This window comes from Triticum urartu, chromosome 7, assembly GCF_003073215.2.
Source record: "Triticum urartu cultivar G1812 chromosome 7, Tu2.1, whole genome shotgun sequence".
Classification (NCBI taxonomy): Eukaryota; Viridiplantae; Streptophyta; class Magnoliopsida; order Poales; family Poaceae; genus Triticum; species Triticum urartu.
Genome location: NC_053028.1, coordinates 47893820 through 47965908, shown reverse-complemented (window position 1 = coordinate 47965908; position 72089 = coordinate 47893820). Strand labels below are relative to the sequence as shown.

General features: G+C 48.8%; 3 protein-coding genes and 2 pseudogenes across 3 annotated transcripts; 4 read left to right on the top strand and 1 right to left on the bottom strand.

Moving 5' to 3' along the window:
* The first annotated feature begins 2173 nt into the window (after positions 1-2173).
* LOC125519333 lies at positions 2174-6412 on the top strand (annotated as a pseudogene).
* Positions 6413-7119: 707 nt separating this feature from the next.
* LOC125519334 lies at positions 7120-11848 on the bottom strand. The gene is made up of 3 exons (XM_048684177.1): positions 7776-11848; positions 7596-7657; positions 7120-7511 (listed from the first exon to the last, which is right to left on the bottom strand). The coding sequence occupies exons 1-3, from the start codon at positions 8044-8046 to the stop codon at positions 7326-7328; spliced, it is 519 nt and encodes a 172-aa protein (XP_048540134.1). The 5' UTR covers positions 8047-11848; the 3' UTR covers positions 7120-7325.
* Positions 11849-37836: 25988 nt separating this feature from the next.
* LOC125520413 lies at positions 37837-42979 on the top strand (annotated as a pseudogene).
* Positions 42620-46516, top strand: LOC125520412 (receptor-like protein EIX2). Its single transcript, XM_048685330.1, has 2 exons — positions 42620-42741; positions 43340-46516. Exons 1-2 carry the CDS (start codon positions 42739-42741, stop codon positions 46328-46330), a joined length of 2994 nt encoding a protein of 997 aa, XP_048541287.1. The 5' UTR covers positions 42620-42738; the 3' UTR covers positions 46331-46516.
* Positions 46517-50389: 3873 nt separating this feature from the next.
* LOC125518299 (wall-associated receptor kinase 3-like) lies at positions 50390-54761 on the top strand. Its single transcript, XM_048683184.1, has 4 exons — positions 50390-50519; positions 51926-52831; positions 52976-53146; positions 53383-54761. The coding sequence occupies exons 1-4, from the start codon at positions 50390-50392 to the stop codon at positions 54564-54566; spliced, it is 2391 nt and encodes a 796-aa protein (XP_048539141.1). The 3' UTR covers positions 54567-54761.
* Positions 54762-72089: the final 17328 nt, after the last annotated feature.

The following is a 72089-nucleotide window of genomic DNA, read 5'->3' as shown; positions in this document are numbered from 1 at the left end:
CCCAGTAGCTGACACGTGGCACCTATGCCGACGGCGTAGCCGTCGGCTTAGTTTAAAAATTGTGCCGACGGCTAGGCCGTCGGCATAGGCGCCTACCTGTCAGCTACTGGGAGCTCTGTATGAAGGAATATGCCGACGGCTTGGCCGTCGGCTTAGTTTCAAACTATGCCGACGGCTTGGCCGTCGGCTTAGTTTCAAACTATGCCGACGGCCCAGCCGTCGGCATATCCCTGGTCCACGAGCAGCGACTGGTCGCCACGTGGCACACCTATGCCGACGGTCTAGTCGTCGGCATAGTTTTTGACTAAGCCGACGGCTAGGCCATTGGCATAGGGGTGCCACGTGGCGACCAGTCGTTGGGCAAACTTGACGGCGGCCGCCGTTAGGCGTGATTGTTGCCGACGGCAAGGGCCGTCGGCATAGATGTACGGCTCCCGTCGGGAAAGCATCTATGCCGACGGCTTTTCTATGCCGACGGCCTTCCTGGCTATGCCGATGTATATGTTGCCGACGGCCCTATGCCGTCGGCATAGGTCTGTCCCGACGGGACTCAGGGCCGTCGGCATAGGAGGCGATTCTGGTAGTGCCACCTGTCTCCTTCTCTTCTCTTGCGAGGAGGAGGAGGAGGAGTAAATTGCGCAGCTGAATTTTATACGTACACGGCAGCAGTAAATGTCGTCGTTGCACGCATCCTGTGATTAGTTAACATGTCGCGAACTTTCCGTCTGAGAGCGCGATAGACTGATCCATCTTTGAGAGATAAATCGGACAAGACTTTGAGTCACCGGCCCCCTCCTGGCCGCACACCTGCATTCTGATTAGTACACCATTTCGAACCAATGGAAAAATACATCGGAGGAGACTTGACTCTACATTTTTACCCCTGGCCCTGGCTGTACGTATATATCTATATATACACAGCTAATTACTGGTACGTACACTACGCTACACGGATCATCCATCCCGGCCAAGCTCATCCATCACGCGCTCCGCCGCCCGCCTACATGGATCGCTCACTGCATGCAGGTACGGATTAATTTCTTAATTACCGGCTTAGCTTAGCTTAGCTTAGCTTGCCCCCAAACAGCCGGCCGTGCATACAAAGACCGCACTTGCGTCGCATCGTTTTTACCTGCTCCGTATCAGTTCTCTGCCAGGTTTCTAGTGTCCACTGGTCAGCTTTTCCCTATGTTACTTGAAGATGTAAGCTTGATCACAAGGTCATACTCGTAGACTCGGTGTTTTTATCGCAAATTTGTAGATCCGTGTTTTGTACAAAACACACCCTCGACATGATGGTTTCGTGCAATTAACTCTACAATCATAATATCTAATCTAATTAGAGCTATGTATTACCCACAAAAGAGAAAAAAATCAAATCTATGTATCACCCACAAAAGAGAAAAAAATTAAAGCTATGTATGATGCTTTCTGAGTTGAGAGAGAGAGAGAGAGAGAGTAGCTTTCCTTAAGTACATCCATTTATAGAATAGGACAGAGGGAGTAGCATCGGCAAAGTAGATTTACTATTTTTGGAACAGGAGTTTAAAATTCAGAGGTAATCTTGCACAATCTATACTAAATCAATGCCAAGTATTTCCGAACGAAGGGAATACTATGCAATTACAGAATATAGCTTTAATTTAATCATTCCATAGTTGTAAGAGCATACAAATGTTAACTTTTAGAGATAATATTAAGCGATAATCCATTGCAGCTAGCTCTCGTCCAAACAAGAATTAACTATGTCTCGTCTAAAAAAGTATATCAATCAAACCAAGAAAGGAAAACACACACACGCGTGCAAAATTTCATGTAAAATCAATAGGCGTAGGAGTTAGACCAGAATTAGCAACTCCGTTGAAATAATTTTTCGGGTATGTCTAAGGCACATCTAGATGTGCTCTAGTTATTGCATGTCTAAGCCAGTGAATCAAGCATAAAGAGAAAACGAAAAAAAAAATATCCACATGAATCTCAATGTATGATCAATGACATAGGATTTAGATGTGCAATACTTAATTATGGCACACATCTAGATGTGCTTTAGCAAAACTGTAATCTTAGCTCTCATATGTACTTATTTCTCATCTTGAAAAATAAAATAGCTTGAAATCCTTGCAAAAATAATTATATCGCGAAATGCGTGAGAAAACGATCCCTTTATACACCCCGCAACACAACTAAAAAAAAAGACCCAGCCCGTACTCATCTCTCAGTCCCCGACCTGCCTCCTGCCGGAGCAAATCCCCGCCTCCGGGCACGCCATGGCCGCCGAGATGCCTGACGCAGATGGACAGGCCCGTCCCCCATTCCGCGCCACCATCGGCGCGGCACCTTTCGGTCCTCGCCCGCCGGCGGCGAGTTCTCGCGGTCGGCGGTCCTGGTTCCTCAAGCCGGCACCGCCGCCACGTGGGATTCGAGCGCCCAACGCTGCCCGCGCCCGCCGTCCTCCTCCGTGGGCGTATTCGCTCTGCTATGCTGGGGGCTATCTGGCCCTGTAAGGTATGGGGAACCCTAGCCGTACGACACAATCTGTTGCCTGTCTCGTCTATGTGGTGCCCGCGGTGAAATTAGGAGTAGAAGCAAGATTTTCTGAATCTTTGTGCCCTACTCTCTGAACCACATATCTCCTTCTGGTCGAAATTGGCTGATGCTCTTTCCTGGAGCAGATGGCAAGAAAACAAAAATTAAAATCAATCTGCAGCGCAGAGTTAATTATCAGTTCACTACTTTGCCTATGAAATCAGTGGCACAGCGATTCTTTCTTTCGCGCACTTGATGGTTGCGATCAATTTCACTGAGTACTGGCATGGGAGAAATAATGCGGTGTTCGGTGGCAAATAGGGATTGGAGTGTTATTCAGTTAAGCAGGAGGTTATCTGCCAGAATTCTGTGCTTCAAGCTGTAAAACAGAACAAAAACATGAAAGGTGGTGCTCGAACAGCAGAACAAAAGCACCGAGTATGAATCACTAAAAACTGTGTGCCGTGATGTGTACTTGAGCTGCATATAAGAACCCCAAAGGAAACAAGCTAGTAAATCTTGTTCCGGATTAGAGGTTGTACTTTCGTAACAATCTCTAGAATGGTAACAGAAAGAAATATGGAGCCTGGTTTTGTTTCTTCATAGCTAGATCAAATTTGATCTTCAATTCCTGTCTGGTGAAGAAAGACGTGAAATCAGAGAATAACCAAGAGACACATTCAGAATTCATGTTTACTCTCAAAGATGGGAAATACATTTATTTTCTGCATCCGATTCTTAGATTGTTGGGTTGAAATGCTTTTAGGAGTTGGATCAAACTCTTAACGAACTACCGATCGATTCCACATGATTGGAGTTTTATGGATTTCCCCTAAACAACGTTTGGATTGAAGGAATGGTGTTGACATATTTTGAAAGAAAGCAATATTTGTTATCTACTAGTATACTGTATCAGCCATTTATTTATTTATTTTAGGGAGGGGGGAGACAAATGACCCATATCAGTTATTATAACATGCATCCACCCCATATACAGATTGATATGTACATAATACATGTCTTGGTTGTTGCCAACAGGTCAGAAGCTCGTACTACTTGTTGCCGCCACCGCCACCCTAGCCCTACGACATAGTACTATAGCTTATGGGTCTGGGACCTCTAAGAGCATCAGCATGTCACTGCCTGGCTGCCTAGACAAATGTGGCAACGTCAGCATTCCGTACCCATTCGGCACTAGAGAAGGCTGCTTCCGAGAACCCTTTAATGTCACATGCAATGAGAGTGGAGCATATCTGGGCTCAAATGGACTTAGGGTACTGGACATCACTCTTACCTTGGGTGAGGTTCGTGTTCAGAACCCACAAATATCATCACAATGTAACTACAGCAATGGCAGCAATAGCACTAGTGATTTGGACGTCTTATATCTTGATCCTTTTCATACGGTTTCCAACACCAAGAACAAGTTGGCATCAATCGGCTGTGGTGTACTTGCAGTGCTTGTGGGACAAGCCAAGGGCAAGAACCAGCTTGAGTACTATACCGCTGACTCATGCATTTCATCTTGCTTTGACACAAGCAGCATCTATAATGGAACAGAGTGCTCTGGCGTGGGTTGTTGCCAGGCCCCTGTTTCAGGAAACATCAGCGCCTTCCTCGCCGGATCCCAGCCACTACCACCTATATACAACTCTACCATCCAGTCTTTCAGTCCTTGCAGCTACTCATTCGTTGCTGAGAAGGACTGGTTCAAGTTTGATCATTCCTATGGTAACTCTACAAATTTCGCAAGTAAGCATACAGATGGGGTTCCTTTGGTACTCGATTGGGTTGTTGGTAATGAAAGTTGTTTGGAAGCTACCAAGATGGGATCACAGTCTGCCTGCCAAGCCATGAACAGCGAATGTGTTGATGTGCCCAATGGCCCCGGTTACCGCTGCAGCTGTTCTCAAGGTTATGAGGGCAATCCATACCTACAAGGAGGGTGCCAAGGTATGTATATGCATCTAGCAGAATCAACCTATACTATCTCCTTTCTGTCAGCTTATTGTTTATGGAATGCAATATTCTGTTGATCCATGTTGACATTCTCTTCACTTCCTTGAAATGGCAGACATTAATGAGTGCAACCAATCCTTGAATCCATGCAAAGGTAAATGCAGAAACACTGTGGGAAGCTACACCTGTTTTTGCTCATCAGGATTCAGGAGTGACGATCCAAAGAGCATACCCTGCGTTCGATCTGACCCAAAGAGAGCTCTGAAAATTGTGTTAGGTAATGGGATTGTTAACAGTCAAAATATTTTGCACACCGCTTGTGCACACACTACTTAATTACACTTTTTAGGCCAGTTATATAAGTCCAAGTTCAGTTTGGACATGGTCATATAGAAAAACAATGGCATGACTGCACTATATACGGCACTAAGTTTTAGACAAATGTGAGCAGCGTTGCTAGCTGAACTGATGGTAATTAACTGTCATGATTTCCAGGCATATCCATCAGTGTTGTCTTCCTCATGGTTTGCATCTTCGCTCTACGGGCCGAGTATCAGAAAAGGAGGCTGGAGAAAGAGAAGGAAGGATTCTTTGATCAGAATGGTGGTCAGATATTATATCACCAAATTATGTCAAAACAAGTTGATACATTGAGAATATTTACGCAAGAAGATCTGAAGAAGGCTACAAATGATTTTGACAAGAGCAGAGAACTGGGCAGGGGTGGTCATGGCACTGTCTACAAGGGCATTCTCAAGGACAGCAGGGTAGTAGCTGTGAAACGCTCCAAGATCATGAACGTGGCCGAAACTGACGAATTCGTGCAGGAGATTATTATACTTTCACAGACCAACCACCGGAATGTGGTCAAGCTTCTAGGGTGCTGTCTAGAGGTGGAAGTTCCAATGCTGGTATATGAATTCATCCCTAATGGCACTCTCTTTGCGTTCATCCATCGTAACTACACAAGTCCACCTCCTTCTCTGGACACCCGTCTCAGGGTCGCTCAAGAATCAGCAGAAGCACTGGCGTATCTGCATCTGTCCATGAACCGGCCTATAGTACATGGGGATGTTAAGTCTATGAACATTCTCTTGGACGAGAACTACATGGCGAAAGTGACCGACTTTGGGGCGTCAAGGATGCTCCCCAAGGACGAGGTTCAGTTTATGACAGTGGTGCAGGGCACCATGGGTTACCTCGACCCTGAGTACCTACAGGAGCGGCAGCTAACAGAGAAGAGCGACGTTTACAGCTTTGGTGTTGTGTTGCTGGAGCTGATCACGGGCAAGACGGCCATCTACCACGATGGACCCAAGGAAGGCAAGAGCCTTGCATCGTCCTTCCTGCTCGCGATGAAGGATGGTAGCCTTGATGGCATACTGGACACAAGCATGGTGGGTGACGGCATGGAGATGCTTCTGGGAGAAGTCGCTGAGCTGGCAAGGATATGCTTGAGCACCAGGGGGGAAGAGAGACCATCCATAGACCGAGGTGGCTGACAAGCTGAAGGCTATGCGAAGCACCTGGAGGGAGAAACTGGTGCTCGAGCATGGCAAAACAGAACGTCTGGTTGTGTGCTCCTCACCTGCAGCTTCGGCTCTTCGCGATCCTCCATCATCGAACACGTTTTCAACTGGGCCCCACATGTCTGGAATAGGTATAGAGACACCCAGGTGATGGTTTCAGTTATTATTACACCATGCGAGTAGTATTGCCAAGAGTGTGTGTGTACGTGTTAGAGGCCTGGAGCTTCAAGTGTATTTTCAGTATTTGTCCTGTATTTGTAGTACAAAGTATTATGTAGAAGCTGGAATTGCTTATTACAACATTTATGTCCTAGTTTTGGTTATGTTGGTTACGGAATATTTGGCCTTCTTGTGTTGCTTGCTGTTTCTTATTCATGCCTTTTGGCAGTTGATTGTAATGATTTTTGCAATAATCTGGAGCGTAAAATGTATCCACACTGGTCAAATCAGTTTACTGAGAAGTATCAGATCTTTTACAGTTAATGCTTGAGTGAACCTGCTGTATATGCAGGCCATTAGTTAATCGTATTGATGTGACAAAGGTAAGATTCTTGTGTTGTCTGAATGGGAAGAAAGAATAAAATCCTAAGAAATGCAGCCTCAGTTCTGTTGTCTCTGAACTCTTATCTCTGTTAGATTACTGAAAGTAGGTCCTGCTGTGACTTAGATATTTTATTCTCAGGTCAGGCGAACAAAAAGTAACTTTACTCTAACTCTGACAGTGACAGGTATTGGTGGTTTCTCTTATTCTCCTCATGATGGTAACGCATAAGGAGAGCTACATATTTTGGCTTGTGCGACCACCAGAGTTGGAAATTAAAAATTCAGAGTTTGATACAAGGATAAATCGCAGGTGACATTTGCTCCACTTACTCCTGCTTACGGTTTCTGTTCATTACTAACATATAGAATTTCATACTGAATTTGATTGATGGAGTTTTTGGTTCATCCGATGTCATCTTGTTCATTACTAACCTCTGGCAGCCCGCTCCGGGGATCCCGCCGTTGGAGGCTGCATGCGCGATGTTGGGTATGCTCTGCCAGTGCCACAATTCAAACGATAATCACAAACAAGAAAATGTAAGATGGGTGATGACAGGTGAACTGAGTTGTACAGATGCAGGTTATTATTAATTCAAGATTACTGGCTGGATACATCATCAGACAAGTGCTTGCACGCAGAGCGGCAGAGAAGCGCAGTGCTACACCACTCACTGTCTGCGAACTTGGCCTGATATCAGATAAGTGCTGGACATTATACTATCTTTCAGGCCGTCGCTGCGCATTACTAATGGATCAATTATAGGCTAACTAGTGGAAGGAGGTGTTCTTGAGGTGCTCCGGCGCGTCCTGGAAGGAGTGCTTCCTGGCCATGGAGAGGATGGTCTTGTCGGCGACGATGAAGTAGGCCATCCCGGCGACGGTGGAGATGATGAGGGCCTGCCCGGTGGGGTTCAGGTTCGCCTTGGCCCATGGCAGCATCCTCACGCTAGCCAGCTGCAGAGAAAGGCACGGAAGAAGAAGACGGTGAGATGCATGATTGTTGGATCTTGGGGATGCTTGCAAGAAACGTGTACTCACGGTGGGGACTGCGGCGGCGACGGTGGCGACGGCCGCGGCCTTGGCTCCCGCCATGGCTGCCTCTGCAGTTACGAAGGCATGTTACTCACTACCAAGTTTCCGCACAGACAGTACACAAAGCTGCAATGTGCCTGAACCGTCCTGGAGGACCGGCGGGACACCATATCTATTCTTGGTTACCTCTGGAGCAGCGTTTGGCGGCGGCGAGCCTCTGGTCGAGGTGGGCGCGGGTCACCGTAGACATCTTCGCCGGCGAGAGACTGGTGGCACGAGATCCGAGGGAAGGGAACTGGCAGTAGCAGTGAAGTATCAGCAGCAGTGTGGCTGTGTCAGTGCGAGTGAGTGAGATGGGTCGGAGATGTGCTCCCGCCGGATTTATATAGGCTGCAGGAAACCGGCAACCGGCGTGCGCGCAAGAAAGACGATACGGTGGAAAGGGAAGCGAGACCATGGTTTTGGGCGGTGGTTCAGGCAGGCGAGCTGGCTATACCGGCGGGCGGGCGGGCGGGCAGGGTGGGTCGGCGCTGCGGCAGAGCACAGGTGGCGCCGCCCGTGCCTCGTTGTCGTTGGTCGTATAATGTAAAACCATCTCACGTGCACTCAGCTCCACTGCAACTGGATAAGAGGGGGCATCGATCCATCGGGGTTGGCAGAGCAGGGAGCGTGCACACTAGGAGGAGCATGTGCACGAGTGGAGTGCGGTGTGCCCTCCGTTTTGGCGCCCCCAGTTTTCCGCCAACCCGGCCGCGTCGGTCCGGCAAACTCCGGGAGCGGCTCGGTACTTTAGCTGCCGTCGTTCCCTGCCGGGAAACTACTAGTGGGGATAAAGCGACTAAGAGGGGGAAAGCGGGGATAAAGCGACTAAGAGGGGGAAAGCGGGGATAAAGCGAGTAAATAGCAAAAATAAAATAAAAATACCACATTAAAGCATCTAATGCCGGGTGTCTCAAACCCATCTTAGGTGCTAAGCATGCCACCTAAGCAAAAAATGACATGACACAGTAATTAAGGAGGAGAGAGAACATTTTGGTGACCTCAGGAAGAACCAATGCCAAACACGTGAACCTAGGCAAACCACTTGAATAAAAAAATATGACGAATGCATAAAAGATTTTAGGTGCTAAATCATTAAATAAAGTGAGTTTAGCAACAACAAGTCAAGCGTCTATGCATTGGGGAGTTGAATTGCTAAGCTATTTAATGCACTTAGCACATTCTCTAAGCACCTTTGCATTGGAAAAGGTCTTATACGTCCAAGTGGGCCGCTCGGTGTTCGGTCGCAAACTTTTGACCCGGACGGGCGTCTCAAACGTCCGGACTGACCGGCACCCCTTATATCCAGCCCAAATATGGGACGGATATGAGAGGCCTGTGCACGACAGCGGGCGGACTCCTTTTGCCGGGAATCCATTGCGTCCGCCCAAATGACGCATGGATCCGGCGCTAGGGCAGTCGTCGCTGCCTCGCGGACACGGTGCGGTCCGTCTGGCGTCCGAACGCGGTGGCGGACCCGCAACCCTTCCGTTGGCGCGCCAAGACCATGGACGCACCGTGGCGTTGTCCGATGCAAACATGGCGCGGCTGCGGGCACGGGACATGGCGGCAACGCTCACGGCGGTGGACGTTGGCGAGGCGGAGTCGCATTCTCCGGCACCTCGTACGGTGCACCGGTCCGGAGGCCGCAACCACGTCATGATGAATGTAGCTGGCTCCTCCCAAGACGGGCCTATCCTCGATCTGACGTCCATCGGCACCGTTCGGGTTCTGAGCTCCGACGAGGAAGAGTAGGGGATGGGAGACGACAGTGCCTTGAGTCCCATGAGCCAGCCCGTGTCCCATGCCCTATTGTACCCTGCCGGCGACCGGACCAACACTCCGATGGACGCAGCCGGCCGCCAGACATGGCCACGGCGGAGGCGGACGAGCAGAGCGGAACCGGACGAAGCTTTGCTCAAAGATTGCTGATTTGCATGTAATAATATGGATTTGAGGTATCCGGATGTGGAATGCATAATGCATCTTTTGAGGCATGATCGGTCACTGTCCGCGGATGCGTCCACGGGCGTTTGAAGAGTCGGATTTGTCAAGTCCGGCTGTAGATGCTCTTATGGGCTAGGGTTAAAAAAACTATTTGTTTTCTTAATTTTTTTTAAAAAGCTACCACAATTTTGGTTTGCTGTTTTGAAGAACCCAAATGACCACGTTGTTTAAAATTGATCCGGATTATGACAGGTCGGGCCTGCTCCTAACTACACCATCTGTTGACTATTTATTTAACCGTCAACTGACATGCGGGACCTACATGTCAGCTCTTTCTTCTTCTTTCTCCTCCTCCTCCTCCTTATTCTTTATCTTCTCTCCATATCTTCTCTTCCTAGCCATGCCCATGGGTCCCTTGGTCGACTCCGGCGACAAGCTCATCTGCGGGGACTCGTTGCTTTTTATACTTTTTTCATGGGGACCTGATTGCTTTAATAAAAATCCGGGGACTTGATTGCTTTTTTGTATGGGCCTGATTGCATTTTAAAAATATGTGAGGCCCACCTGTCATAACCGATTAATGGTCAAAGCTAACAGAGTCAACCTAACGAGTGAATCCGAGCTGTCATAATTCCGCTTAAAACTTAATGGATCAGTTGTTTGGGTTCTTTTTAAAGGTGACGCTAGGCGCCGGCGCACGGGCGAAACGGTTGGGCCGGTCGAGCCCTGTCCGCCTGATACGCGCGATTAAAATCGCTAGATCTGACCCCAGCTTCATCCTCCTCGCAGTCGTCCTCGCCCCCTCCCACCCCCCTGCGATAAAAATTGCAGCGCCACCGCCGAACTTGAAGCACCACCGCGGCGTCCTCGTCGCCGGTCACCGCCCTTGTTCCTGGCTCCACTCATGCAATAGCTACACCCTCTGGTTGCAGCTCCGCGTGGTGATGGATGTAGCTTGGTGGCGATGCAGCACCGCCCATGCCGTCGACTGCCATGCCGGATTGAAGCTCTCCTTTCCATGGCCATTGAAGCTTTTTCCAAGATTGAAGCTTTTCACAAACGGTTGAAACTTTTCCAGCAAAATCAGATTATGGATCCAGCAAAATTAGATTATGGTTCCAGCAAAAAAAATTGTGTGTTTCTAGCAAAAAATGAGATGGTTTCAGCAAAAACATTGATATACTTGTCACAAAAAAATTACATGAATCCAGCAAAATCAGATCATGGTTCCAGCAAAAAAACACAATGAACCTCTCCTTTCCATGGCCATTGAAGCTTTTTCCAAGGTTGAAGCTTTTCACAGACGGTTGAAGCTTTTCCAGCAGAAATCAGATTGTGGATCCAGCAAAATTAGATTATGATTCCAGCAAAAAAATTGTGTGTTTCCAGCGAAAAATGAGATGGTTTCAGCAAAAACATTAATATGCTTGTCACAAAAAAATTACATGGATCCAGCAAAATCAGTTTATGGTTCCAGCAAAAAAACACAAATGCAACAAAAATCACCGTGGTCGTAGATTTTTTGGTGGGTGGGTGGTAGCAAAAACATGGTCTGGTTCTAATAAAATTAAAGCATGGTTGTAGCAAAAATCGATTGGAAAAATAGACAATGTCATGGAGATGGATGTAGCAAAAATCCAAAAAACACTGGTAATAACAAAAACCAAAACCGGATGTAGCAAAATGGTTCACCGATTCCAGCAAAAATCACCATGGTAGTAGATTTTGGGGGGTGGGTGGTAGCAAAATGGTTCGCCCATGCCAGCTCTTCCGCTGCACAGTTGCAGCAAAATCCCATGCCCTATCGTGCACGAGGTCGTGCTCACCGTCTTGCTGTATGTAGCATGGACTTCGCCGGTCCAGCTAGGCGTCGACCGCTAGCAGCGGAGTCCGTCGCCGTTTCCACCACTTGCCTTTGCTGCTTGCAGCTCCACCAAATCTGGTTGCAGCCCACCTTGTACAGCACGTCAAACTGCTCATACTCCGGCGAGCAGTTGCAGCGGTGCCACGGCAGCGAACGCCGGCGGTGGCAGCGGGGGCTTGCGGGAGGGGAAGGAAAGGTTGAGGAGAGAATGAGAGCAGCAGTGCGGGGGGAGTGGGGAGGAGAAGAACGAAGATAGGGAGGTCTCGTACTCTGGTGAGCAGTTACAGGCACAGCGGTGCCACGGCAGCGAAACGCCGGCGGTGGTAGCGGGGGCTTGCGGGAGGGGAAGGAGGGGTTGCAGAGAGGACGAAAGCGGCAGCGCAGAGCGACTGGGGAGATGAAGAACGGCGACCGGGAGGTAGGGGATGAAAAAGGTAGAGAAGATAAGATATACACGCGGGGGCACGGTTTGGTGGACGCACAACGCCAGCGTGGCACGAGACCAGCCGAAAATTCAACCGGTGCACCGCACACAAATAGTTACCTTTTTTTAATAGCGAACCAAATTTGTGGTAGCTTTATGCATACATTGGTACATACTCTCTCCGTAGTGAACTGCTAAAACGACATACGTCATGGTGCAGAGGAAGTACATACTTCCGCGGAAAAAACACATGTAGACGTAGGCGTCCGTTTCCAACTTAATTCTAAAAAAAGGAAAGACAGGTGATGATAGAGGCGCCCCTTCGGCTAACTCTGGTGCTTGTAGTTGTCGTTAGGTGATCTATGGTCTTGATGTATTTTTTATTATTTTTAATGTTCATTGTACTATCATGATTAAAGATAAATAGACTCGAAGTTTTTTCAAAAAAAAAAATAAAAGAAAAAAGAAAGACGGACAACTGACTGAACAAAACAGTGAAGGGGTTGCCCGGCCTCAGGGCATCTCCAGCCGTTAGCCCCCAGGACGCATAAAAATCGTCCCCTGAGGGCGAGCCGGCGATACAATCGGCGCTGGGGGCGGTTTTGCGCCCAGCCGTCGCCCCCAGCTCGCCCCAGGCGCAGAAATTGGCCCACTTTGCAACCCAATTTCGGCGAATAAAGGGCCCATATGGGCGAGAATAGGCCCATATTCGGCATGGTTTCGCCATGTCTTGGCGTTCAATTATCAACACAATTATTTCTTATCACATATTTCATCACAGAAAAATCAAATACTTCAACAAAATAGTACAACAACAAATAGTTCAATACAAATTATATAGTTCAACAAATAAAAACTCGTATTTCATCACACGGCGTCCCCTTGAGCCTCCATAGGTGCTCAATCAGATCTTTCTGCAGTTGATGATGCACCTGTGGGTCTCGGATCTTCTGACGCATACTGAGATAGGCAGTCCAAGTTGCCGGTAGATGGTGATCAACTTCGGTTAGAGGACCCTGCCTGTAGTATGGTTCAGTGTCAAACACTGGGTCTTCTTGCTCGCTCTCGATGATCATGTTGTGCAAGATGACACAGCAAATCATAATCTCTCACATTTGATCTTTGGACCAGGTCTGAGCGGGGTACCGACCAACAGCGAATCGAGATTGGAGCACACCAAATGCCCGCTCGACATTCTTCCTGTAAGCCTCTTGAACTTTCGCAAACCAGGCGTTCTTGCCTCCTGCCGCAGGGTTTGAGATCGTCTTCACAAATATCGACCATCTCGGATAGATGCCATCTGCTAGGTAGTACCCCTTGTTGTATTGGTGCCCATTGATCTCGAAGTTCACCTGAGGAGAATGGCCCTCAACGAGCTTGGCAAAAACAGGAGAGCACTGCAGCACGTTGATGTCATTGTGAGTTCCTGGCATACCAAAGAAGAAGTGCCAAATCCAGAGGTCCTGTGTGGCTACCGCCTCAAGCACCACACTGCAACCGCCTTTGGCGCCTTTGTACATCCCCTGCCAACCAAATGGGCAATTCTTTCATTTCCAATGCATGCAGTCGATGCTTCCAAGCATCCCAGGAAATCCTCTTGCTGCATTCTGGGCTAGGATCCGAGCAGTGTCTTCCGCATTGGGTGTTCTCAAGTATTGTGGCTCAAACACTGCCACCACTGCCCGACAGAACTTGTAGAAACACTCTATGCTGGTGGACTCGGCCATGCGCCCATAGTCGTCGAGTGAATCACTGGGAGCTCCATATGCAAGCATCCTCATCGTTGTCGTGCACTTCTGGATGGAGGTGAATCCAAGAGCGCCAGTGCAATCCATCTTGCACTTGAAGTAGTTGTCGAACTTCCGGATGAAATTCACAATCCCGAGGAAGAGCTTTCGGCTCATCCGATAACGGCGCCGAAATGTTTTCTCTCCATAAAGTGGAGCATCGGCGAAGTAGTCGGAGTAGAGCATGCAGTAGCCTTCGAGACGATGCCGGTTCTTTGCTTTCACCCGCCCCGGCGCCGAGCCACCTCGCTGCGGCTTTTCATTGCTCGCCAGCAGCTGGGCGAGGGCGGCGAGCACCATGAGATGCTCTTCTTCCTGGACGTCGGCCGCGGCTTCCTCCTCCAGCAGCGCGGCGAGCTCTTCCTCGTCATCCGAGTCCATCGCCGAGTCAGGCAAAACGCCGAACACCTTGCGCTCGGTGGGCGTGTACCCGCCGCTAAACCGCGCCTCCGCGGCCGGAAACGGAGGCCGGAAACGCCCAGCTGCTGTGGGAAGGGCTGCCGCGACGAAGCGCTGCTATTTTCCGGCGGGGAATGGCTATCTAGCGGAGTAGGGCGGCGGCCGTCGCCGGGATATAGCTAGTGGTGGCTGAGGGCGCGGGGGGTGCGAGGCGAGTCGGGGGAAGAAAACCTTGACTTTTCCCCTGTCGGTGTTGGCCAGGCATGCTTTTCCCTAGCGCCGGAGCCCCCAACTGTTCCCCAACGCGCCGGGTTTGGCCTGTGACCGCTGGGTGGAAAAAAGGTTTGAACCGACGATTTTCGGCGTTCTGTGGACGCGATTGGACCTTTTTTTAACGCCGGCGCTGAAAAAATGGCCTGGGGGCCTGTTGAGGGCGCGGCTGGAGATGCCCTCAGCCGCAGCGATCGATCCATGCATGTAACCTGTGTGGCGTCTGTACATCCTGGCCCCCTGGTCTCCCACCTGCCTTGCGATCGAGCAGGAGTAAATTTCGCAGCAGAATTTTCTACAGCCCGGGTAGTTTCTACATCGTCGTCGTCAGCAGAGAGAGATGATTTCTCCAGTCTTTTGGTCCAGCCACACGTTGCATGCTTGCTTGTGCTGCTTAGTTAAGGTGACGCGAAATTTCAGTCTGAAAATATGAGCGACAAGCAAGTGGCGGTCTTTGGTGTGATCTGATCCGGTCGAGAGGAGATAGCTGAATGGTCTTGAGATCAATCTGACAGACGGAGATGAGAGATCGATGGCTGGAGACGACTTGCTTCCAACCACAGCCACACACCTACACTCTGACAAGTACTCCAGTTCCCACCCATGGAAATATACATACATACATACATCGGAGGAGACTTGACTTTACATTGCGAAAGTGCTGTTCTACGTTGGTTAGACTAGCCACAATGGATAGTAACAAAGTAGTAACATGCCCATATTACTACTCTATGTTACTACCTCTATAATGGGGAGTAATATATGTGGTAACATGCAACATTTTATTTATTAGGCTGTAAACTCATCTTGTCTTGATATGTATGATGTTACTCATACTATTAGTAACTAGCTATGTTATCACATGCCTTTCTTTCTTCATTTATTGCTTATTACATTATCTATTTTATCTAGATATGTATGGTGTTATTACCTATGTTATTCTGTGGATAGTCTTATCCACGTGTGTATATATACCGCCACTAAGTCGCTAACTTGTACACAGATCATCAAATCTGAAAGGGGGGGAAATCGCACCAATATCCATGTAAAATCAATTGACTTAAGAGTTAGACGAGACTTTATTAGTTCTCATCTCATCTAAATAAGAATTAGGGTGTCGGAGTAATGGGCCATGGGTAGGTCAACCTGAGCCCCACGACCTTTCAAGACATCGGGGCAGGCTGCGCCCCTCAAGACCATAGGGTGAAGCGCCGCCTCTTGGGAAGTCTAGGGCAAGGCGGCCGACTGCCCGCTCACGGGCGAGTCCCAGGGACGACTTCCAGAGAAGCCGGCTTTGGGGAGTCAGCCGGCGACTCCAACAAACCGTGACCTCATCGAGGGGGACGGGGCAGGGGCGTGGCTACAATGAAGCCCACTCCCCGTCCCTTACCAAGGGCAGGCATGGCTACAGCGCGCCGTACTTGGGAAGATCTCCCCGTGGCGTGGCACTGTTGCCCAGCCGGCCCTGACATCAGCACCACTGTACCTGGTTCTGCGCCCACGACGGCTTGTCTGTACGGCCTGGAGGCAGCAGGGCCCACCAGCCAGCGAGACCTCGGGAGACGGCGGGAGCACCGCCAGTCGGACCCAACGGGAGTCGGCCCGGGGGAGTCGGCCGATCCCTCCCCCGGGCCCACGCGCCATTAATCAAGAAGAGATGGGGAGTGGCCACAGTGATCGCCCGCCAGGCGGCGGGGCTGTTGCCACGACCCCATGGCCAAGCTTGCATCATCAGGAGCACGGCTACAGTAATCAGCAGCCGGCAAGACCCGCCCGCGGCGGACGCGGCCTGTCGGCTCCGTACCAGACCAGTCGGCGGGGCCCACCAGTCGGCGGGCCCCACCAGTCGGCGGAGAAGTCGGAGGTCGGAGACACTGACGGCTGGGCCCGCGCCCAGTCACATTACCATTGTACCCCTGGGGGGTAGGCCTATATAAACCCCCCAGGGCACCCATGCAAAGGGTTGGATCCCAGTAGTTATATACCTCACCAGATAGTGGGGAAGAGCTAGCCTTGTCCTCTCCTACCACCATACACAGCTCAAGGAGCAACCGTGTAAACACTTGACCATAGTGATCATGCGGAGACCCCGCAGAGCAGCAGTAGGGGTATTATCTCCCCGGAGAGCCCCGAAGCTGGGTAAGATTCGCCGGCGTGCATGTCTTCGCCTCATCCCGTTTCCAGGCACCGGCGACGTTCTACTCGCCCCCACCATGATAAGCCATCCGTTGGCATATGTCGCACCAAACCCCCGACATTTGGCACCCACCTTGGGGCATGGTGCACCGCCGTCCGGAGATCTATTCTGGACGGGAACCCTTTTCCTCCCTGGCAAGCGCAGCCAGCCAGGCACGCCAGACGAAGTTTACGTCGACGCGCTGCGCGGCGTGGAGATCGCCTGCGCAGCCAGCTCCTTGGCCGAACTTGTCGGTGAGGTCCGCCTCTCCGATGAACCTGCGTCCGACGCAGGCGTAGGCGGCCCCGAAAACCTCCTCGCGGGCCTCCTCGATCAACTCCACGTTTCCGGCGAGCCTGCCGTAGACTTGGAGTCCGTAGGCTCCACCGACCCGATGCTGGTCGACTCCGACACCGCGTCGGTCGACGCTTTCCCCTCCAACGTGGTGGTCTACGATGAACCTCCCCCCACGCAGAGAGCGATGGGAGCACCGCCACTGAGGTGCTGGTCATTAGTCATGACAAGTTCCCTGGTGGAAGGGCGCCCGACTCACTCGACGCGGCGTTGCAAGACCTAGCTGCGCCCATTCCGGAAGATGCTGACGCGGAGACGTTAGAAGCGCGTCGCCTTCAGCTTGTTGAAGGCGCGAAAAAGCTAGCCAGCGTGAGACGCTTGTCAGAAGCTTACCAGCAGGAGATGGATCACGCTGTTGGCGGCTCGCCGGCTCCGGCAGGGCCCAGCCGCCTTGGCGCGATTCAGCAGCGCGGCGTAGCCATCGCCAGCCTGTTTGGGGCTAGCCGCCCCATGTATGCCACGCCAGCGGAGAACATCCGAGCCGCCCAGGCAGCGGCGGATGAGCTGGACAATTTCGAGGGCGAAGAGCGCCGCCTCATGATGGAGCGAGTCCAACGGCTCCTCGATGCGGCCGCCGCGCAGAACGAGGCCGGCTGCCGCACGGAGGCGCCGCATCGGCCAAACGACGCCCCGCACCGAGATCAAGGTGCGACGTCTCGGACGCCGACTGGCAGTGCCCGAGGAAGAAAGGACAAGGAGCCGGCTGTCAGCCACAGTCGGACTCGGATTACCATAGAGCGCGACCGAGACGGCCGCCCAAGAGCAGTGGAACGACGGGACGACTGTCCGCCTCCCCCTCCCCGCAAGGAGAGGCGAGTCTCCCCGCCGCCTGTTGACCATCCAACTCTCGGTGACCGCCTTGGCCGCCGAGAGGGGGTCGGAGAGAATGACGCCCGCCACCGGATCGACCGACTTCACCAGTCCCTGGCGCTGGAAGAAGAAGACGAGCTGGGTCCGCCTTGTTTCAAGCCCCGCATTCGGGACGAGCCCTTTCCCAGAGGGTTCACGCTCCCAAGAGACACGCCCAAGTATACCGACTCCGTGAAGCCGGAAGACTGGCTAGTCGACTACTCCACGGCTGTCAGCATAGCAAACGGCAACAAGCGTGTCGCCGTAAAGTACGTTCCGCTCATGCTCCAGGGCACGGCCCGGACGTGGCTGAACAGCCTAAAGCCCCGCAGCATCAACAGTTGGGTCGGCTTCACCGAAGCATTCGTTTGCAACTTCACTAGCACGTAGAAGCGTCCTCCCAAGCCTCGCCAGCTCTCCCTATGCGTGCAAGGTCCTGATGAGTCGACTCGCGACTACCTCACGCGTTGGGCTGAGCTTCGGAACTCCTGCGAGGGCGTGCACGAGGTGCAGGCCATCGAGTACTTCACAGCCGGGTGCCGAGAAGGCACCCTCCTCAAGCACAAGCTCCTCTGCGACGAGCCAGAAGCCCTCGACGAGCTGCTGATCATAGCGGACAAGTACGCTACGGCCGACTCCTCCCTGAAGACGGAAATTCAAATCAGCATGACTGGCAAAGTAGCTCCTCAGGCTCCAAGAACTCCAGCAGCAGACGCCGGCCGACGACAATAGCAGGGCGACCACAAGCGCAAGGCCCCGCAGCCGGCAGGTCGCGACCGTCGAAGCCCAGCAGCCAGAAGAGCAGCCTCCGCCCAAGCGACAGAAAGGCGGCAAGCCGAACTGGTTGCCGGCCTTCTCCTACGAGCAGACCTTGGATGGACCTTACAAGTTCCACAGCGGTGCGAAGCCATCGAATCACGCCACTCGGAAGTGCCACTAGCTCACCAGGATCGCCAAGGGAGACGGCCTCCTGTCACCCCCGCCTGCTGGGCAGCCGCCTCCGCCTGCGCCCCAGCAGCCGGCAGTCAGGCCAGTCGGCGTAGTACAAGATGAGTACCCTGAAGAGCACGGAGCCTACGTGGTGTTCACCAGTGTGGCTGACGATCGACGCAGCAGGCGGGTGCAGCAACAAGAGGTGAACATGGTAGCCTCAGAGACGCCAGAGTTCATGCACTGGTCAGAAAGGCCCATCAGCTGGAGCAGGGCTGACCACCCAGAAGTGATGCCGAGTCCGGGCTCCTACGCCTTGGTCCTGGACGCCACCTTTGCCATGGACAAACGGGCCACGCGTTTCTCGCGAGTTCTGATAGATGGGGGCAGCAGCATCAACATCCTGTACAAGGACACCATGGAGAAGTTAGGAATCAAGCAGAGACAGCTTCAGAACAGCCGGACTGTGTTCCACGGCATTGTTCCTGGGCTTTCCTGTTCACCAATCGGCAAGATCCTGATTGACGTCCTCTTTGGGGACAAAGATCACTCCCGAAGAGAGTCTGTTTGGTTTGAGGTGGTGGACCTTGAGAGCCCATACCATGCGCTACTTGGCCGGCCCGCCTTGGCCAAGTTCATGGCGGTCCCCCACTACGCCTACCTCAAGATGAAGATGCCCAGTTCCAGGGGAATTCTGACTGTGGCCGACGACTACCGGAAGTCGTCCGCTTGCGCGGTCGAGAGCAGTCGGCTGGCCGAGTCCCTGGTGATTGCGGCCGAGAAGCGACTCCTTGAGCGAGCTGTGGCGATGGCCGACTAGCAGCCGGAGATATCGCCCGACCCGAAGGAGTCGAAAGCCGAAGGTTCGTTCAAGCCGGCCAAAGAGACAAAGAAGATACCCTTGGATACGGAACACCCAGAGAGGTACGCCGTCGTAGGTGCAAACCTCGACAGCAAATAGGAAGGCGAACTCGTCGATTTCCTCCGTGAGAATCGGGACATCTTCGCATGGTCTCCCAAAGACATGCCAGGTGTGCCGACGGAATTCGCCGAGCACAAGTTACACGTCCGATCTGATGCAAAGCCGGTCAGGCAGCCCCTGCGCCGCTTATTAGAAGAGAAGAGAAGAGTTGTCGGAGAAGAGATAGCCCGACTCCTAGCAGCCGGCTTCATTATGGAAGTTTTCTTCCCGGAGTGGCTGGCAAATCTGGTCCTGGTGCTAAAGAAGAACAAGCAATGGCAAATGTGTATTGACTACACGAGCCTCAACAAGGCCTGCCCCAAGGACCCGTTTGCTCTGCCGAGAATTGATCAGGTGATAGACTCCACAGCCGGATGCGATCTGTTGAGTTTCTTGGATGCGTACTCAGGATATCACCAGATCAAGCTGAACCCGGCTGATAGATTGAAGACCGCCTTCATCACGCTGTTTGGAGCATTCTGCTACCTCACCATGACGTTCGGCTTGAGGAATGCCGGCGCCACCTTTCAGCGTTGCATGCAGAAGTGCCTCCTCAAGAAGCTCTGTAGGAACGCCCACGTTTACGTGGACGGCGTGGTGGTGAAGACGGAAAAGCGAGGAACGTTGCTGGAAGACCTCAAGGAGACCTTTGAGAACCTGCGCCGGTTCCAGATCAAGCTCAACCCCGAGAAGTGTGTCTTCGGAGTACCAGCCGGCCAGCTGCTAGGTTTCCTAGTCTCTGAACGCAGCATAGAATGCAACCCAGTAAAAATCAAGGCCATCGAGAGAATGGAGGTACCTAGCCGACTGCTGGATGTGCAGAAGTTCAACGGCTGCTTGGCGTCCATCAGCCGATTCATTAGTCGGCTGGGCGAGAAAGCTCTTCCCTTATACCAACTCATGAAGAAGATCACTTTTTTCGAGTGAAACCATAAGGCAGACGAAGCTTTTCACCGGTTGAAGAAGATGCTGACTACTCCACCCGTCCTGGCGGCCCCGACTCCCAAGGAACCTATGCTCCTGTACATCGCCGCCACCAGCCGAGTAGTCAGCATAGTCATTGTAGTAGAGCGCAAGGAGGAAGGCAAGGCGCTACCTGTCCAGAGACCAGTATATTACCTGAGCGAGGTACTGTCGACCTCCAAGCAGAACTACCCCCACTACCAGAAGATGTGCTATGGCGTGCACTTTGCTGCCAAGAAATTGAAGCCTTACTTTCAAGAACATCCAATCACGGTGGTCTGCACGGCTCCACTTTCCGAGATCATCGGCAGCCGTGATGCCGCTGGTCAAGTGGCCAAGTGGGCCATAGAGCTGGCTCCTTACACCATCTACTACCAGCCCCGCACCACTATCAAATCACAAGCACTGGCCGACTTCCTCGTCGACTGGGCCGAGACCCAGTACCTGCCTCCAGCACCTGACTCCACCCATTGGCAGATGCACTTCGATGGCTCCAAGATGCGCACCGGCTTGGGAGCCGGCGTCGTCCTCACCTCTTCCAAAGGTGACAAGCTCAAATATGCACTGCAAATCCATTTTGCCGCCTCCAACAACGTGGCCGAGTACGAGGCGCTCATTCACGGGCTCCGGCTTGCCAAAGAACTTGGCATCCGCCGGATCTTGTGTTATGGCGACTCGGACTTAGTGTTCCAGCAGTCGTCTGGCGACTGGGACGCCAAAGACGCAAACATGGCGAGCTACCGTTTCCTCGTGCAGCAACTCAGCGGGTATTTTGAAGGGTGCGAGTTCCTCCATGTGCCAAGAAACGACAACGACCAAGCAGACGCCTTGGCACGAATCGGCTCTACCCGCCAAGCAATACCATTTGGCGTCGCCCTTCAACGCCTCCTCAAGCCGTCTGTCAAACCTTCACCAGAATCAGACTCCATCTTTGTGCCGGCTCCTCCCGAAGACGGTGGACCCGACTCCAGAGTTCCGGCAGTCAGAACGGGGACTTTGGCGGGCGACTCCAAAGCTGCCACAGTCGAGCCCGGCCCGGGGACTGCGGTGACGGACTTGAAGATTCCAGAACTCGGCCCAAGGACCGAGCCAGTCGGCCTGGGGACTTCATCGGCCCAACAAGCGGTTGTTGACTCCAGCCCGCCGCCTCCCAGCCCAAACGCCTCGTCCAAGTCGCAGTTCTGATAGTCGACGAAATAGCAGCACCCTCATGGGCCCAGCCCATCCTCAAATTTCTGGTGAACAAAGAGCTACCAACTGATGAGACCTCAGCTCGGTAAGTACAACGCCGGGCAGCAGCCTATACCATAATCAACAGAGAGCTGGTCAGGCGCAGCGTCACTGGTGTCTACCAGCGCTGCGTAGAGCCAGAGCAAGGCCAGGCAATCCTCAAAGACATCCATCAAGGCGAATGTGGCCACCATGCGGCTTCAAGAGCACTCGTCGCCAAAGCCTTTCGGCACGGTTTCTTTTGGCCGACTGCCTTGGAAGAGGCCAAAGAGTTGGTCCAAAAATGCAAAGGGTGCCAGAAGTTCAGCTCCAAGCCGCACCAGCCGGCTTCCGCGCTCAAGACCATCCCCATTGCTTGGCCTTTCGCAGTTTGGGGTCTAGACATGGTGGGACCATTCAAAACAGCACAGGGTGGTCTGACTCACCTACTTGTCACAGTGGACAAGTTCACCAAGTGGGTGGAAGTAAAGCCAATTAAGAAACTGAACGGTCCGACTGCCGTGACCTTCATCACCGATATCACAATTCGGTACGGCATACCACACAGCATCATCACCGACAACGGCACAAATTTTGCCAAAGGCGCCTTGGCCCGTTTCTGCGCAACACAGGGCATCCGACTGGACCTAGCGTCCGTCGCCCACCCGCAGTCAAACGGCCAAGTGGAGCGAGCAAACGGCCTCATCCTGTCCGGCATCAAGCCTCGGTTGATCGAGCCTCTGGAGCGCTCGGCTGGCTGCTGGCTCGACGAGCTGCCAGCCGTCCTCTGGAGTCTGCGCACGACTCCAAACAAGTCAACCGACTTCATGCCCTTCTTCCTCGTCTACGGTGCCGAAGCCGTCATCCCAACGGACATAGAGTTCGACTCCCCACGAGTCACCATGTACACCGAGGAGGAAGCAGAAGAAGCACGACAAGACGACGTCGATCTGTTGGAAGAGGGCCGGCTGTTGGCACTCAGCCGGTCCAGCATCTACCAGCAGAGCCTGCGCCGATACCACAACAGGAAGGTCAGGCCAAGATCTTTCCAAGAAGGCGACCTTGTACTCTGGCTGATCCAGCGAACAGCCGGCCAGCACAAGCTATCGCCGCCTTGGGAAGGCCCTTTCATCATCAGCAAAGTACTAGGCAACGACTCCTACTACCTGATCGACGCTCAGAAGCCCCGAGCATGCAAGACGGACGACTCCGGCAAGGAGACAGAGCGGCCATGGAACACAAATCTTCTTCGAAGATTTTACAGTTAATGCAGTATGTACCACGCTACCCTTTGTATTAAAATACCAGGACTTCGGGCCCCCCGAGACGAGCTCGGAGACTGCCCTCTTTTGTCTGTATGATAAAAATTATGCCTACAAGTATGTTACTCTTTGTCATGCCACTTGGCAGCGGGCTCGACAAGTCGGCCCGGGGACTTGCCGCCTTGCACTATGAAATGCTTCCTGCAGCCGGACAAGTAGTGTGTAACATCTAAGCCATCTTCTATCAGAAGCTGCAGCTCGCAGAGCGACTGTACGGTGGGCAGAGGTAAGGTAGAATGGGTGATCGCACGAAAAATGGCTAGGGACTCAAAGCGTAAAACATAGCTCAAGACGGCTTCCAAGCCCTTCTCGCAAACTGACTCTCGGACAGTCGGATTGTCGTTTTCTATCCAACTTGCTCAAACAATCCTGAAATCGGCTAAGTACTTGCTTTCCCAAAGTAGCCTAGCACTTGATCCAGCAACAGTCTGCAGAGCGGCTGTCCGATTGGCAAGGCAGGCAACTAGGAGAAAGCGGCAAAGGAAAACAGCCAAAAGAACAATGAGCAAGAAAAGATATATATATATATATAACACAGGCCCTTGGCCGAATTGTCAAGCAGAGGTTCAGAATACACCCCGCGGGTGGAATTGTGCGAATTAACAAGTTCTTCAAAAGACTACTGAAGCAGATAAAACAAAAGACACAGCGGCAGCTTAGGAGGTGGCAGACGGAGTTGGGGGCTCGGAGGAGGCGCCAGCGTCAGTCGTCGGGGCGGTCGGCCGGCTAGTCTCGGCTTGATCGCCTCCGGCAGCAGTCGGATCGGTCGCACGCGGCTCGTTGCTGGAGGCACGGTCGGGCTGAGGCTGGCCGTCTGCTCCGTCTTCTGGTGCCTCTGCCTCGCCTTCATCCTCCGCCTCGTCCTCCTCCTCGATGCTGGAGCCGATCACCTCCGCTGAGTCTTCGCCGTAGTCTGGGTTCATCCCAAACCACTCCGGCGGGACCTCCTCGCCGTCTTCAGACAACTCGGGGACGAAGATGCTCATGTTGGTGTACTCGGTGATCGCCGCAACACGCTTGACGAGGGCGTCTTCCGCAGCCGCCAGCTCCGGCTGGGCCTCCGACCGAAGCGTGGCCAACCGGTCTAGATGCAGCCCGGGTACCATGCCTTGACGAACTCCAAGGCCCGGCGCGCTCCAGCCCGGGCCGAAGAGCCCTTCCAGGCCTCGAGGCGACCAGCCGCGACCTCCAACCAGTTGGCCGTCAGGCTGGGGGTGCGCGGAGCCTGCATATCCGGCCAAAGGGCGGAAATCACCTGGGCGCCGACGCACTGAAGCCGGCGCAGCATCTGGTGAGCCGGCCGGAGGCGAGCCTCAATACTCAAGATGTGTTCATCAAGAGTTCGGGGGGCATCGGCGGCGATCTCTGCGCCCTCCACCCTCCGACTTGCACGATCGGCCTCGATGGCTTGGATAGCGGCCTGAGACTGCCCAGGAAAGAAGTCTGCAAAAGATACGAAGAAACAAAAAAGCGAGTCAAAAACCAGGAGTCGGCACGACCTAGGTCGGCGGCTCAAAGAAAGAAAACAAAGAGACTCACCATCAACGATGTCTTCGATCTCGTGGAAGCCGGAGGACAGCATCGCCTCCTTGTCAGACCAGGAAGAGCGCTCGCTCGCGAACTCGGCCAGGAGGGCGGCCTCCGTCTCCTCCGCCTCCCTCTGCGAATTCGCGAGCAGCCCCTTCTGCTCTGCCAACTAAGTGGTCAGCAGATCGCGCTCCGCGGCGAGCTTGCTGCACTCCTCCCCTTTGGCGAGCAGGGCGGAGTTGGCTTCGCTTAGCTGCTGTTGAAGAGCAGCGTTGGCCCCTGAAGGAAAGAAAGAAAGAAAGACAGCAGTCGTCAATAAAGTAGGTTGCCAGGGAGATCCGGCCCGACTGCTCAGCAGTCGGCCCGAATCTCGGTGACTAAAGCCCGCGGGTGTGCTAGCGCACCCCCGCAGAGAAGAGAAAAAGGAGAAGGACTTACTCCGGCTCTCCGCCAAGTCGGCGGTCCGCTTGCCCAACTCTTTAACATTACGGTTGAAGGCAGTGACGCAGAGGTTTTGGTAGTCCTGCAACAAGCATTTCAGACAAAGTTAGTACCCAGAAGTTCATCAAATTGGAGTTCCGGATCGCCTGCTTAGCAGCCGGCCCGAAACTCGGGGACTACACCCAGTGGGTGCGCTGGCGCGCCCCCACAGAGAGGAACAAGAAAAATAAAGACCCAAAGAAAAGACATACCTGGACGGCCGCCCGCGACGCCAGGAACGCCTTGGTGCAGCTCTGGACGGTGTCGCCCTCAGCGCGGAGCTTCGCCTGGACGTCCAGGAGCACCCGGTTCAGCGGCCCTGTGCCGCCTCCCCGCATCCACCCAACAGGTGCGGTGCTTGTCGCCTCGGCGTCTGGAGCCGCGGAGCTGGTGGTGCCGGCCTCCAGGGGGCGGGGTGCCGAAGTCGCCTTCTCCAGACGACGGCGCGCTGGCGAGCCGACCTGGAGGAGCAGCCTCGCCACGCCTCTTCTTCGGTCGGCGGCACCGGAGGGTCCGCTGGCTGCTTGCCTCGCACGCCTTCAGACGGTGGCGGCGGCGGCGGCGGAACGTTCGCGCCCAGAGTAGAGGGCTCGCCGCCTTCCCTCTCCTCGACGAGGTTCTCCCCGCCGGCTCCCCCAGTCTGCCCCGGGAACTCCGGCGGCGGCGGCGCAAAGTTCAGCAGGGTAACAAGCAAGGCCGCCTGGCGGCGTGCGGCTTCCTCAGCCTGCTGCTTCGCCGCGGCGGCGGCTTCGGCCTCCGCTAGTTTTTTCTTGGCGGAGGCCTCCGCCCTGTCAGCCTCCTCCTTCTCCAGGCGGAGGGCTTCTTCTTCATTGCGCTTCTCCTGCGCATTCCGCTCCGTCGCCTCCCGGAGGTCGGCAGCGGGGTCTATCCGCCGAGTGGTGGCGGGCGTCTCCGCTGACCCCATGACGGACGCGGCGGCGACCCGCTCAAGAGAGAGGAGAGCCCTGAAGAAAGAAGGGCGAGCAGAGACTCAGACAAAACACGAAGAAAGAATAAACTTTGAAGTCAGAATACTTACGCGGAGACCAACGACGGCTTCTTCACTTCCTTACGGAAGCGGATGGCCTTCGCGGCTGCCTCGTCTCGCCGGGTCGCCGCAGCCGAGCCCTTGGGCTTCTTCGGCCGGCTGCCAAACAAAGTTGGCGCAGCCCGGCGCTTCTTCCCGCCGCCTGGAGCGCCCGACGCGGCAGAAGAGCCCGCGCCCGGCTGGCTGGCTCCTGGCCGATGGTGAGGGGCGAATCCTCCCTCGGCGTCGTCTTCAGGCCAGTCGGCAAAGGTAGCAGAGGGCCTGAAGTCGCCTGTCATTCCTCCTCCTCCCTCGGCGTCGTCTTTCAGAGCCGCCGCCCCCAGATCGGGGTCGTTGACGTCGCTCTCCGCCCGATCGGCGGCGAACTCACGGGCCGGCTCCGAGGTTCCGGCTGGTGGGTGAAGAAGAGGATTCTAACAAAAAAGTAGACTGATTAAAACAAGACTCGGCAAGAAGAGGACAATCTAAAGAAAAGAAATGCGACTCACCACGGGCGGGGGGTTGGCGCAGGAGTATTGCTCGTTGCCGAATCGCCAGTCCTCCGGGAGCCTGCTATCCGAGAGGTAGTTCACCATCAGGGCCACCTCTTCGTGAGGCATGTCCTTGGTGCACATCCGACTCGGGTCGCGGCCCTCGCTCATCCGGCATATCAGGTGAGGGCGGCCTTGGAGTGGGAGAACTCGGCGCGAGACGAAGGCGGCCAGCAGGTCCGGGCCAGTCAGACCCTCCGACTGCGTCAGCACTCGGAGTCGCGTGATGGCGCCGGCTCCTGCAGAAGTCAGCGACCTGGCCCGGTACGACCAGTTGGGCAGTCTGCCAGCCGGCGGGCCGGCTTCGAAAGCCGGCAGATTAACCCAGTCGCCCCTCGTGGCGACGTTCCTGATGTAGAAGTAGGACCGCTGCTGTTGGGTTTCGTAGTAATTTCAAAAAATTTCCTACGCACACGCAAGATCATGTGATGCATAGCAATGAGGGGGAGAGTGTTGTCTACGTACCCAACGCAGACCGACTGCGGAAGCGATGACACGACGTAGAGGAAGTAGTCGTACGTCTTCACGATCCAACCGATCAAGCACCGAAACTACGGCACCTCCGAGTTCGAGCACACGTTCAGCTCGATGACGATCCCCGGACTCCGATCCAGCAAAGTGTCGGGGAAGAGTTCTGTCAGCACGACGGCGTGGTGACGATCTTGATGAACTACAGCAGCAGGGCTTCACCTAAACTCCGCTACAGTATTATCGAGGAATATGGTGGCAAGGGGCACCGCACACGGCTAAGGAACAGATCACGTGGATCAACTTGTGTGTCTAGAGGTGCCCCCTGCCTCCGTATATAAAGGAGTAGAGGGGGGAGGCTGGCCGGCCAAGCTTGGTGCGCCAGGAGAGTCCTACTCCCTCTTGGAGTAGGATTCCCCCCCCCCCCCAACCTAGTTGGAATAGGATTCGCGGAGGGGGAAAAGAGGAGGAGGGGGCCGGCCACCTCTCCTAGTCCTAATAGGACTAGGGGAAGGGGGGAGGCGCGCAGCCCAGCAAGGGCAGCCCCTTCTCTTTTCCACTAAGGCCCACTATGGCCCATATAGCTCCCGGGGGGTTCCGGTAACCCTCCCGGTACTCCGGTAAAATCCCGATTTCACCCGGAACACTTCCGATATCCAAATATAGGCTTCCAATATATCAATCTTTACGTCTCGACCATTTCGAGACTCCTCGTCATGTCCGTGATCACATCCGGGACTCCGAACAACCTTCGGTACATCAAAATGCATAAACTCATAATATAACTGTCATCGTAACCTTAAGCGTGCGGACCCTACGGGTTCGAGAACAATGTAGACATGACCGAGACACGTCTCCGGTCAATAAACAATAGCGGGACCTGGATGCCCATATTGGCTCCTACATATTCTACGAAGATCTTTATCGGTCAGACCGCATAACAACATACGTTGTTCCCTTTGTCATCGGTATGTCACTTGCCCGAGATTCGATCGTCGGTATTCAATACCTAGTTCAATCTCGTTACCGGCAAGTCTCTTTACTCGTTCCGTAATACATCATCTCACAACTAACATATTAGTTGTAATGCTTGCAAGGCTTATGTGATGTGTATTACCGAGAGGGCCCAGAGATACCTCTCCGACAATCGGAGTGACAAATCCTAATCTCGAAATACGCCAACCCGACATCTACCTTTGGAGACACCTGTAATGCTCCTTTATAATCACCCAGTTACGTTGTGACGTTTGGTAGCACCCAAAGTGTTCCTCCGGCAAACGAGAGTTGCATAATCTCATAGTCATAGGAACATGTATAAGTCATGAAGAAATCAATAGCAACATACTAAACGATCGGGTGCTAAGCTAATGGAATGGGTCATGTCAATCAGATCATTCAACTAATGATGTGACCTCGTTAATCAAATAACAACTCATTGTTCATGGTCAGGAAACATAACCATCTTTGATTAACGAGCTAGTCAAGTAGAGGCATACTAGTGACACTTTGTTTGTCTATGTATTCACACATGTATTATGTTTCCGGTTAATACAATTCTAGCATGAATAATAACATTTATCATGAAATAAGGAAATAAACAATAACTTTATTATTTCCTCTAGGGCATATTTCCTTCAGTCTCTCACTTGCACTAGAGTCAATAATCTAGATTACATCACCATGTGATTAACATCGATAGTTCACATCATCATGTGATTAACACCCATAGTTCACATCGCCATGTGACCAACACCCAAAGGATTTACTAGATTCAGTAATCTAGTTCACATCGCTATGTGATTAACACCCAAGGAGTACTAAGGTGTGATCATGTTTTGCTTGTGAGAGAATCTTAGTCAACGGGTCTGCCACATTCAGATCCGCATGTATTTTTGCAAATTTCTATGTCAACAATGCTCTGCATGGAGCTACTCTAGCTAATTGCTCCCACTTTCAATATGTATCTAGACCGAGACTTAGAGTCATCTAGATTAGTGTCAAACTTGCATCGGCGTAACCCTTTACGACGAACCTTTTTTCACTTCCATAATCGAGAAACATATCCTAATTCCACTAAGGACAATTTTGACCGCTGTCCAGTGATCTACTCCTAGATCACTATTGTACTCCCTTGCCAAACTCAGCGGTAGGGCATACAATAGATCTGGTATACAGCATGGCATACTTTATAGAACCTATGACTGAGGCATAGGGAATGACTTTCATTCTCTTTCTATTTTCTGCCGTGGTCGGGCTTTGAGTCTTACTCAACTTCACACCTTGTAACACAGGCAAGAACTCTTTCTTTGACTGTTCCATTTTGAACTACTTCAAAATCTTGTCAAGGTATGTACTCATTGAAAAAACTTATCAAGCGTCTTGATCTATCTCTATAGATCTTGAAGCTCAATATGTAAGCAGCTTCACCGAAGTCTTTCTTTGAAAAACTCCTTTCAAACACTCCTTTTATGCTTTACAGAATAATTCTACATTATTTCCGATCAACAATATGTCATTCACATATACTTATCAGAAATACTGTAGTGCTCCCACTCACTTTCTTGTAGATACATGCTTCACCACAAGTCTGTATAAAACTACATGCTTTGATCATACTATCAAAGCGTTTATTCCAACTCTGAGAGGCTTGCACCATTCCATAAATGGATCGCTGGAGCTTGCACACTTTGTTAGCTCCCTTTGGATCGACAAAACCTTCTGGTTGCATCATATACAACTCTTCTTCCAGAAATCCATTCAGGAATGCAGTTTTGTTTATCCATTTGCCAGATTTCATAAAATGCGGCAATTTGCTAACATGATTCGGACAGAATTAAGCATAGATACGAGAGAGAAACTCTCATCGTAGTCAACACCTTGAACTTGTCGAAAAACCTTTTTGCGACAATTCTAGCTTTGTAGATAGTAACACTACTATCAGCGTCCGTCTTCCTCTTGAAGATCCATTTATTTTCTATGGCTTGCCGATCATTGGGCAAATCCATCAAAGTCCATACTTTGTTCTCATACATGGATCATATCTCAGATTTCATGGCCTCAAACCATTTCGCGGAATCTGGGCTCATCATCGCTTCCTCATAGTTCGCAAGTTTGTCATGGTCTAGTAACATGACTTCCAGAATAGGATTACCGTACCACTCTGGTGCGGATTTCACTCTGGTTTACCTACGAGATTCAGTAGTAACTTGATCTGAAGTTACATGATCATCATCATTAGCTTCCTCACTAATTGGTGTAGTAGTCACAAGAACAGATTTCTGTGATGAACTACTTTCCAATAAGGGAGAAGGTACAATTACCTTATCAAGTTTTCTACTTTCCTCCCACTCACTTCTTTCGAGAGAAACTCCTTCTCCAGAAAGTTTCCGAATTTAGCAACAAAAGTCTTGCCTTCGGTCTTGTGATAGAAGGTGTATCCAATAGTTTCTTTTGGATATCCTATGAAGACACATTTCTTCGATTTGGGTTTGAGCTTATCAGGTTGAAACTTTTTCACATAAGCATTGCAACCTCAAACTTTAAGAAACGACAGCTTAGGTTTCTTGCCAAACCATAGTTCATACGGTGTCATCTCAACTGATTTAGATGGTGCCCTATTTAACGTGAATGCAGCTGTCTCTAATGCATAAACCCAAAACGATAGTGGTAGATCGGTAAGAGACATCATAGATCGCACCATATCTAATAAAGTACGGTTATGACCTTCGGACACACCATTACATTGTGGTGTTCCAGGTGGCATGAGTAGTGAAACTATTTCACATTGTTTTTAACTGAAGGCCAAACTCGTAACTCAAATACTCTTCTCTACGATCAGATCGTAGAAACTTTATTTTCTTGTTACGATGATTTTTCACTTCACTCTGAAATTCTTTGAACTTTTCAAATGTTTCAGACTTGTGTTTCATCAAGTAGATATACTCATATCTGCTCAAATCATCTGTGAAGATCAGAAAATAATGATACCTGTCGCGAGCTTCAATATTCATCGGACCACATACATCAGTATGTATGATTTCCAACACATCTGTTGTTCGCTCCATTGTTCCGAAGAACAGAGTCTTAGTCATCTTGCCTATGAGGCATGGTTCGCAAGCATCAACTGATTCATAATCAAGTGATTCCAAAAGCCCATCAGCATGGAGTTTCTTCATGCGCTTTATACCAATATGAACTAAATAGCAGTGCTACAAATAAGTTGCACTATCATTATTAACTTTGCATCTTTTGGTTTCAATATTATGATTATGTGTATCACTACGATCGAGATCCAACGAACTATTTTCATTGGGTGTGTAACTATATAAGGTTTTATTCATGTAAACAGAACAACAATTTATTCTCTTACTTAAATGAATAACCGTATCACAATAAACATGATCAAATCATATTCATGCTTAACGCAAACACCGAATAACACTTATTCAGGTTCAACACTAATCCCGAAAGTATAGGGAGTGTGCGATGATGATCATATCAATCTTGGAACCACTTCCAACACACATCGTCACTTTACCCTTAACTAGTCTCTGTTTATTCTGCAACTCCCGTTTCGAGTTACTAATCTTAGCAACTGAACTAGTATCAAATACTGAGGGGTCGCTATAAACACTAGTAAAGTACACATCAATAACATGTATATCAAATATACTTATGTTCACTTTGCCATCCTTCTTATCTGCCAATCACTTGGGGTAGTTCCGCTTCCAGTGACCAGTCCCTTTGCAGTAGAAACACTTAGTCTCAGGCTTAGGACCAGACTTGGGCTTCTTCACTTGAGCAGCAACTTGCTTGCTGTTCTTCTTGAAGTTCCCCTTCTTCCCTCTGCCCTTTTCTTGAAACTAGTGATCTTGTCAACCATCAACACTTGATGTTTTTCTTGATTTCTACCTTCGTTGATTTCAGCATCACGAAGAGCTTGGAAGTTGTTTCCGTTATCCCTTGCATATTATAGTTCATCACGAAGTTCTACTAACTTGGTGATGGTGACTAGAGAATTCTGTCAATCACTATCTTATCTGGAAGATTAACTCCCACTTGATTCAAGCGATTGTAGTACCCAGACAATCTGAGCACATGCTCACTAGTTGAGCGATTCTCCTCCATCTTTTAGCTATAGAACTTGTTGGAGATTTCATATCTCTCAACTCGGGTATTTGCTTGAAATATTAACTTCAACTCCTGGAACATCTCATATGGTCCATGACGTTCAAAACGTCTTTGAAGTCCCGATTCTAAGCCGTTAAGCATGGTGCACTTAAACTATCAAGTAGTCATCATATTGAGCTAGCCAAACGTTCATAACGTCCGCATCTGCTCCTGCAATAGGTCTGTCACCTAGCGGTGCATCAAGGACATAATTCTTCTGTGCAGCAATGAGGATAAACCTCAGATCACGGATCCAATCCGCATCATTGCTACTAACATCTTTCAACACAATTTTCTCTAGGAACATATCAAAATAAGCATATGAAAGCAACAACGCGAGCTATTGATCTACAACATAGATATGCTAATACTACCAGGACTAAGTTCATGATAAATTAAAGTTCAATTAATCATATTACTTAAGAACTCCCACTTAGATAGACATCCCTCTAATCCTCTAAGTGATCACGTGATCCAAATCAACTAAACCATGTCCGATCATCACGTGAGATGGAGCAGTTTCATTGGTGAACATCACTATGTTGATCATATCTACTATATGATTCACGCTCGACCTTTCGGTCTCCGTGTTCCGAGGCCATATCTGCATATGCTTGGCTCGTCAAGTATAACCTGAGTATTCCGCGTGTGCAACTGTTTTGCACCCGTTGTATTTGAACGTAGAGCCTATCACACCCGATCATCACGTGGTGTCTCAGCACGAAGAACTTTCGCAACGGTGCATACTCAGGGAGAACACTTCTTGATAATTTAGTGAGAGATCATCTTATAATGCTACCGTCAATCAAAGCAAGATAAGATGCATAATAAGATAAACATCACATGCAATCAATATAAGTGATATGATATGGCCATCATCATCTTGTGCCTGTGATCTCCATCTCCGAAGCACCGTCATGATCACCATCGTCACCGGCGCGACACCTTGATCTCCATCGTAGCATCGTTGTCGTCTCGCCAATCTTATGCTTCCACGACTATCGCTACCGCTTAGTGATAAAGTAAAGCATTACACGCGATTGCATTGCATACAATAAAGCGACAACCATATGGCTCCTGCCAGTTGCCGATAACTCGGTTACAAAACATGATCATCTCATACAATAAAATTCAGCATCATGCCTTGACCATATCACATCACAACATGCCCTGCAAAAACAAGTTAGACGTCCTCTACTTTGTTGTTGCAAGTTTTACGTGGCTGCTACGGGCTTAAGTAAGAACCAATCTCACCTACGCATCAAAACCACAACGATAGTTTGTCAAATAGACTCCGTTTTAACCTTCGCAAGGACCGGGCGTAGCCATACTTGGTTCAACTAAAGTTGGAGAGACAGTCGCCCGCAAGCCATCTCTGTGCAAAGCACGTCGAGGGAACCGGTCTCGCGTAAGCGTACGCGTAAGGTTGGTCCGGGTCGTCTCGTCCAACAATACCGCCGAACCAAAGTATGACATGCTGGTAGGCAGTATGACTTGTATCGTCCACAACTCACTTGTGTTCTACTCGTGCATATAACATCAACATAAATAACCTAGGCTCTGATACCACTGTTGGGTTTCGTAGTAATTTCAAAAAATTTCCTACGCACACGCAAGATCATGTGATGCATAGCAACGAGGGGGAGAGTGTTGTCTACGTACCCAACGCAGACCGACTGCGGAAGCGATGACACGACGTAGAGGAAGTAGTCGTACGTCTTCACGATCCAACCGATCAAGCACCGAAACTACGGCACCTCCGAGTTCGAGCACACGTTCAGCTCGATGACGATCCCCGGACTCCGATCCAGCAAAGTGTCGGGGAAGAGTTCCGTCAGCACGACGGCGTGGTGACGATCTTGATGAACTACAGCAGCAGGGCTTCGCCTAAACTCCGCTACAGTATTATCGAGGAATATGGTGGCAGGGGGCACCGCACACGGCTAAGGAATAGATCACGTGGATCAACTTGTGTGTCTAGAGGTGTCCCCTGCCTCCGTATATAAAGGAGTAGAGGGGGGAGGCTGGCCGGCCAAGGGGCGCAGGAGAGTCCTACTCCCTCTGGGAGTAGGATTCCCCCCCCCCAATCCTAGTTGGAATAGGATTCGCGGAGGGGGAAAAGAGGAGGAGGGGGCCGGCCACCTCTCCTAGTCCTAATAGGACTAGGGGAGGGGAGGCGCGCAGGCCCATCTAGGGCGCCCCTTCTCTTTTCCACTAAGGCCCACTATGGCCCATATAGCTCCCGGGGGGTTCCGGTAACCCTCCGGTACTCCGGTAAAATCCCGATTTCACCCGGAACACTTCCGATATCCAATATAGGTCCAATATATCAATCTTTATGTCTCGACCATTTCGAGACTCCTCGTCATGTCCGTGATCACATCCGGGACTCCGAACAACCTTCGGTACATCAAAATGCATAAACTCATAATATAACTGTCATCGTAACCTTAAGCGTGCGGACCCTACGGGTTCGAGAACAATGTAGACATGACCGAGACACGTCTCCGGTCAATAACCAATAGCGGGACCTGGATGCCCATATTGGCTCCTACATATTCTACGAAGATCTTTATCGGTCAGACCGCATAACAACATACGTTGTTCCCTTTGTCATCGGTATGTTACTTGCCCGAGATTTGATCGTCGGTATCCAATACCTAGTTCAATCTCGTTACCGGCAAGTCTCTTTACTCGTTCCGTAATACATCATCTCACAATACCATATTAGTTGTAATGCTTGCAAGGCTTATGTGATGTGTATTACCGAGAGGGCCCAGAGATACCTCTCCGACAATCAGAGTGACAAATCCTAATCTCGAAATACGCCAACCCAACATCTACCTTTGGAGACACCTGTAATGCTCCTTTATAATCACTCAGTTACGTTGTGACGTTTGGTAGCACCCAAAGTGTTCCTCTGGCAAACGGGAGTTGCATAATCTCATAGTCATAGGAACATGTATAAGTCATGAAGAAAGCAGTAGCAACATACTAAACGATCTGGTGCTAAGCTAATGGAATGGATCATGTCAATCAGATCATTCAACTAATGATGTGACCTCGTTAATCAAATAACAACTCATTGTTCATGGTTAGGAAACATAACCATCTTTGATTGACGAGCTAGTCAAGTAGAGGCATACTAGTGACAATTTGTTTGTCTATGTATTCACACATGTATTATGTTTCCGGTTAATACAATTCTAGCATGAATAATAAACATTTATCATGATTATAAGGAAATAAATAATAACTTTATTATTGCTCTAGGGCATATTTCCTTCAGTCTCCCACTTGCACTAGAGTCAATAATCTAGATACATACCATGTGATTAACATCGATAGTTCACATCATCATGTGATTAACACCCATAGTTCACATCGCCATGTGACCAACACCCAAAGGGTTTACTAGATTCAGTAATCTAGTTCACATCGCTATGTGATTAACACCCAAAGAGTACTAAGGTGTGATCATGTTTTGCTTGTGAGAGAATCTTAGTCAACGGGTCTGCCACATTCAGATCCGCATGTATTTTGCAAATTTCTATGTCAACAATGCTCTGCATTGGAGCTACTCTAGCTAATTGCTCCCACTTTCAATATGTATCTAGACCGAGACTTAGAGTCATCTAGATCAGTGTCAAAACTTGCATCGACGTAACCCTTTACGACGAACCTTTTGTCACTCATAATCGAGAAACATATCCTTATTCCACTAAGGATAATTTTGAACCGCTGTCCAGTGATCTACTCCTAGATCACTATTGTACTCCCTTGCCAAACTCAGCGTGCAGGGTATACAATAGGTCTGGTACAACAGCATGGCATACTTTATAGAACCTATGACTGAGGCATAGGGAATGACTTTCATTCTCTTTCTATTTTCTGCCGTGGTCGGGCTTTGAGTCTTACTCAACTTCACACCTTGTAACACAGGCAAGAACTCTTTCTTTGACTGTTCCATTTTGAACTACTTCAAAATCTTGTCAAGGTATGTACTCATTGAAGAAACTTATCAAGCGTCTTGATCTATCTCTATAGATCTTGAAGCTCAATATGTAAGCAGCTTCACCGAAGTCTTTCTTTGAAAAACTCCTTTCAAACACTCCTTCTAGTCAGCCCGGCGAAAGTCAATCAAGACCATGTATTGCGCCCGGAAAGAGAAACTGCTGAGGCTTCTCGGCCGATCGTCCGCGGCGCCTCACCAGCTTCGGGGACTACTGTCGGAGTAATGGGCCATGGGTAGGCCAATCTGAGCCCCACGACCTTTCAAGACATCGGGGCAGGCTGCGCCCCTCAAGACCACAGGGCGAAGAGCCGCCTCCTGGGGAGTCTAGGGCAAGGCGACCGACTGCCTGCTCACGGCCGAGTCCCAGGGACGACTTCCAGAGAAGCCGGCTTTGAGGAGTCGGCCGGCGACTCCAACAAACCGTGACCTCATCGAGGGGGATGGGGCAGGGCGTGGCTACAATGAAGCCCACTTCCCGCCCCTTACCAAGGGCAGGCATGGCTACAGCGCGCCGTACTTGGGAAGATCTCCCCGCGGCGTGGCACTGTTGTCCAGCCAGCCCTGACATCAACACCACTGTACCTGGTCCTACGCCCACGACGACTTGTTTGTATGGCCTGGAGGCAGCAGGGCCCACCAGCCAGCGAGACCTCGGGAGACGGCGGGAGCACCGCCAGTCGGACCCAACGGGAGTCGGCCCGAGGGAGTCGGCCGAGCCCTCCCCCGGGCCCATGCGCCATTAATCAAGAAGAGATGGGGAGTGGCCACAGTGATCGCCCGCCAGGCGATGGGCTGTTGCCATGACCCCATGACCAAGCTTGTATCATCAGGAGCACGGCTACAGTAATCACCAGCCGGCAAGACCCACCCGCGGCGGACGCGGCCTGTCGGCTCCGTACCAGACCAGTCGGCGGGCCCCAGCAGTCGGCGGAGAAGTCGGAGGTCGGAGACACTGACGGCTGGGCCCGCGCCCAGTCACATTACCATTGTACCCCTGGGGGTAGGCCTATATAAACCCCCCAGGACACCCATGCAAAGAGTTGGATCCCAGTAGTTATATACCTCACCAGATAGAGGGAAAGAGCCAGCCTTGCCCTCTCCTACCACCATACACAGCTCAAGGAGCAACCGTGTAAACACTTGACCATAGTGATCATGCGAAGACCCCACAGAGCAGCAGTAGGGGTATTATCTCCCTGGAGAGCCCCGAAGCTGGATAAGATTCGCCGGCGTGCATGTCTTCGCCCCATCCCGTTTTCAGGCACCGGCGACGTTCTACTCGCCCCCACCATAATAAGCCATCCGTTGGCATATGTCGCACCAAACCCCCGACATAGGGCAAGCGCATTCGCTCTAAAAAAAGAGAATTACTCCCTTCGTTTCATAATATAAAAGCGTTTTTAACACTACAAATACGTAGAGATAATCTAACTCTGTAGCACATATTCTCCATCTTCAATAAAAATAGTAGAAATGCATGAGAAAATGATCCCTTTATCAGCCAGCTCTTCCGATTTCTGAAATTACAATACAGCCCCGCACCCGCAGCCAAGTCCCCCACCTATCGATTCCGACCTGCCTTCTCCTGCCGGAGCAAATCCCCGCCTCCCGGCACGCCATGGCCGGCGAGATGCCTGTCGCCGATGGAAAGGCCGGTTCCACCTGCAACACCACCAACCATCGCGGCACCTTTTGGTCCTCGTCCGCCTGCGGCGGGTTCTCGCGGCCGGCGCCGCCACCACGTGGGATTCGACTGCCCAACACCACCCGCGGCCGCCGACCTCCTCCGTGGTGGCTACCTGCCCCTGTAAGGTATGCGGAACCCTAGCCGTACGACGCAGTTCGCTGCCTGTCTCGTTGATGTGGTGCCAGCGGTGAAATTATACTCCAGTAGAAGAAGACTTTTTTGTGTCTATTATCTGGACGGTATATCTCCTTCTATTCGAAATTGTCTACTCTTTTCTGGAGCAGATGGCAAAGTACATACTGAAGCGCAGAGTTAATTTTGAATCCACCCCTTTAGACGTGAATTCAGGGGCAAAAACGGTTTTTTTTGTGCGCCTAATGGTTGGGTTGTGGCATGATGTGTGACATCAATTTCACCAAGTGGTGGCATGGAAGAAATAAGGCTGTTGTGTTCGGATCGGTGGCGAATGAGGATTGGAGCGTTCCTCAGTTATGTAGGAGGTTTATTTCCAATATTATTTGCTTCAGGATGTAAACACTAAACAGAACAAAAACATGAAAGGTGGTGCTGTAACAACAGACAGCAAAGGCATCCAGTATAAATCACTGAAAACTGCGTGTCGCAGTGTGTACTTGAGCTGCACATTACAACCCCAAAGGAAACAAGCTATAGCAAATCTTGCTTTGGATTAGACGTTGTACCTTCCTAACAATCTCTAGAATGATAACAGAGAGAAAACATGGAGCCTGGAGTGAATACCGAGTCGCGACTTCGTTTTGTTTCTACCCCAGCGTGATGTTTATTTTGGCATGGTTTTTCGACCTATCTTCATTTCTTGTATGGTGAAAAGGACTTGAAATCAGAGAATAACCAAGAGAGACATTCAGAATTCATGTTTACTATCAAAGACAGGCAATACATTTATTTTCTTCATACGATTCTTAGAACATGTATCCAGCTCTTATATAGATTGATATGTACATGATACATGTCTTGGTTGTTGCCTACAGGTCAGAAGCTCTTGCTACTTGTCGCCGCCACCCTAGCCCTACAACATAGTACTAACGCTTATGGGTCTGGGACCTCCGGGAGTGTCAGCATGGCACGACCTGGCTGCCCAAAAAAGTGTGGCAATGTCAGCATTCCGTACCCATTCGGCACAGGAAAAGGCTGCTTCCAAGAACCCTTTAGTGCCACATGCAATGAGACCGGGGCATATCTGGCCTCAACCGAAGTTAGGGTACTGGAGATCAGTCTTACTCTTGGTGAGGTTCGTGTTCAGAACCCACACATATCATCGCAATGCAACTATACCAACGGCACCAATAGCACTGGTTTCGACGCCTTAATGCTTGATCCTTTTCATAAGCTTTCCAACACCAAGAACAAGTTGACATCAATTGGGTGTGCTATGCTTGCAATGGTTGTCGGACTCACTAAGAGCAAGAAGCAGATTGAGTACCCCACCGCCGACACATGCTTTTCATTCTGCATTGATGCAAGTAGTATCGAAGATGGTTCAGAGTGCTCTGGCTTGGGTTGCTGCCAGGCCCCTGTTTCAGGAAATGTCAGCTCATTAGTCACCTTATCCTTACCAGTACCAGAGTTTTACAACTCTACCATCCAGTCTTTCAGTTCCTGCAGCTACTCATTCGTTTCTGAGAAGGACTGGTTCAAGTTTGATCGTTCCTATGTTAACTCTACAAGGTTCGCAAGTACACATACAGATGGGGTTCCTTTGGTACTCGATTGGGTTGTTGGTAATGCAAGCTGTTCAGAAGCCACCAAGATGGGATCACAGTATGCCTGTCAAGCCATGAATAGTGAATGTATTGATGTGTCCAATGGCCCTGGTTACCGCTGCAACTGCTCTCAAGGCCTATGAGGGCAATCCCTACCTACAAGGAGGGTGCCAAGGTACGTATATGTATCTCGCAGAATCAACCTGCACTCTCCTTTTATTTCAGCTTTATTGTTTATGGAATGCAATATTCTGTTGATTCATCACGACATTCTCCTCACTTCCTTGAAATGACAGACATCAATGAGTGTGTACCTCCAAACCAGTCATTGTATCCTTGCAAAGGTAATTGCATGAACACCGTGGGGAGCTACAACTGTTTGTGCCCATCAGGATTCAGAAGTGATGATCCAAAGAGCATACCCTGCGTTCGAGCTGACCCAAACAAAACCCTGAAGATAATCTTAGGTAAAGGATTATTAGCAATCAAATTATTTTGCACACTAGCTGCGCACGTGCTGCTTCAATGTAAACAGAAAGCATTTTTGCACTTTTTACGCGGTCATACAAGTCCAATACAATCTGTATGCATGTCATCTAGCGAAGCAAATGGGGTGTATGGGACAACATGTTGCAATTGTTTTAGTCAATTGTGGGCAATTCCACTAGTTGAACTGATGGTAATTATCCATCATTATTTTCAGGCATATCTGCTAGCATCATCTTCCTCATGGTTTGTATCTTTGCTCTATGGGCCGAGTATCAGAAAAAGAAGCTGGCAAAAGAGAAGGAAAGATTCTTCCATCAGAATGGTGGTCAGATATTGTACCATCAAATTATGTCAAAACAAGTCGATACGTTGAAGATATTCACACAGGAGGATCTCAAGAAGGCTACAAATGATTTTGACGAGAGCAGAGAAGTGGGCAAGGGGGGTCACGGCACTGTCTACAAGGGCATTCTTAAGGATAACAGGGAAGTAGCCGTGAAATGCTCAAAGATCATGAACATGGCCGAAACTGACGAATTTGTGCAGGAGATTATTATACTTTCACAGACCAACCACCGGAATGTGGTCAGGCTTCTAGGGTGCTGCTTAGAGGTGGAAGTCCCCATACTGGTCTATGAATTCATCCCGAATGGCACTCTCTTTCAGTTCATCCATCGGAACTATGGGAGTCCACCTCCCTCTCTGGATACCCGTCTCAGGGTCGCTCAAGAATCCGCTGAAGCACTGTCATATTTGCATCTGTCCATGAACCGCCCCATAGTACACGGAGATGTCAAGTCGATGAACATTCTCCTGGATGACAACTACATGGCCAAAGTGACCGACTTTGGGGCGTCAAGGATGCTCCCCAAGGATGAGGTTCAGTTCATGACATTGGTGCAGGGCACCATGGGTTACCTGGACCCTGAGTACCTTCTGGAGAGGCAACTCACGGAGAAGAGCGATGTTTACAGCTTTGGCGTTGTGCTGCTGGAGCTGATCACGGGCAAGAAGGCGATCTACCACGGTGGCCCCAAGGAAGGCAAGAGCCTTGCATCGTCCTTCCTGCTCGCGATGAAGGATGGTAGCCTTGAAGGCATCCTGGATGTGAGCATAGTTGGTGTCGGCTTGGAGATGCTGCTGGGAGAAATCGCCGAACTGACGAGGATGTGCTTGAGCACCATGGGGGAAGAGAGACCTTCCATGACCCAGGTGGCTGACAAGCTAAAGGCTCTGCGAAGCGCATGGAGGGAGAAACTGGTGCTTGACCATGGCAAAGCAGAGTGTCTGGTCAAGTTCTCCTCACCTGCAGTGCTTCTTGATCCTCCATCATCGAGCACGTTCTCAACAGGGCCCCACATGTCTGGAATAGGTATAGAGACACCCAGGTGATAGTTTCAGTTATTATTTATTACACTACGCGAGTAGTATTGCAAAGAAGAGTGTGTGTGTGTGTGTGTGTGTGTGTGTACGTGTTAGAGGCCTGGAGCTTCCAGTGTATTACCAGTATTTGTCATGTATTTGCGGTACCAAATATTAAGTAGAAGAAGTTGGAATTGGTTATTAGAACATTTATGTCCTAGTTTTGGTTATTTTGGTTACGTAATATTTGACCTTCATCATTTTTTGTGTTGCTTGCTGCTTTTTATTCATGCCTTTTGGCAGTTGCATTGTAATGATTTGTAATAATTTTGAGAGTAAAATGTATCTGCAGTCATCAGATTAGTGTACAGAGCAGTATCCGATCACTTACAGTTAATGCTTCAGTGAACCTGCTGTCAGTTCTGTTGTTTCTGTGAACTCTTATCTCTGTTAGATTATTGAAAGTAGGTCCTGCTGTGCTCATATTCTTTACTAAGATATTTGCCTCTCAAGTCAGGCGAACAATAAATAACTTTACTCTAACTCGGACAGGTAATAAGGTGATTTGTGCTGCCACCACAGTTTGAAATTAAAATTTCATAGTTTGTTACAAGGATCAATCTCAGGTGACATTGCTCCACTTCCTCCTGCTTACAGTTTTTGTTCATTACTATCATATAGAATTTCATACTGAATTCGATTGATGGAGTTCAGTAAATTTTGATTCATCTGATGTCATGTTCTGTACTGTTGCGCATATCTATATAGAACCGCCACTTATTAGCAATTAACTATTCCAGTCTATATATAATTATCAATAAGTAGAACTATTCCAGCAGTGAAGTGCCGGCCTGCTACTAGAATCAAGTGTTTATTGATTGCTAATCTGTTACACAAGTCTTCGGTCATAGCCTCGTAGGGCGTTCATTCAGCACAGTTTAGCTGCAAATCAACACAGTAACCTGTTGGCTGTTGCCGTCATGACTTCAGACAGTGACACATTTTTCTCTATCTGATAGGTGCCTTCGTTGACTCGTTTGCCAGCTTGCGGCCAATTCTCTTCTGATAACAGATTATATCAGGGCCAGAGCTTTATATTGTTAAACAGTACCAAAGTTGACTTGGTAAAACAAAAATAATGGTGGGTTTTGCAGCTCAGATGTCATATATATAGAACCGTCACTTGTTAGCATTTAACTATTCCAGTCTATATATAGTTATCCCATCACAGTTCAGGGAAAGTAGTACTCCCTCTGTTTAAACTTTGACCAAGTTTCTGTTCAGACTTTGCCAACTTTGACCGAGTTTATGGAGAAAACTATTTCTATCTACAATACCAAATATATAAAATATGAAACTATGTCTTATGATGAATCTAATGATATATGTTTGTCACTCTAGATGTAAATGTTTTTCTCCACAAACTTGGTCAAAATTTGTAAGGTTTGACTTTTCAAAAAATCTATGTGCACTATATTATGGAACGGAGGGACTATAACTTTATAGAATTGTCACTTATTAGCATTTAACTATTCCAACAGAGAAGTGCTGGCTTGTTACTAGAATCAAGTGTTTTTTGATTGGTAATCTGTCACACTAGTCTTCGGTTGTTGCCTCGTGGGGCCTTCATTCAGCACAATCTAGCTGCAAGTCAACACAAGCAACCTGTTTGCTGTTGCCATCGTTACAGTGGCACGTTTTTCTCTCTCTGATAGGTGCCTTCTTGACTCCTTTGTCAGCTTGCGGCCGATTTTCTTCTGATAACAGACTATACCAAGGCCAGAGCTTCAGATTGCTATACGTCCTCAGAGTACCAAAATTGGCTTAGTAAAACAAAAATAATGGCGACTTTCACAGCTCCGGTATCCTCCATGGATGCAGCTGCAGCCCTTTGCCTTGTGCTTATTCTATCCACCACGACTACCTCTCTTGTCTATGCACAAGAAACCAACAACGGTGGGTGCATCACAGATGAGAGGGATGCACTGCTGTCTTTCAGAGCTGGCATCAGAAGCGATCCACAGAACCTATTTTCCTCTTGGAATGGCCAAGATTGCTGCCGGTGGAGTGGTGTCAGGTGCAGCAACAGGACAGGCCATGTCGTCAAGCTTGACGTCCGCAACGATCTCTTCTTTGACGATATCTATCGTAACTGGTACAGTGAAAATTCTCATGGGATGCGTGGGAACATAAGTTCTTCCTTAGTTGCTTTGCATCATTTGGAGTATCTAGACCTGAGTGGAAACTATCTCGGTGGAGTGGATGTGCCCATACCCAGATTCTTGGGCTCCCTCCAAAGCTTGAGATATCTCAACCTCTCCTGCATGGATTTTCATGGTAAAGTGCCTCCTCAACTTGGTAACTTGTCCAGATTGCTATATCTTGACCTCAACAACAACTGGAATCTTAATTCTTATGGCATGATGTTGCACATCGAGGATATCTCATGGTTGTTGCGTCTCTCTTTGCTAAGGTTTCTCGACATGACCAGTGTGAATCTTAGTGCCATTGGCAATTGGGTTCAAGTGGTTAACATGCTATATAATCTAAGAGTCCTTCGGCTCCGTCGTTGTGGACTTGTTTTTCCACAGACACCTATGGTGCGTTCTAACCTCACATCACTTAAGATGCTTGATCTAAGTGATACTGGGTTTCACACCATCAATCCAACCTACTGGTTCTGGGATGTTGGCACCATCAGGCATCTTGACCTTACAAATAATGAAATTGCTGAAGCATTTCCAGATGCGATGGGAAATATGACTTCGCTTGAGGTACTTCGTCTTGGAGGCAATCATCTCACCAGTATAAAGCCCGAAGTACTGGGAAACCTGTGCAATTTGAGAGTGCTAACACTGTGGTCAAATCTGATCAATCAAGACATTTCACAATTTTTGGAGGGGTTGCCTCACTGTGCATGGAGTAAGATGGAGTTGTTAGATATGTCTTGCACGAATGTCACCGGGGAAATTCCAAGGTGGATAAATCAGTGGACTGATTTGAGCACTCTTCAACTCTCCTCCAATAGGCTTGAAGGATCAGTACCTTCAGAAATTGGCATGCTCGTCAATCTCAAACTTTTGTATCTAGACGGCAACTATTTCAACGGTTCTATATCAGAGGAACATCTTGACTCTTTAGTGAATTTGGAGGAATTGGACTTGTCTTACAACTCCCTACACCTGAAGATCAGCTCAAATTGGATTCCCCCTTTTAAATTGCGCCGGGCATATTTCCCACGCTGCAAAATGGGACCTCATTTTCCTCTGTGGCTAAAAGGGCAGAAGGGTGTTGTTTATCTTGACATTTCAGATGCAGGCATAGTTGATAACCTTCCGGATTGGTTTTGGAGTGTGGTTTCAAATGTTCAATATTTGAACATCTCTTTTAACCAAATCAGTGGCAGGTTGCCAAGGACTCTTGAGTTTATGTCTTCAGCAGTGATAGTTGATATGAACTCCAACAACCTCACTGGTATTCTACCACTGTTGCCAAGGCAATTGGCAGAATTGGACATTTCCAGAAACTCTTTATCAGGGCCACTGCCACGAAACTTTGGAGCTCCGTTTGTTGAAGAGTTGTTGCTTTCTGAGAACAGTATCAATGGCACGATTCCAACATATATTTGTCAGCTGCAGTCATTATTGGTACTGGATTTAGCAAAGAACCTCCTAGCAGGACACCTCCCTGTCTGTTCAGAAGAAACAAAAGAACTGAATAGATCCATTAGAGCTCTAGTCCTGTATGAAAACAACTTGTCTGGTGAATTTCCTTCATTTTTGGAGAGCTGTTCAAAGTTGGTTCTTCTTGATCTTGCGCACAACAACTTTGCCGGAGAGTTGCCGACATGGTTAGCAAATAAATTGCCAGATTTGTCCTACCTCCGGTTGCGGCAGAATAAATTCTCTGGCTCTATTCCAGGTCAGCTCACACAGCTTGAACACCTACAGTATGTGGACCTTGCAGATAACCGAATATCAGGATCCATACCTCATGCGTTGGTCAACTTAAAAGCAATGATACAGGAGGACCAAACACTTTGGAACCCCTTAGTGTGGAGTTATGAAAGGCCAGCAAACCCTGACACGAATGATTCACCAAAATATGATGACAGCTTAGCAGTGGTAATGAAAGGCCAAGACCTTGATTACACCAGCAACATCGTTTATATAGTTGGCCTGGACTTGTCCTGCAACAGTTTGGTCGGGGAGATTCCAGATGAATTGACTTCCCTGGTTAGAATGAATAACCTGAACATCTCCCATAATCAGTTGTCCGGCAGGATCCCAGAGAAGATAGGTTCGCTCCAGTCATTGGAATCTCTTGACCTGTCATTCAATGAACTATCTGGCGACATCCCTTCCGGTCTCTCGGACATCACGATGTTAAGCAAGTTGAACCTGTCATATAATAACCTTTCAGGAAGAATACCCTCGGGGAATCAGCTGCAGTCACTCATCGACCCAGCATTGTCGTATATCGGCAACAACCATCTCTGTGGACCTCCTCTTTCCAGGAACTGCTGGGAGCCTGATGTAACTAGAGGTGATATTGAGGAGCATCAAGACGAGGCGAAGTATTTCTATCTTGGGCTGGCTGCAGGATTTATCTTTGGTCTCTGGCTGGTGTTCATTATCTTCTTATTTTGTTCATGTGGTGGGTTTGCAATATGCGGAGCCATGCCATTGCGCTGGACACGACTGCCCGAAGGATTGACGCTGCAACAGTGAAGATCATGCAGCTCAACTTAGCATTGCTGGTGCTGGAACTAGTCTTGGTACTATAATACTGCATGATGTCGTGATTTGGACAGTTTAAAAAATAAGGGCAACTAAAAAGATTGTAAGCCACACCTTTTCAAAGATGAAGATTGTACTGTTTGTATTGATTATTTCAAAGTTGTCTATATTGTTTTAGATGGTGGTGTTGTCTAAATTGTTTTATTCTTGATTCTGTGCTACTGCATATGTTGCTTAAACTGTTTTTTCCGGGTGTGCTTAAACAACTAGGAGTTTTTTCCGGGTATGCTTAAACGACTAGGACATGATGTTGCTTAAACTGTTCTAGACGGTGTTGTTGTCTAAATTGTTTCTTTTGAAGTTTTCAAATTTGTTTAGACTTGAGTACTGCTTTATTGATTATTTCGAAAAGTTATCTATTTTTCCGATGGTGTTCTCAAGTACGAAGAAACCGTTTTTTCTTTTCTTTTGCGATTTTGGATCTCTACGTGTTGCATTGAACAAACACCTTCATTTTTGGAAACTTTATATATCCTAGAGACCGGATCCAGCTAAATAATTTGGGAAGCAAAGACGCCATTTTCTAGTTTTTGTCCTAGTTGTGCGATGAAGAAACTTAGTACCTGTCCTAGCTAGCCACATGGTGAAGACACCTACTTTTGGTTCATCCAGCAAGGTTGAACCACTCCATGCACTATATATGTTTGATGCATATGTTTCATCCCGAGATGGGCAACGGCTCTTGAACTAGTAGTACATTTAATGGCGATGAAATATTTTGACTCCAGTGCAGTTTTCAGATGAACATACGTGTCCGGGGAACAGCTCGCGGTCTTCGTTCTAGGAAGGAGATAAACTAAACTAGACGTTTGAGAGTTGAGATCAGAGATCAGATGGGGATCGAACAACGGTTGACTGCTTGCTTGCTGCCACCTCCTCCCGCTGTCCAAATTAAACAACAAGCCACGTTTACGGTTTGATTAGTACTCCGTTTCACACCCCCTATGATCCAGGAGGCTTGAGTACAAGTTCATCTTTCCTTGTGTGTGTATATAGCTCGTATGTAAGTATGCACACGAATAACCCTCGCCCAACTCCAATACAGTCGCATAATACGCGGTTGCGAAACAAATCCGGGGGCTACACCCTACATACACACACACACACACATACATGGGTTGGCCACTGTCTTCAGGTAAGAATTTCCTCCTGGCCTAGCTTAGCTACCTTGTTCATGTTCAACAGTTCCTTTTGTAAAGAACACACCCCAACCGTCTTCTCTAGAGAGTTGCCTCCTTGCAGTTGCATGTAGTTTTCTTCCCCCCCCCCCCCCCCCCCCCCCCCCCCCCCCCCCCCCCCCCGCCTTTTGCTTGTTCTTCTCTAAGTAAACACACTCCATGAGTTTATTTTGTGGAGTAGCAGCTTCCGTTTAGTATATGGATCTAGAAGATGTAAAACATTCTTCATGTGTTGATGTTATTTATGGGAAGATGTTGCTGCATGGTGAAAGGTTGTTATTGCCATATGAAGGCTCTTTACGCAACCAAGACTTCAGGATGCACAATTTTTCAAGTTTACATGAAACTTTCACCTATTTCTCCGCACCATCATACTATAAAGCTTCATGGTAGCTTTGTCGCAAAACCCCACCTCTCCTCACGTGAAGTAGAAACATTTGCATTTTTTTTACATATCCTCGAGGGATAATACCCAGCATGATTTTCAACACACGTGTACAGGTTCTTTTAGATCACGTAACACACATACCGACCGCTCAAAAAAAAAGTAACACACATACCGAAAAAAGCTTTCGCCCCGCTTTATATATAGGGAGTACTTAGAACTCATCTAGATGAGATATAATTTGGTCTCGTTCACTTGGAAAACAAGAACATATAACATCCATGTCAGCACACACGCATCTTATAGCATCACATTCAATGGCTATAAAAAATGAATGAGACCAAATTATATCTCATCTAGATGAGTTCTAGCAAAACTGTTATATATAAAGCAAAGATCAACCACAACCCAAGTACCAACGCACCCCATGACAACACACGCACACACCCAAGGCGGGATACATAGGCGCTGAGCGCAGCAACACCACCACTAACACTACAAGAGCAATCGGGGACCTCCTCCGTGAACACGCCATCGCGAAGAGATGAAGCCGCATATGACGAACCGTGAGCTCCAAGGCGGCGCCTCCAAGAAGGTTACGACGCCAACGCGCCCCCACCGCCTGACCCGAGGGTCAGAGTTTTCCCTGGAGCGACACGATGAACAGTGAGAGCCGCGATGACGCCTTCAAGAAGGTAACGTGCTACGCCGCCGCCGGTCTGTCTGAAGATAGAACAGGTTTTCACCCCAGCAAACACTCACTACCACCGAACGCCACACCCCTGCCACCATGCCGCCCACACGGCCATGGTCACCGGGCAGCACCAAGCCACAGGCTCTGCCCATGAACACCGCGCTACCACCACCAGGGCCGCCGCCCCAACATTCAAGACCTTGACACCACCTCAACCGAGACCTGTCGCTACCCCAACCAAAGAGACGAGTGGAAAGGCCGCTCCTTTTTCACACCCCTGGGCGCCCCCTCCCCCGCGCCGAGACCCAAAAGGCCGGCCAAAATTGGCCTCCATCACCCGTCCTGCTGCACCGGGTGCAAGACAAGCTCGGTCCTGCTGCTGGGCGCGAGACGAGCTCGGTCCTGCTGCGGGGCGTGAGACAAGCTCTGTCTTGCGGCCACGGGCGCGAGACGAGCAACAAACTGCAATTGGGAGCGGTCCAAGCCTATGACGAGGGTAGAGCCCGGACGACGAGGGGAGGAATCGAAGGTCGAAACAGGCCACTCACCGACGGGCGACGCCAGAGACCAGCTGCCGTCGTGAAACGATCCAGACCACCACCATGAGGAGCAGCCCCGAGCCACTTTGCAGCAGCTGCGACATGCCGCCGAAGAAGCAGCCCGCCTCCCCAGCCATGGACGCCCGACGCCCCTCCACCCCGAAAGGAGTAGCCTGACCGCCGGCCGCCCCACCACCAGCTTAGCCAGGTCACCGCCGCCACCACCCGGATCTGGGCAGGAGCACCCAGATCCGCCGCCAGCAAGGCCCCCACCCTTGGAGCCCTAAGAGCCGGCGCATGAAGGGGAAGGGGGGGGGGGGAGGCAGGACCCCGGGACGCGGACGCAGCACGCTGGGGGGGGGGGGGAGGGAGCAGAGCCCGTGGATGGGCCGCCGACGCAGAAGGCCGCGGCCCGCGACGCACGCCTCCAGCGCGCGGGAAGAAGATCTTGCCTTGATCACGCGTGGTTGGGGCACCAACATGAGTTTTCCATTGTTGTCTATCTCTTGAATTACTCGTATTGAGAAAACTTTCTTTATCTTGTATATGCAGATATATGCCACGAGGCGAGTTTTTATTGAATTGTGTTACTTTGATCTGATGACTAGTTTTAAAATTAAATACCACGCGGCATATATACGAGAGCAATCCTGATATTGACAAATTTTAATAATTTGCATTCATCATTATGAATATTCTTTCTATGCCACGGTTTGACTTCTGAATATTTTTTTCTTTCTAAAATGGCTTTCATGCATGCCAGCCTTTTCGAAATGACAAATATACCCCGCAGATAAGTCTTCCCTCCATCATCTGTCGCCCCGCGTCCCAATTTCCAATTATTTTCATACGTCGAAACTCTATTATGTTGTGTCACTTTAATTTGAGGACAAGTTTTCAGTTTTCATACCACGTCGCAAACATACGTGGCGAGCAATCCTACTCTTGATAACTTTTAATAATCTGCTTCCATCATCGCAAATATTCTATCCATGCCACGGTTTTTGGCTTGGGACTAAGAAATTCGAAAATGGCTTTCATACATGCCCGCTTTGCCGAAATGACCAATATGCCCCGCAGACAAGTCTCCCTCTTCTTCTCTCTCCCGCGTTCCCATTCCGCTGACCTGAGGAGCACAGCAAACCCTCGCCCCGCCGCCCAGCACGGCCGTGGCCGGCGAGATGCCTGACGCCGATGGACCTCCTCCACATGGCGCACCACCAGCCAGTGCGGCGCCTCCGGGTGCTCGTCCCCCTCTGCCCGTTCCCCACGGCCGGCGGTCTGGTTCCTCCGGTTGCCGCCGTCGCCGCCACGTGGGGTCCGAGTATCCGGCACTGCCGGCGGGCACCGCCTACTCCGGATTCGTATCCGCGGCCATATTACGCCGCCCCGCCGTTATGCGCGCAGGGCTACCAGCCCCCGTAAGGTACGGCCGGGGAACCTGGTGAATCTGTCTTGTCTCTTGTGTCGCTGATGTGTTGCATACTCCAGGCCTTTGGGGATACTAGGAGTGGGAGAAGAACAGTAGAAATCGTCGCAGCGTAGAGTGATATTTTGTTTACTTTACTACCTTACATTAGTTCGTGCAAAGCAGGCGAAAACTTTTTGTATGCACTTATAATGGTTGGGCTGAGATGCAGGTTCCGGAGTAATGTCAAGTGAGGAATCAACCACGCCGTAGCGTCATGTAGAAATGCGCTGTTTTTGGTGGCAAGTAGGGGTCAGAGATTAATCAGATTGTTATTCAGTTATGCAGAAGGTTATTTATCAAAAATCTTTGTTTCTAAATGTATTGTAGAACGGAAACATGCTCGGACAACAGGAAGAACGTCCAGTATAAATCAGTCAAAATGATATGTCAGTCGTAGTGGGCAAGAGAATGTTTGCCATTTTAGCTTTACATACAGAGCAACAAAGGATGTTACTAATGTTTTTGTTTTCAAAATATATCTTTTCCTTATTGATAGTGTACTTAAGTTTTAAACATCACTGCCAATAAGCAATCAATAGAGGTATTTCATTGGAAAATTGAATATAAAAACCCGAAATGACAAGTATATGCAAACTGAAACACGCTACTTAATGTTATTCTGGATTGGAGGTAGTGCTTTTCCTACAATTTATGAAATGAGAACAGAAAGAAATATGGAGTCTGGAGTATACAATTACTAGTGACTATTTTCTTGTATACTCCGCAACATAGATGCATAATTCATATTTTTCTTCTTCTTTTTATCTAAATCAGATTTGAACCTAAATTCTTGTCTGATGGCAAGAGACTTGAAATCCGAGAATAACTAAGCGACACATACAGAATTTATGTTCTATTTTATAAGACGGGCATTAATCTCTGTTTCATCATCTGATTCGGATATTGTTGGATCAAAATGTTTGTGGTAGTGGGATCAAACTCTTAACTACCAATATATTCCCTATGTGATGGTAATTTTAGGGGACTACCAATATATTCCCTATGTGATGGCAATTTTAGGGGATTTTTCCTAAATGGTGTTCGCATTGGTTTGTCATCTACTAATATGTCGTATTTGGCATTTTGTATTTCGTGAAGACAAATGACCGATATCAATGATAGATTGGTATGTACATGATACATGTCTCAGTCGTTTCCTAATATAACATTTTTTTGCTAAACACAAAAACTACCGTAACATACATATGGCCCAGATAGATTGGTATGTACATGATACATGTTTCCGTCTTTTCCTCCAGGTCAGAAGCTCTTACTACTTGTTGCTGTCACGCTAATCCTGCAGCATAGTACCACCGTTTATGGGTCTGGGTCTTCTGAGAGCATCAACACGGCACGGCCTGGCTGCCCAGACAAGTGTGGTAACGTCAGCATCCCGTACCCGTTCGGCACTGGAAAGGGCTGCTTCCAAGAACCCTTTAATGTTACATGCCATGAGAACAGGGCATATCTGGCCTCAACCGGAGTTAGGGTACTAGACATCAATCTTAACTTTGGTGAGGTTCGTGTTCAGAACCCAAAGATAGCATCACAATGCAATTACACCAACGGCACTAATAGCACCAGTTTTGTTGGCTTAAGTCTTGATCCTTTTCATAAGGTTTCCAACACCAAGAACCAGTTGATATCGATCGGGTGTAGTATGCTTGGAATGATCCTAGGAGTGACCAAGGGCAAGAACCAGCTTGAGTTGCCCATTGTCAACTCATGCTTTTCATTCTGCACTGACGCAAGTAACGTCGATGATAGCACAGAGTGCGCTGGCATGGGTTGCTGCCAGACCCCCTTTCCAGGAAACATCAGCTCCTTCAACACCTCATGTACACCAATACCACCTATATACAATGCTAGCATCCAGTCTTTTAGCCCATGCAGCTACTCATTCATCGCTGAGGTGAACTCGTTCAAGTTTGATCGTTCATATGTCAGCTCTACAAATTTCAGAAGTAAATATACTGAGGGGTTTCCTTTGGTACTTGATTGGGTTGTTGGCAATGGAAGTTGTTCGGAAGCCACCAAGATCGGGTCACAGTATGCCTGTCAAGCCATGAACAGCCAATGCATTAATGTGTCCAATGGCCCTGGTTACCGCTGCAACTGCTCTCAAGGTTATGTGGGCAGTCCTTACCTACAAGGAGGGTGCCGAGGTATGCACATGCATCTCGCAAAATCAACCTATAATTTCTTCTTTATGTCCATTCTTTATGCGGGGAATTTCTCCTCTATCAACTTTATTGCTCTTGGAATGTGATCTGCATGTTGACTTTCTCCTCACTTCCTTGAAATGACAGACATCAATGAGTGTGAACCTCCAAACCAGTCTTTGTATCCTTGCAAAGGTAATTGTAGAAACACCGATGGGAGCTACACCTGTTCATGCCCATCAGGATTCAGGAGTGATGATCCACAGAGCATACCCTGCGTAAGAGCTGACCCAAATAAAGCTCTGAAGGTGGCCTTAGGTATGGGTTATAAGAAATCAAAATATTTTACACACCAATTGTTCACACATTGCTTGATAAAAAACAGAAAGCTTTTGTGTACTTCTTTATGCCAATCATATAAGTCCGAGTAGAGTACAGTTTGTATAAATGTCATGTAGTAAAGCAATGGTGAGATGACACAATACGTGGAACTATTTTTTAGCCAAATGTGGGCAATGTCTCTAGTTGAACTGATGTAACCGTCATGATTTCAGGCACATCCGCTGGTGTCGTCTTCCTCATGGTTTGCATGTTTGCTCTACGGGCAGAATATCAGAAAAGGAAGCTGGCAAAAGAGAAGGAAAGATTCTTCGATCAGAATGGTGGTCAGATACTGTACCATCAAATTATGTCAAAACAAGTCGATACATTGAAGATATTCACGCAGGATGATCTGAAGAAGGCTACAAACGATTTTGACAAGAGCAGAGAAGTGGGCAAGGGGGGTCACGGCACTGTCTACAAGGGCATTCTTAAGGATAACAAGGAAGTAGCCGTGAAACGCTCAAAGATCATGAACGTGGCCGAAACTGACGAGTTTGTGCAGGAGATTATTATACTTTCACAAACCAACCACCGAAATGTGGTCAGGCTTTTAGGGTGCTGCTTAGAGGTGGAAGTTCCGATGCTGGTCTATGAATTCATCCGGAATGGCACTCTCTTTCATTTTATCCATCGTAACTACGGAAGTCGACCTCCCTCACTGGACACCCGTCTTAGGGTCGCTCAAGAATCTGCTGAAGCACTGGCGTATCTGCATCTGTCCACGAACCGCCCTATAGTACACGGAGATGTTAAGTCTATGAACATTCTCTTGGACGAGAACTACATGGCGAAAGTGACCGACTTTGGGGCGTCAAGGATGCTCCCCAAGGATGAGGTTCAGTTCATGACATTGGTGCAGGGCACCATGGGTTACCTGGACCCTGAGTACCTGCAGGAGCGGAAGCTAACAGAGAAGAGCGACGTTTACAGCTTTGGCGTTGTGCTGCTGGAACTGATCACGGGGAAAACAGCCATCTACCACGACGGCTCCATGGAAGCCAAGAACCTCGCGTCGTCCTTCCTGCTCGCAATGAAGGATGGGAGCCTTGATGGCATCCTGGATGCGAGCATAGTAAGCACAGGGATGGAGATGCTGCTGGTAGAAGTTGCCGAGATGGCAAGTATGTGCTTGAGCACCAGGGGGAAAGAGAGACCTTCCATGACCCAGGTGGCTGACAAGCTAAAGGCTCTGCGAAGCACCTGGAGGGAGAAGCTGGTGCTCGAGCATGGCAAATCAGAGTGTCTGATCATTGGCTCCTCGCCCACACCTTTAATGCTTCGTGTTCCTCCGCAGTCGAGCATGTTCTCGACTGGGGCCCAGATATCTGAAGTAGGTATAGAGACACCTAGATGATAGTTTCAATTGATTATTACACCATGCGAGTAGTATTGTGAAGAGTGTTTGAGGCCTGGCGCTTCTAGTATACTATCTGTTTATCTATTTTTTTAGAAGTATACTATCTGTATTTGTCGTCTATTTGTGACGTTAATGTAGAAGTTGGAATTGGTTGTCACAACATTTATAGAATGGTTTTGTTTATGTTGGTTATGGGATATTTGACCCTTTTTTTTTGCGGGGGATGGGATATTTGACCTTGTTCGTTTATTATTGTGTTGCTTGCTGCCTTTCATTTACCCCTTTTGGCAGTTGCTCTGTACTGAATTTATTTCGTTTGATCTTAATTCAATTAGATCATTTGTACTCTGGAAACATGTCAGGCTCTTTCAAGTTGGCTGGCCTATATATATGTAGTCCTCTGTTGAGTGAAAGGGGTTATTGCGTCATTGAAGTTGTCAAAGGGGTTAATGTCAAAGGGGTTACAGACTTAAAATACGGTCATTAGTTCATTAACTGTGTGTTCGAAATTTTAAGTCGGTGTTCGGCTCATCTATGCCCGGTGAACATTAAAAGGAAGAAAATAGCAGAAACATTAAAAGAAAATGTGTGGTGCAAGATGCTCAAATGGTGATGTTCATGCAAAATTTTGGGATGTTTGGACATTCTAGGAGCTTTGCAAAAACAGACAAAATCAGGTGTGAACAGTATTGTTTTCAAAAGTTTTCCAGACATCCGAAATTTGTCTTTTTTGACATGAGCTCCTCAAATGTCCAAACTTAACCAAATTTTGCACGGACATCATGCATATGAGCATCTTGCACCATAAAAAAATTTGGATTTGTTAAATGCTATTTATGCATATAAGCCCATGTTTGGATAAAAAAGGACACGTTGAGCTGGGTAAAAGGATAGACTCAAGAGTAAGATGGATAAAAAATATGATCATTTTTTCTTTTGCAAAAATCTTCCAATCTTTATTCATTTTCAATCATGGTAGTACAACGAACGCATGAAATCTTTCTCTAATAATAAAGCATGGATTGACTCTGTGGGTTCACCGTCACAATACGCTTATTCCCGTGATTTTACGCTTTCAGTTTGAATTTAAAACATATTCAAGGCGGTACTAAATTTTTGCTCAATCTGTTTCGCTGTGTCTGATTTTTTCCCCGTACGTGGCTGATTTGCTAAACTGGGCCTCGGCTAGGGTCTGCATCCATGCTCAATTGTGTCCGTCGTAGGCTGCATATACAATTGAATATATAGCAATACACTGAATAATCCCACCTTGCTCCTGTGAATCGAATCTCACCGATTCAAACATGTCTAGGTTATCCCTAGCATCAACCAGCCTCCTCAAGAATCAACAAAAGCGCATGAGAAAAGCACAGGCAAAGGCGGGACAAGATCAGCGGGAGGCAAGGGATCTACGGAGGTGGGTCAGTGGAGGGCAAAAAGGGACTCAAAGTTGTGGCCTACAGGAGGCGAAGCCAGCACTAGGGGCGGCCGGGCGGCCGACGCAGCTGCTATAGGAGGCGAGGACGGCGCTCGGGACGGCCGGCCAGGCCGCGGGAGGTGCAGGGGGGGTGAAGAGCCCTCTGGTCGATGCCGCGGCAGCAGGAGGCGAAGCCGGCACTCAGGCCGGCCGACCAGGGGAGCCGCACAAGCGGGGGCGAAGAGCTCGCCAGCCGACGCGGTTCCTACAGGAGGCACTTTTCCATGTTAGCATAGAGACGCTCTTTTCGAAGAGTTTGCAAAACAGTTCGAACATGGGTGACATGATCTGTGAGAGATTTGCTATAAACAAGGATATCATCGAAGTAGACCACAACAAACCCACCAATGTAAGGGCGAAACACATAATTCATAAGACGCATGAAAGTACCCGGTGCTTCCGATAAACCCATAGGCATGACTAACCACTCATACAAGCCAAACTTTGTTTTGAAAGTGGTTTTCCATTCATCACCCTCTTGTATGTGGATTTGATAGTAACCACTTTTAAGATCAATTTTTGAAAAGATAGTGGCACCACTAAGTTCATCAAGCATATCATCAAGGCGTGGAATGGGATACCTATAGAGAACGGTGATAGCATTGATAGGTCTACAATCCGAACACATGCGAAAGCTACCGTCTCTTTTTGGCACAAGAATGACTGGAACGGCACAAGGACTCGAACTTTCATGCACATGTCCATGGTCTATGAGATGTTTTACTTGCCTTTGTATTTCTTTGGTTTACTCGGGGTTGACGCGGTAGGGAGCTTTGTTCGGAAGTGGTGCTCCGGGGATGAGGTCGATGCGGTGCTCGATGCCTCGTAGTGGAGGTAGTCCCGGAGGTAGCTCGTTAGGGAAAACATCTTGGAATTCCTGCAAAAGAGAAGACAACACTAAAGGTAGAGTGTGAGAGGTGTTAGCTTCTGGGGCGTTGTCCTTGCACAAAAGGACATAGTGCATGAAACTAGATGGGTTCTCACACACTTCTCTTATCTCACTTTTGGTGGCAAATAGAACTAAGTTCTTCTTTTCGCTCATCGTGGAGGCACTCAATTTGGGCTTGTGGCGCTCACTCTCTTTTTGGTGGTTTGCTCTCCCACTATTCTCTCCACGATGGGTTGCTTGCTTGTCAGCGATCACTTGGCTTGGAGACATAGGGCGAAGTACGACTCCTTTCCTTTCATCTTGAAGATGTAGTGGTTCGTTCGGCCGTTGTGGATGACACCTCTATCAAATTGCCATGGTCGACCAAGAAGAAGGTGGCAAACGGTCATTGGAATGACATCACACTCCAAAGTGTCTTCGTAAGCTCCGATTTTGAAGGAGACTTGCACTCTATGCTTGACTTGAATAGTGCCGGAATCTCTTAGCCATTGAACTTTGTATGGATGTGGGTGCTTCGTCTGGAGCAATTGGAGTTTGGAGCAAAGTTCTTCACTTGCTAAGTTATGACAACTCCCTCCATCGATGATTACCTTGACGGACCTTCCATTGATGCCGGCCTTGGTATGAAAGATGTGGCATCTTTGGTCTTCTTCTTGGTGATGTTGAAGGGTCAAGACCTTGGACACAACAAGAGCGGGACTTGAATCTTCATCACAAAAGACTTGTTCCTCTTCATCGCTCACTTGCCGGTGCATGGCGACTTGCTCAAGTGCTTCCATTTCTCCTTCACTCATGGAGTTGTATGTACCATAGTCGTTGAGGATCATGGTCCGCTTGTTGGTACACTCAAAGGACTTGTGGCCTCGGCCTCCGCATGTGAAGCATTTGAAGGAACTTGTATTGACGGTCTCATCGGTTGGGGTAGATGATGAAGCTCTCGGCTTGAAGTTGCTCATTGTAGGAGGATGACTTGAGGTTGTCAAAGCTTTCTTGTAACTTGACTTGTCGATGTTGCTTGTAGAAGGCTTGGTTGATGTAGAAGGTGTTGGAGTCGTTGAAGCTTGGGTGTTGGAGAAACCATAGGACTTGGATGAGAACTTGGCATACTTGAAGTCATCTTGCACTTGACGTTCCACTTTGGTAGCTTGATGCACTAGCTCGATGAGGTTCGAGTATGGTTGGAAGTCGGCGATCTTCTTGATAGGGTGATTGAGTCTATTCAAGAAACGTGACATAGTTTTGTCATCATCTTCCGTGACATTGGCTCGTATCATTGCAATCTCCATTTCCTTGTAGTACTCTTCAACGCTCTTGGTTCCTTGCTTGAGGAGCTAGAGTTTCATGAAAAGGTCGCGGTTGTAGTAGGTAGGCACGAAGCGTGCTCTCATGACATCCTTCATTTGCGCCCAAGTAGTGATGGGTGGTTCACCTTTTGCCTCTCGGCGCTCAATGACTTGTTCCCACCAAATGAGGACATAATCTTGGAACTCAAGGGATGCCATCGCGATCTTCTTCTCTTCTTCATAGTTGTGCAAGCGGAAGATTTTGTCGACTTTCAATGCCCATGAAAGGTACTCTTCGGGATCATTGCTTCTATTGAACTTGGGCATGGTGAACTTTAGCTTGCCTAGCGTTGCTCTTCATTGTGTTCGGGTCGGGGATGATGACGTCCTTGACGAGGAGGATCATCTCTCATAACTTCCTCTTGCCGTGGAGGATTTCCATTGTCTTCTTACTCTTGTTGAACTTGATGTTCTTGGCGAGCTTGTGGAGTAACTTGTCGAGATTGACGTTGCACGCGAGCTTGATATATTCGTTCGTGAACTTCTTCGCGAAGTGCTTCTTCATGTTCATGAGCTTGTCGGCCTCAGTTGGCTACGGATCGACTTGGTTCTCGGAGGGCACGTTGCGCCTCAAGTGCTTGAGCTTCAAATGTTTCTCTTGACGTTGTGCCTCGGCATCTTGTGCTTCTTCGTGTAGATGCGCTCGCTCTTCCTCTTCGTGTTGGCATTATCGTTGCCGTTCTCATGCTTGCGCAAAGGTAGCTTGGTTTTGATGATGTCGTTGTTCTTGAGAGTTGTTGTCATGTAGAGGGTTGTGGTTGGCTTGACGATCTTGACGCACGGCACGACGAAGATTGTACAATGTCGGTGTATTTGAGCCGAAGATGGTGGGAGTGTTGACTTGAGAGGCTCCGTCTTGATGAGGACGAAGTGGAAGAAGAACGGTTGAGCAACAAAGCACGAATCTCGTCCATTCTTGCGTCATTCTCTTTCTTGTGGTCATCGAGCTTGTGGTCGAAGTAATCTTTTGTGCATTGCTCGGAGAGTCGCAAGTCGGTGGTGAAGTTGTCGATGCGTTCGCTCATTGCTTTTTGCTCTCGATGCAAAGCACATTGTGCACCAAAGAGGTGGCTCTTTGTGACGTATGAGTTCATGTCGTCGTCTTGCCCGATGAAGAGTGGGTTGGTAGAAGTACTTGGCCTATCCACCATTCCAAGGGAAATATGTGAGTGGTAGAAAGAGAAGAACATATACCAAATGTACCTTGACCGATGTTGAAGGTGGATCAAAGATCACTCCAATGTGGAACAAGGAAATAGCACAATTGGTACCAATTCTTGTCGGTTTCTCACACCTACACAAGTAAAAGCTTATGGTGGAGATCGGTTAGGATGGTGGCACAAAATTTGATGCAATTGTTAGTGAGCTTCAATAATGTTGGAAAAGATTCGCAAGTTTGCAATGCAACAAGTAGACCAAGCAAAATGAGGTACACGGAAACACACATGCAAAGAGATGAATGGGGTCGTGCAACCAAGGATGAGCCAAAATGTGGGATCCACGAAAATGCTCTTGTTGCACAACACTAGAGAGACGCTAGCACTATTGCACAATAGGCGGATACGAAGACTTGTGCACAACCTACTAAGAAAAAATGCAATGACTTGTATCCCAAGTATGCTCTATGTATGGTATTCCGATGATATGATCCAAGATGATATGACAATCTTAATGTTGTATGATGCTATGGTTCTTGCTTAAAAGCTCTTTGCTTATCTTCCCCTTTTGCTTAAAATCTTGTTTGGCTCTTTGTGTTTGAGCTCTTTTCTCATGCAATGCTTGACGAACCAAGATAGCAATTGAGTATACGATGACACTTTGCGACAGAAGATATGATATGCACCAATGATATGTATGCTATGGGAAGTATGATCACTAATGTGCACAAGTCACATTGCCGGCAATACTCAAAGGCTAGTCTCGATGGGTAAGCGACGAAAAATTGGGCTATGATGGTTATCAATGTAATGACAAGGAGTGGACAAAGATGTCCTCGAATTTACTGTCCTTGATTACGGTTGAGGGTGTCGCGAAACCAAGATGAGGTTACCGAGAAGGTCGTTGTTGATGATGTGTCCGTGGCGAAGATGAGCGGCGGTGATGTTGATGTTGAACCGTACCTAAATAGCCGAAACACAATAGGACACGGAACCACAACTCAAATTCTCAAAGCACAAAGTTGCAAAACGTATCGGAGTGCGAAACGAGTAAGAAATGGTGGTTGCGGAAAGTGGTGGAGGTATGGGGATGTGTATGCGGAAGTGAGGCGATGGCTGCAATTTGGGGGGGGGGTTCAGTTTCGTCAGGGTTGGACGGACGTCCGGTGGTTGAGGTCGTCCGGTCGCCGGTCGTCCGGTAGCTGACGGGCGTCCGGTGCCTGGGCAAAAATTTGGGCACGGGTAGAACAACAAGGGTTTGTGGTGGAGAGATCGAAATCCGTCGAATCCGGGCGATTTCGTGGATGGAAAAGGTGTAGACGAAGGGGAAAAGCTAGATCCACTCAAGGCAAAGCAAATCCACGGATCAAATCCAACAAAATTTCATCACACCAACAAATCACAAAAAATTGGGGCTATTTTTGTGGGAAATTTTCGAATTAGGGACAAAATCAACAAAAACAAGGCTAGAAACACAATGGGGAGGCTCCAAAATCGTGATCAACGTGGCTCTAGATACCAAGATGATGTTGGGTGGAACCCTAGATGGCCGATCTTTCACGAAAGGAGCGGATCCCGTGAAGAACACGAGGGGAAACACAAGAGAATCACTCAAACCAACATGAACGATCACACATATGCTAGATCCATGAACACAAAGGGAGATACATGATCCACGATCAACAAGGGACGATACACGGTAACCGGTTCTTCTCCAAAGGAGGTCTTGATGGGGCCACCCAAAAGGGGGTCTTGAATCCAAGGGGATCTTCTCCGAAGAGGGGCCGCGATCTCTCTCATGGAGTAGATCCGTGATGGATGATCAAAGCTCTATCTCTAATGAGATACTACTCCCTCCGTTCGGAATTACTTGTCTCGGAAACAGATGTATCTAGAACTAAAATTCATCTAGATACATTCATTTTCGAGACAAGTAATTCCAACGGAGGGAGTACTTTGCTAACCCTAACTAGGAGGAGGAGGTCTATTTATAGTCTTAGTGCAAATGGGGACGAAGTGAGGGGATACATGGGCCTCGGCCCCGAATCCTGCACGCAGACAGGTACCAGACGTCCGCTGGGGACTGGTCGTCCGGTGGCTATGGGCGTCCGTACGTCTGGTGGTCGCCGGACTTCCGCTATTTCCGATTTTGGCTCAGGTGTGGTGGTGCCGGATGTCCGGTCGTGCCGGGTCGTCCGCTCGCTGGGAGGTGTGGCCGGTCGTCCGGTCCTGGCCGGACATCCGCTTGCTGTAGCTTTTGGCTGGGGCTTCAGGCTCCGGACGTCCTGTCCCGACCGGTCGTCCGGTGGCTGTAGCTTTGTTGGCCTTCCTTCTTCATGACCTTGGCGCTTGGTGTCCTCGTCGCCTTGTCCGATTGGTGTAGCTACTCCGTGGCTCTCCTCCAAGTACCTGATCACGCATAATGTTTCCGCTTGAGGTACTAGCCATGTCTCATGTATAGAAAGTGGTAGTTCGGAGAGGAGCGAGTTCACCTTATCTTGGATAGCCTTTTCTAGTGCCCTTGTCATTGGTCCAAGTGCTCTCATGGGAGACGTAGGTAGGTCCATGGGGATGAACTTGGGATGCTCCACATCACAGGGGCCTCGAGGGCTCGAATACAAATGCTCGTGTTGGGGATTGTTGCAGAAATTAAAAAATTTCTACGCATCACCAAGATCAACCTATGGAGCTTACTAGAAACGAGAGGGGAGTGCATCTTCATACCTTTGAAGATCGCGATGCGGAAGCGTTACAAGAACGCGGATGAAGGAGTCGTACTCGTAGCGATTCAGATCACGGTTGATTCCGATCTAAGCACCGAACAACGGTCCCTTCGCGTTCAACACACGTGCAGCCCGGTGACGTCTCCCGCGCCTTGATCCAGCAAGGAGAGAGGGAGAGGTTGGGGAAGACTCCGTCCAGCAGCAGCACGACGGCGTGGTGGTGGTGGAGGAGCGTGGCACTCCAGCAGGGCTTCGCCAAGCACTGCGAGAGACGAGGAGGGAGAGGGGTAGGGCTGCGCCAAGAGAGAGGGAGACTCGTGTCGTTGGCAGCCCCAAACCCCCCACTATATATAGGGGAAGGGGAGGGGGCGCCGCCCCCCTAGATCCATCTAGAGGGGGGGGCCCTCGGGGGGGGGGGGGGGGGGGGGCCCCGGCCCCCTAGGGTTTCCAACCATAAGCGCCTTGGGCCCCTGGGGGGGGGGGGGCGCACCAGCCCACTAAGGGGCTGGTTCCCACCCAACTACAGCCCATTAGGTCCTTCGGGGCAGGTGGACCCTCCCGGTGGACCCCCGGAACCCCTTCGGTGGTCCTGGTACAATACCAATAAACCCCGAAACCTTTCCGGTGACTGAAACTGGACTTCCCTTATATAAATCTTCACCTCCGGACCATTCCGGAACTCCTCGTGACGTCCGGGATATCATCCGGGACTCCGAACAACATTCGGTAACCACGTACATCTATTCCCTATAACCCTAGCATCATCGAACCTTAAGTGTGTAGACCCTACGGGTTCGGGAACTATGCAGACATGATCGAGACATCTCTCTGGCCAATAACCAACAGCGGGATCTGGATACCCATGTTGGCTCCCACATGTTCCACGATGATCTCATCGGATGAACCACGATATCAAGGATTCAATCAATCCCGTATATGATTCCCTTTGTCTACTGGTATAGCACTTGCCCAAGATTCGATCGTGGTATACCGATACCTTGTTCAATCTTGTTATGGCAAGTCTCTTTACTCGTTCCATAACACATCATCCCATGACCAACCCCTTAGTCACATTGAGCTCATTACAATGATGTCTTACCGAGTGGGCCCAGAGATACCTCTCCGTCATACGGAGTGACAAATCCCAGTCTCGATTCTTGCCAACCCAACAGATACTTTTGGGGATACCCGTAGTGTACCTTTATAGCCACCCAGTTACGTTGTGACGTTTGGCACACCCAAAGTACTCCTACGGTATCCGGGAGTTTCACAATCTCATGGTCTAAGGAAAAGATACTTGACATTAGAAAAGCTTTAGCATATGAACTACACGATCTTGTGCCAGGCTTAGGATTGGGTCTTGTCCATCACATCATTCTCCTAATGATGTGATCCTGTTATGAACGACATCCAATGTCCATGGTCAGGAAACCGTAACCATCTATTGATCAACGAGCTAGTCAACTAGAGGCTCACTAGGGACATGTTGTGGCCTATGTATTCACACATGTATTACGATTTCGAGATAACACAATTATAGCATGAACAATAGACAATTGTCATGAACAAGGAAATATAATAATAACCATTTTATTATTGCCTCTAGGGCATATTTCCAACAGTCTCCCACTTGCACTAGAGTCAATATTCTAGTTACATTGTGATGAATCGAACACCCATAGAGTTCTGGTGTTGATCATGTTTTGCTCGTGGAAGAGGTTTAGTCAACGGATCTGCGACATTCAATTCCATATGCACTTTACAAATCTCTATGTCTCCATCTTGAACATTTTCATGAATGGAGTTGAAGCAACGCTTGATATGCCTAGTCTTTTTGTGAAACCTGGGCTCCTTGGAAAGGGCAATAGCTCCAGTGTTGTCACAGAAGAGAGTCATCAGGCCCAACGCATCAGGAATAACTCCTAGGTCGGTAATGAACTCCTTCATCTAGATTGCTTCATGTGCTGCCTCCAAGGCTGCCATGTACTCCGCTTCACGTGTAGATCCCGCCATGACGCTTTGCTTGCAACTGCACCAGCTGACTGCCCCACCATTCAAAATATACACGTATCCGGTTTGTGACTTGGAGTCACCCAGATCTGTGTCGAAACTAGCGTCGACGTAACCCTTTACGACGAGCTCTTCGTCACCTCCATAAACGAGAAACATATCCTTAGTCCTTTTCAGGTACTTCAGGATATTCTTGACCGCTATCCAGTGTTCCATGCCGGGATTACTTTTGTAGCTTCCTACCAAACTTATGACAAGGTTTACATCAGGTCTGGTACACAGCATGGCATTCATAATAGACCCTATAGCCGAGGCATAGGGGATGACACTCATCTTTTCTCTATCTTCTGCCGTGGTCGGCATTGAGCCGTGCTCAATCTCACACCTTGCAATACAGGCAAGAACCCCTTCTTGGACTGATCCATATTGAACTTCTTCAATATCTTGTCAAGGTACGTGCTTTGTGAAAGACCAATGAGGCATATCGATCTATCACTATAGATCTTGATGCCTACTATGTAAGCAGCTTCTCCAAGGTCCTTCATTGAAAAACACTTATTCAAGTAGGCCTTTATGCTTTCCAAGAGTTCTATATCATTTCCCATCAATAGTATGTCATCCACATATAATATGAGAAATGCTACAAAGCTCCCACTCACTTTCTTGTAAACACAGGCTTCTCCATAAATCTGCGTAAACCCAAACGCTTTGATCATCTCATCAAAACGAATGTTCCAACTCCGAGATGCTTGCACCAGCCCATAGATCGAGCGTTGGAGCTTGCATACCTTGTCAGCGTTCTTAGGATCGACAAAACCTTCCGGCTGCATCATATACAATTCTTCCTTAAGGAAACCATTAAGGAATGCCATTTTGACGTCCATTTTCCATATCTCATAATCATAGAATGCGGCAATTGCTAACATGATTCAGACAGACTTTAGCTTCACTACGGGTGAGAAGGTCTCATCGTAGTCAACCCCTTGAACTTGTCGATAACCCTTAGCGACAAGCCGAGCCTTATAGATGGTTACATTACCATCCGCGTCTGTCTTCTTCTTAAAGATCCATTTATTTTCTATGGCTCGCCGATCATCGGGCAAGTCAGTCAAAGTCCATACTTCATTTTCATACATGGATCCTATCTCGGATTTCATGGCTTCAAGCCATTTGTTGGAATTCGGGCCCGCCATCGCTTCTTCATAGTTCGAAGGTTCACCATTGTCTAACAACATGATTTCCAGGACAGGGTTGCCGTACCACTCTGGTGCGGAACGTGTCCTTGTGGACCTACGAAGTTCAGTAGCAACTTGATCTGAAGTTTCATGATCATCATCATTAAATTCCTCTCTAGTCGGTGCTGGCACCACAGAAACATTTTCTTGAGCTGCGCTACTCTCTGGTTCAAGAGGCAATACTTCATCAAGATCTACTTTCCTCCCACTTACTTCTTTCGAGAGAAACTCTTTCTCTAGAAAGGATCCATTCTTGGCAACAAAGATCTTGCCTTCGGATCTAAGGTAGAAGGTATACCCAGTAGTTTCCTTAGGGTATCCTATGAAGACGCATTTTTCCGATTTGGGTTCGAGCTTTTCAGGTTGAAGTTTCTTGACATAAGCATCGCATCCCCAAACTTTCAGAAACGACAACTTAGGTTTCTTCCCAAACCACAATTCATACGGTGTCGTCTCAATGGATTTCGACGGAGCCCTATTTAAAGTGAATGCGGCAGTCTCTATAGCATAACCCCAAAATGATAGCGGTAGATCGGTAAGAGACATCATAGATCGCACCATATCCAATAGAGTGCGATTACGATGTTCGGACACACCATTACGCTGAGGTGTTCCAGGCGGCGTGAGTTGTGAAACAATTCCACATTTCCTTAAGTGCGTGCCAAATTCACGACTCAAATATTCCCCTCCACGATCTGATCGTAAGAACTTTATTTTCCTGTCACGTTGATTCTCAACCTCACTCTGAAATTCCTTGAACTTTTCAAAGGTCTCAGACTTGTGTTTCATCAAGTAGACATACCCATATCTACTTAAGTCATCAGTGAGGGTGAGGACATAACGATAACCACCACGAGCCTCAACACTCATTGGACCGCACACATCAGTATGTATGATTTCCAATAAGTTGGTTGCTCGCTCCATTGTTCCGGAGAACGGAGTCTTGGTCATTTTGCCCATGAGGCATGGTTCGCACGTGTCAAATGATTCATAATCAAGAGACTCCAAAAGTCCATCTGCATGGAGTTTCTTCATGCGTTTGACACCAATGTGACCAAGGCGACAGTGCCACAAGTATGTGGGACTATCATTATCAACCTTACATCTTTTGGCATTCACAATATGAATATGTGTAACATCACGTTCAGATTAAATAAGAATAAACCATTGACCAGCGGGGCATGACCATAAAACATGTCTCTCATATAAATAGAACAACCATTATTCTCAGATTTAAATGAGTAGCCATCTCGCATTAAACGAGATCCAGATACAATGTTCATGCTCAAAGCTGGTACTAAATAACAATTATTGAGATTTAAAACTAATCCCATAGGTAAATGTAGAGGTAGCATGCCGACAGCGATCACAACGACCTTGGAACCATTCCCGACGCGCATCGTCACCTCGTCCTTCACCAGTCTCCGCTTATTCCGCAGCTCCTGTTTTGAGTTACAAATATGAGCAACTACACCGGTATCAAATACCCAGGAGCTACTACGAGCGCTGGTTAGGTACACATCAATAACATGTATATCACATATACCTTTGGTATTGCCGGCCTTCTTATCCGCTAAGTACTTGGGGCAGTTCCGCTTCCAGTGACCGTTTCCCTTGCAATAAAAGCACTTAGTCTCAGGCTTGGGTCCATGCTTTGGCTTCTTCCCGGCAACTGGCTTACCGGGCGCGGCAACTCCCTTGCCGTCCTTCTTGAAGTTCTTCTTACCCTTGCCTTTCTTGAACTTAGTGGTTTTATTCACCATCAACACTTGATGTTCCTTTTTGATCTCCACCTCCGCTGATTTCACCATTGAATATACCTCAGGAATGGTCTTTTCCATCCCCTGCATATTGAAGTTCATCACAAAGCTCTTGTAGCTAGGTGGGATCGACTGAAGGATTCTGTCAACGACCGCATCATCTGGGAGATTAACTCCCAGTTGAGATAAGCGGTTGTGCAACCCAGACATTTTGAGTATGTGCTCACTGACAAAACTATTCTCCTCCATCTTACAACTGTTGAACTTGTCGGAGACTTCATATCTCTCGACCCGGGCATGAGCTTGGAAAACCATTTTCAGCTCTTGGAACATCTCATATGCTCCGTGCTGCTCAAAACGCTTTTGGAGCCCCGGTTCTAAGCTGTAAAGCATGCCGCACTGAACCAGGGAGAAATCATCACTACGCGACTGCCAGGCGTTCATAACGTCTTGAGTTGCTGGGAAAACAGGTGCTTCTCCTAGCGGTGCATCAAGGACATATGCTTTCTTGGCAGCTATGAGGATAATCCTCAGGTTACGGACCCATTCCGTGTAGTTGCTGCCATCGTCTTTCAGCTTGGTTTTCTATAGGAACGCGTTGAAGTTGAGGGCAACATTAGCGTGGGCCATTTGATCTACAAGACATATTGCAAAGATTTTAGACTATGTTCATGATAATTAAGTTCATCTAATCAAATTATTTAATGAACTCCCACTCAGATAGACATCCCTCTAGTCATCTAAGTGATACATGATCAGAGTCAACTAGGCCGTGTCCGATCATCACGTGAGACGGACTAGTCATCATCGGTGAACATCTTCATGTTGATTGTATCTTCTATACGACTCATGTTCTACCTTTTGGTCTTCCGTGTTCCGAGGCCATGTCTGTACATGCTAGGATCGTCAAGTCAACCTAAGTGTATTGCGTGTGTAAATCTGGCTTATACCCGTTGTATGCGAACGTTAGAACCTATCACACCTGATCATCACGTGGTGCTTCGGAACAACGTACCTTAGCAACGGTGCATAGTTAGGGGGAACACAATTCTTGATATTTTAATGAGGGGTCATCTTATTTATGCTACCGTTGTTCTAAGCAAATAACATGTAAAAACATGATAAACATCACATGCAATCAAATAGTGACATGATATGGCCAATATCATTTTGCTCCTTTTGATATCCATTTTCGGGGTGCCATGATCATCATCGTCACCGGTATGACACCATGATCTCCATCATCGTGTCTTCATGAAGTTGTCTCGCCAACTATTACTTCTACTACTATAGCTAACAGATAGCAATAAAGTAAAGTAATTACATGGCGTTTTCATTGACACGCAGGTCATACAATAAATTAAGACAACTCCTATGGCTCCTGCCGGTTGTCATACTCATCGACATGCAAGTCGTGATTCCTATTACAAGAACATGATCAATCTCATACATCACATATATCATTCATCACATCCTTTTGGCCATATCACATCACACGGCATATGCTGCAAGAACAAGTTAGACGTCCTCTAATTGTTGTTGCAAATTTTTACGTGGATGCTATAGGTTTCTAGCAAGAACGTTTCTTACCTACGCCAAAACCACAACGTGATATGCCAATTTCTATTTACCCTTCATAAGGACCATTTTCATCGAATCCGATCCGACTAAAGTGGGAGAGACAGACACCCGCTAGCCAGCTTATGCAACTAGTGCATGTCAGTTGGTGGAACCTGTCTCACGTAAGTGTACATGTAAGGTCGGTCCGGGCCGCTTCATCCCACGATGCCGCCGAATCAAGATAAGACTAGTAACGGCAAGTAAATTGACAAAATCGACGCCCAGAACAATTTGTGTTCTACTCGTGCATAGAAACTACGCATAGACCTAGCCCATGATGCCACTGTTGGGGATCATTGCAGAAATTAAAATTTTTCTACGCATCACCAAGATAAATCTATGGAGCTTACTAGCAACGAGAGGGGAGTGCATCTTCATACCTTTGAAGATCGCGATGCGGAAGCGTTAAAAGAACGCGGATGAAGGAGTCGTACTCGTAGCGATTCAGATCGCGGTTGATTCCGATCTAAGCACCGAACAACGGTGCCTCGTGTTCAACACACGTGCAACCCGGTGACGTCTCCCGCGCCTTGATCCAGCAAGGAGAGAGGGAGAGGTTGGGGAAGACTCCGTCCAGCAGCAACACGACGGCGTGGTGGTGGTGGAGGAGCGTGGCACTCCAGCAGGGCTTCGCCAAGCACTGCGAGAGACGAGGAGGGAGAGGGGTAGGGCTGCGCCAAGAGAGAGGGAGACTCGTGTCGTTGGCAGCCCCAAAACCCCCACTATATATAGGGGATGGGGAGGGGGCGCCGCCCCCCTAGATCCATCTAGAGGAGGGGGGGGGGGCGGCCCCTCGGGGGGGGGGGGGAGCGGCCCCCTTAGGGTTTCCAGCGGCCCCCTAGGGTTTCCAACCCTAGGCGCCTTGGGCCCCTGGGGGGCGCACCAGCCCACTAAGGGGCTGGTTCCCACGCAACTACAGCCCATTAGGTCCTTCAGGGCAGGTGGACCCTCTCGGTGGACCCCCAGAACCCCTTCGGTGGTCCCAGTACAATACCGATAAACCCCGAAACCTTTCCGGTGACTGAAACTGGACTTCCATATATAAATCTTCACCTCCGGACCATTCCGAAACTCCTCGTGACATCCGGGATCTCATCCTGGACTCTGAACAACATTCGGTAACCACGTACATCTATTCCCTATAACCCCAGCGTCATCGAACCTTAAGTGTGTAGACCCTACGGGTTCGTGAACTATGCAGACATGACCGAGACATCTCTCCGGCCAATAACCAACAGCGGGATCTGGATACCCATGTTGGCTCCCACATGTTCCACGATGATCTCATAAGATGAACCACGATGTCAAGGATTCAATCAATCCCGTATACAATTCCCTTTGTCTACCGGTTTAGCACTTGTCCGAGATTCGATCGTCGGTATACCGATACCTTGTTCAATCTCGTTACGGCAAGTCTCTTTACTTGTTACATAACACATCATCCCATGACCAACCCCTTAGTCACATTGAGCTCATTACGATGATGTCTTACCGAGTGGGCCCAGAGATACCTCTCCGTCATACGGAGTGACAAATCCCAGTCTCGATTCGTGCAACCCAACAGATACTTTCGGGGATACCCGTAGTGTACCTTTATAGCCACCCAGTTACGTTGTGACGTTTGGCACACCAAAGTACTCCTACGGTATCCGGGAGTTTCATAATCTCATGGTCTAAGGAAAAGATACTTGACATTAGAAAAGCTTTAGCATACGAACTACACGATCTTGTGCTAGGCTTAGGATTGGGTCTTGTCCATCACATCATTCTCCTAATGATGTGATCCCGTTATGAACGACATCCAATGTCCATGGTCAGGAAACCGTAACCATCTATTGATCAACGAGCTAGTCAACTAGAGGCTCACTAGGGACATGTTGTGGTCTATGTATTCACACATGTATTATGATTTCCAGATAACACAATTATAGCATGAACAATATACAATTATCATGAACAAGGAAATATAATAATAACCATTTTATTATTGCCTCTAGGGCATATTTCCAACAGCTCGATCATAGACGAGTCAGCGGAAGCAACAATATCTGAGTACAGACATGAGTTAAACAAGTATGCCTTAAGAAGGCTAGCACAAACTGGGATACAGATCGAAAGAGGCACATGCCTCCTGCCCGGGATCCTCCTAAACTACTCCTGGTCGTCGGTAGCGGCCTGCACGTAGTAGTAGGCACCCTCAGTGTAGTAGGAGTCGTCAAAGGTGGCATCTAGCTCGGGGGCTCCAGCATTTGGTTGCGGCATCCGAGAAGAAAGGAAAAGGGAGAAAAGGGGGAGCAAAGCAACCGTGAGTACTCATCCAAAGTACTCGCAAGCAAGGATCTACACTACATATGCAATGGTATCAATGAAGTGGGTAGTATCTGTGGACTGAAGTGCAGAATGCCAGAATAAGAGGGGGATAGCTAGTCCTATCGAAGACTACGCTTCTGGCAGCCTCCATCTTGAAGCAGTAGAAGAGAGTAGCTGGTAAGTTCACCAAGTAACAATGCATAGCATAATCCTACCCGGAGATCCTCTCCTCGTCGCCCTGTGAGAGAGCGATCACCGGGTTGTATGTGGCACTTGAAAGGGTGTGTTTTATTAAGTATCCGATTCTAGTTGTCATTACAACTCTGGGTCATCCTTTTACCGAGGGACACGACTATTCGAATAGATAAATTTCCCTGCAGGGGTGCACCACATTTCCGAACACGCTCGATCCCCTTTGGCCGGACACACTTTCCTGGGTCATGCCCGGCCTCGGAAGATCAACACATCGCAGCCCTACCTAGGCACAACAGAGAGGTCAGCATGCCGGTCTAAATCCTAAGCGCGCAAGGGTCTGGGCCCATCGCCCATTGCACACCTGCACGTTGCGTACGTGGCCGGTGAGCAAACATAGAAACCTCCATTTCAAAGGAAGTTGTGTTACGCGGTCCAACCCGGCGCGCGCCGCTCAGTCGCTGACGTTAAGAAGGCTCCGGCTGATACCACGACGTCGAGTTCCCATAATTGTTCCCGCGTAGTTGGTTAGTGCGTATAGGACAGTGGCCAGACTCAGATCAAATACCAAGATCTCATCAAGCATGTTAATTGATGTAACGGCGGATGGTGACCAGGGCCAGGCCCACCTCTCTCCTAGGTGGTCTCAACCTACCCTGTCGCTCCGCCACAAAGTAATAGTCGGGGGCCGTCGGGAACCCATGCCCACCTCTACCGGGATGGAACCACCTGTCCTTTCAGCCCCCACACCGGAATCACTCGCAGGTACTCAACGAGCCGACCCGGCTTTAGTCACCACACGTA

Coding starts and splice junctions, on each gene's coding strand:
- LOC125519334 (XM_048684177.1), bottom strand. CDS start 8,046: ATGGTCTCGCTTCCCTTTCCACCGTATCGTCTTTCTTGCGCGCACGCC. Junction 7,658..7,775: donor CGCCAAACGCTGCTCCAGAG/GTAACCAAGAAT, acceptor TCGTAACTGCAG/AGGCAGCCATGGCGGGAGCC. Junction 7,512..7,595: donor TCGCCGCCGCAGTCCCCACC/GTGAGTACACGT, acceptor CTTTCTCTGCAG/CTGGCTAGCGTGAGGATGCT.
- LOC125518299 (XM_048683184.1), top strand. CDS start 50,390: ATGGACCTCCTCCACATGGCGCACCACCAGCCAGTGCGGCGCCTCCGG. Junction 50,520..51,925: donor CGCCGCCACGTGGGGTCCGA/GTATCCGGCACT, acceptor CTTTTCCTCCAG/GTCAGAAGCTCTTACTACTT. Junction 52,832..52,975: donor CCTACAAGGAGGGTGCCGAG/GTATGCACATGC, acceptor TTGAAATGACAG/ACATCAATGAGTGTGAACCT.